This window comes from Sinocyclocheilus rhinocerous, unplaced genomic scaffold, assembly GCF_001515625.1.
Source record: "Sinocyclocheilus rhinocerous isolate Xijiao unplaced genomic scaffold, SAMN03320098_v1.1 scaffold878, whole genome shotgun sequence".
Lineage (NCBI taxonomy): Eukaryota > Metazoa > Chordata > Actinopteri > Cypriniformes > Cyprinidae > Sinocyclocheilus > Sinocyclocheilus rhinocerous.
This window is the reverse complement of record NW_015664312.1, coordinates 157,748-219,753: the sequence shown is the minus strand read 5'-3', so window position 1 is coordinate 219,753 and position 62,006 is coordinate 157,748. Positions and strand designations below refer to the sequence as shown.

Sequence of the window (62,006 nt, the reverse complement as noted above, 5' to 3'; positions counted from 1 at the left end):
AAAATCGTGCTGTAAAGCGATTTAGAAATCGCGCATGCTCAAATCGCGATTTTATGATGATTTCGATTAATTGCACAGCCCTAGTTTACACGGACTACTTTGTCGATCATCTTGGTACTTTTCTGGACCTTGAACGTGGTAGTTACCATGCTGTCTATGGGAGGGTCAGAGAGCCCTCAGATTTCATCAAAAATATCTTAAATTGTGTTCAGAAGATGAACGAAGGTCTTACGGGTTTCGAACAACACAAGGGTGAGTAATTAATGACAGAATTTTCATTTTTGGGTGAACTAACCCTTTAAGTTCACACAAAAATGAAAATTCACTCGTATACTCACCAATAGAACACAATAGAAAATGTTTTGAAGCACTGTTTTTGGCAATGTACTGTAATGAAAGTCAATGGGTTCCAAAACAAACATTTTTGTAAACTATAAGACTCTAAAATCAATTGGGGAGCGTTTCCCAAACGATCGAATTTGCTGCTTAACTTCCATAGTACGATGCATTGTTGGAGAAACGAACTAGCTAGTCATGACTGTTTCCCGAAAACTTAGGAACTTTGTTGCACATCCGTTGTTTGAACCTCATTGGTTAGAACTGATATCAAGTAGGTGGTAGCAATGTAGTAGTAATCAAATAATAAATCAAGTAGTAATGTCAGGTTATTGCTTTAAATAACAAACTTAGTATCTGAGGACTGCTTCACTATTTTTGTTTTCTATTATTTGCTGCTTTGCGGGTTCCCTTACGTCACTCCGGAGTTCCCTGTTTTACTAGAGCAAGTACACACATGCACGCTCTTTAAAAACACTGCTTTAATTCTCATAACAAACTAAAAGAAGTACAATGAAATTAGTATACATGCTGAATGAAAGATTGTACTACATGTTAGTTTGCTTATTTTGCTCAAGTGCATGATCTATTTGTCTACATCTCATACTAACAAGAAACTATGCTTCAAACCACAGGTTGAAAGCTGTAGTTCCAACCACACAACTTTGCAATGCTGTTTGTGAATGTTCATTGGAACATGGATTTGGGAAACACCAAATCCTTTAACTGTGTTGGTAACGATGGAATTTGCAAACATAGATGGCTAACTATGCTTTTGGGAAACGTGTTTATAGAATAACACTTCCTTCCAAAGTCAACGATTGAATGGATGTATGTTAATACAGTCTGGAGACGGCGAGACTCTTGAATATCAGGGGCGCAGACAGAGTGCTATGAAGATTTATCAGGTCACCTGGGGCACACTGACAGCCTTTGAGCACGACATTCAAACGGCTGTTGGGAGAAGGAGCAGGTGATAACGCTTTCCAGCCCCCTCTCTCAGCATGCTCATATTGTGTGTGTGTATGTGTATGTGTGACAGAATGCGAGTGCTCTTTGTATGTCTACCTCAAGACAGGAAAAAAGAGGGTTACAAGGGCTTTCAGAAGCAAATGAGCAGAGAACTAGCGTCCAGAGACTGGTTGTTTGAACCTCATTGGTTAGAACTGATATCAAGTAGGTGGTAGCAATGTAGTAGTAATCAAATAATAAATCAAGTAGTAATGTCAGGTTATTGCTTTAAATAACAAACTTAGTATCTGAGGACTGCTTCACTATTTTTGTTTTCTATTATTTGCTGCTTTGCGGGTTCCCTTACGTCACTCCGGAGTTCCCTGTTTTACTAGAGCAAGTACACACATGCACGCTCTTTAAAAACACTGCTTTAATTCTCATAACAAACTAAAAGAAGTACAATGAAATTAGTATACATGCTGAATGAAAGATTGTACTACATGTTAGTTTGCTTATTTTGCTCAAGTGCATGATCTATTTGTCTACATCTCATACTAACAAGAAACTATGCTTCAAACCACAGGTTGAAAGCTGTAGTTCCAACCACACAACTTTGCAATGCTGTTTGTGAATGTTCATTGGAACATGGATTTGGGAAACACCAAATCCTTTAACTGTGTTGGTAACGATGGAATTTGCAAACATAGATGGCTAACTATGCTTTTGGGAAACGTGTTTATAGAATAACACTTCCTTCCAAAGTCAACGATTGAATGGATGTATGTTAATACAGTCTGGAGACGGCGAGACTCTTGAATATCAGGGGCGCAGACAGAGTGCTATGAAGATTTATCAGGTCACCTGGGGCACACTGACAGCCTTTGAGCACGACATTCAAACGGCTGTTGGGAGAAGGAGCAGGTGATAACGCCTTCCAGCCCCCTCTCTCAGCATGCTCATATTGTGTGTGTGTATGTGTGTGTGTGACAGAATGCGAGTGCTCTTTGTATGTCTACCTCAAGACAGGAAAAAAGAGGGTTACAAGGGCTTTCAGAAGCAAATGAGCAGAGAACTAGCGTCCAGAGACTGTCAGAGAGAGAGAGAGAGCAGTGCGAGAATTAAGAAGCAAAAGCAAAACAGGCCGGTGTCGCTTGTCAACTTACCTTCTAATGTTGAAATATATGTAAGGTGCTGTTAAATGAGCTAAAAAAATCACAAATGAGATCTCTTTAATATCTCAATTGATTCTTCTAGAAATCAAGGAGATTAAATGAAAAAAAAAAATCTATTTAGAAATACTCTTAAAACCAAAATATTTGATCTATCAACATTAATTTTAAAATTAAATAATTAATTTAATTCATTAATTAAAGGAGAAAATAATCCGAAACAAAACTGATATTTAAATGATCCATAACTGAGAGCTGCATATTATTAAATATTAACATGTTAATACATGCCCAATAAAATATTAATAATATATGTATATTCTCATGAATACTAATATTTGCATATGTTCTATCTGTCAAATTTGTGACTCCAGACTGAGAACTCCAAACAATTATTATACTTTTCACCAATTAGATGGAGATGGAAAATTCACAATTCTCTCAAACGGCCCTAGAAAACAGTGATCATAATTATCATATTCTGACAGATAGATTGAAATCCTCAGATGGATGGATTAGGAACATGACTATTTTGCTCTGGGATTCAGATCTGTTGACAACACATCATGTCTGTTTCACATTAATGTCAGAATATACCATCATTCCCAGCATGGCAACAATATTTAACAAATTGTAATACCCTAAAAACTCCAAATGCAAATGGGATTTCCATTTAAGACTACCATGGCCTTGTCAGAGTGACTGAAAAACAAGATGGATGATTCCATTCCTCCATTCTAATTGCCTTTGAATGTTCTAATTCTCCATCTGGCCCTTTCGGAGGTGACAACGTAAACAACATTCCTAGAAGAAAGTGAATGGTGGCAACCCTGACTGGGAGAATGGGCCTGCCTGATCAATCAGCCAGTATTGATCCTCTTTAGCACATTTGTAAATATGGTCTGTGTGCCTCTGTGTGAGTGTTTAGTTTGCATGTGTATATGTGTTGGAGTGGTATGGTTGGGGAAAATGCAACATCCATGTTCAGGGTGCGCATTTTAGGCCGTCAGACCTCCTAATTACTAAGCTTGAACCCCACTAACAAAAGAGGGTCCTTCTTATGTATGTCTTTCTTATGTTAAACTATGTATTTATTTTACCCTGAGGTCTATCTATCTATCTATCTAAAGAGATAGATAGATAAATATCTGATCATATATTCCTTGGGAATCGAACTAGATGATCCTCAACCAAGTTTTGAAAAAGTTACTCAAGTCAACATCTCTGAATAGTTTGTAAAATAATAATCGACTGTGATATGAAATTAAATGCAGGTACTAAATCTTCAGAGGAAAAGGAAATGGTTGGGGTTTTTGTCCACAATGTTTGGTCTTCACGTGGCCCTCAGCGGACGGTCCTTCTGCTGATGTGCCTTCTCTTCCAAGGACCTCTATTATCCATTGGGTTTTTTCCTCTTCTCAATGCCCTTGGCTTCAATGCATGTGAAGGCCTGATGCAGGCCACCCCTGCACTGCGGCGGAACCCTGTTTCTCTCCATTTGCGGATCACTACACAGGACAATCACTCTATCCATCTTTTCTTTTCATTTTTTTCTCTTGCTCGATCTTTCCTCTCCTTTTGATGGGTTTTCTTGGAAGTGGGTGGGGAGGATTTTGACGGTGCAAAAGAACCCCCCTAAACTTTGTTATGGTTCTTTTTTTTTCAGCACATATCAAAGATATGAAGAGGAGTCAAGACTTCAAAGCTGAAGATGGACTTAGTGTGACAGTGACCTCCCCCACCTCAACGAAAGAGTTTAGATCAGAGGTCAGACTTTGGGGACAAATGATAATATATTTGCTTGCAGGCCTGTACAAAACCCAAAACCGGGGAGTCATAATTTCAATCATTCAGCCAAATTACTTGAATTATCCTACATTCAAGTGAAAAGATTCCAAGTCACTGCATTGACCACAAAAATAAATGTTGCATGGCAACTCTGACAATTTTATGTGTACTAAAATGTTTAATCTTTTTAACCATACACTATTTGTAAATGAGATTAGACTTATGTATATGCCTATGTGATCTGCAAATACAGTTATTAGCATTCTTAAATATAGAACTGTAAGATAAATGGGCTAAAGCATAGTACTGCTTTAGCAAGTCAGGAATTCTTTGAAGAGGCTCTCAAATCCTAATCTCATGGGCAAGCATTTGCACTAGAAGACGGTGCATTGTCTGTGATCTGGTCACTGAAGAACAAGGCTTCTCTGCAGTGCAAGGTGACCTTGCGTGCCCCTGTCAACACCCACCACCAAATTACAGACTTAAGTCATACAATTATGCATATATGCTAGCATGCATTCCTCACTTGATCAGAGGATGTAGCCAATGTAATGCAGTGTTACTGTATGTAGTACAAGACTTGCCCCTTGAACTAACAGATACTTCTAGTGTCAAATAATGGGCACAGGATAATACTTCCTCTATGCATGTGCATTGCCATATCTCCAAGGACCAAGGGCCAATGAACCTCCTTATCTTCTTAACAGACTGTCTTTGTTAAGATGATTAGAATACTGAACACAGACATGTTTTAAGACTTCTGGAGAGTTACATAACACTCCCAAATCATCTACTAAAAATGTAACTCTGAATCATGTATCATACCTGATCCCCAAAATCAAGATTATGTACAATGCAATTATTGATTAAAATGCGAGTAAAACATGAAAGAGTGTGAAAAGGGTTTAAAAATTATATTTTCTCTTTTGAGGGTGATGGGCCTGCTGCTCTACCTCCTGCATGGTTGTTGAGAAATCCATTTGCTTCCATTTGGCACCACATTCATCTTCATCACCATTAGTGGAATAAAAGATAGACACTGGGCAAGAGTGCGCTGGCTTTGGGATTGGAATGGATACCATCAACAAAGAGGTTTTGGGGGCAGAGAGGCTGCAGGACTCCACTTGGAGTTTTTGGACACTGTTAGTTCTGCTCAAAAATGTGCAGACAAGTTCTACGGAAGTGGTCTGAAATGATAGCAGAACTAAACAGGGAATCTTCGGACTATGTCATCGTGCTTATCTTGCAGAAAAAAAGGGGAACGCTTCATCCTTCCTTTCTACTGAATCAGAAATCAGCTGTGAAAGAACACTGTTGAGCCCTGAAAGTATTCTTTTGGCTGTATCTCAAAAGTGGACATGCACTGGACATGCGCACATCAATACAGCATAATTTTTGTCACACTGTACAACAATAATTACTATTTTTTCATTATTGTAAGAGGTAGGTTTAGGGTTGGGGTATGTGTAGACGTTAATAAAACACAATCTAATAGGTAGTAAAATTAATTTAATTGTTCGTTTACGGTCAGAGCTGTATCCCTTCTAGCCACAACCGCTAGGACAGAAAAGAGCAATTTCCAATTGGACCGCAGCACTACAACTTCCTACTCGTTTTGCCGTATTTACAGTAATAGAAGTACAAGAAAAAACTCACATGGTCTGTCCTTCATTGTTTGGAACACTTTTGTAGCCCAAGAAAGCTTTCATTATTTAATGTAATTATTTACTAATGTAATTAAAGCAATTATTTACTGTCTATTTACAACAGGTTAGGTTTGAAACTTTCCTGAAACAACTTCTGACAATTATTATGGATATGTTGATCTCAGAGATCTTGTAGGGGAAAAAAAGCCATAAAGGCGCTTTTAGAAAAAAATGTGAACAAATGTTTAGGCCTACTTGTAAAAATATTCACTTTCTTCATCACCATTAGTGGAATAAAAGGTAGACACTGGGCAAGAGTGCGCTGGCTTTGGGATTGGAATGGATCCCATCAACAAAGAGGTTTTGGGGGCAGAGAGGCTGCAGGACTCCACTTGGAGTTTTTGGACACTTAGTTCTGCTCAAAAATGTGCAGAAAAGTTCTACGGAAGTGGTCTGAAATGATAGCAGAACTAAACAGGGAATCTTCGGACTATGTCATCATGCTTATCTTGCAGAAAAAAAGGGGACGCTTCATCCTTCCTTTCTACTGAATCAGAAATCAGCTGTGAAAGAACACTGTTGAGCCCTGAAAGTATTCTTTTAGCTGTATCTCAAAAGTGACTGTTGATGTATAAACTTTTAAATTGCAATGCATGGACATTGCTGTCTTAATGTACCTGAAAAAAAAATGCAGTTCTGTCATGACAACTCTCGGAGGGATTGGCATGGTAATGTACATGACAATGTTAATGTATTTGGTCTTGGAGGAATAGATCTGCTACGCTGCTGCTGCGGCAAATACATCCACAACATGCTGCTGTGAGCATGTAAGAAATATTGCTGCTGCAAATATAACATACATGAAATAACCCCCATATAGCATACGTGAATCACCTCGTAGCAGATCTATGCAGGTGGAGCTGGGGAAGGTGGAGGGTTTCTGAAGCAAGCTGCAACTGCTACGGCAAGCACTAGTCATATATTTGAATGTTGAGCAGCGAGCCCATTTGCTACCGATACAGGAGAGAACCAATCAGCTGTGCCATGTGATAATGATGTCATTAGGTCAGATTGAGTTAGACCTATCGGACTGCGCCATCTAGAGTTTCACGCCAGAACTCTGCATTTCAGCTACTCATTCATCTTGTATACCTGCTATATGGTGCTTTACCTTACCAGTGTAGTTGTTTTTCCATCATAAAGATTTTATCAAGGTGGGGTGATATCTGAGACAATCCCGGCTTTTCATCATGCCTTTCATCATCAAGTCTTGTTCAGCTCTATTTTACGATATTGTAAATTCTTAATGATTACATTCCAAACTGTTGTGCCACGCATACATTTTTATTTAAGCGGATATCGTCCTCTTTTGGAAGACCAAAGTAGCTTCGCTTTCACAACGAAGCGCACAGCGTCTTCAGGACATGGCGGCAGCGTCAACAATACTACAGCGAGAATAAAAGTTATGCCTTCTTTCTTTGCGTGAACATTTGGGGGCTTTATGCAAATCTTCCCACATAGTGAGGTAGGTATGTGGGGGCGTGTTCGAACGAGCCGTTTTAGGTAGGTGTGGCTAACTCTTAACTTTTATAAAGAATATCTCTTTGGATTTGAGACTTTAGTCTTTGCAACTTTACAGATCTTGTTTATGCACCAAGAGCTTGTAACACTCTAAAGAGAAAGGAAAAAATGAAATCGCATCATATGACCCCTTTAAGATCACACTAGGTATTTACATTCACTAATTTCTCAGTCTGAATGAATCCAATCCGATTTCAGATTCTGACATTTCTGAGTATATGAACCCTTAATTTTGTCATCTGATTTTCGTCACATTTTAGTTTACATGTACTGTTATTTATTCTGAAGAAAACGTCAGTGCATTTGCAGTGCATTTTTAGCAAATATTCTGTAACTATTCAGTGTCCTCCAGTCACCATGCAATTCGTAAGACTTAAATAAGTACATTCACAAACCTATGTTAACAGAGATCTTATTATAAACGTGCCCTGGTAAACATATGCATCATAACACTGCACATGTGTGCAATGGAGTTTTGAATCTGATTGAGAAGACAGTCGCATTGAACCGTTTACATGCTTAGATTTTTGCTATTGATTGGAGTTTTATTCTGATCAAAATTTAATACGGATCGACCTTAGTCGTATTGATTGAGTAACTTACATGAAGGCTTTTCAATCAGACTGAGCCATCAAATCGATTAAAGGGTTATTATAATCAATTCAATCTTCAACAGATTATTTTGGTTCCTATAAACATAGCTAATAAAAGCATGTGAATTGAATGCTTGTGTCCGAGCAAGCATCCCATCCCAAGAGGTAGTGATTACTGGCCTGTTGTATGCTACAGGATGGACAAGATCAGCACTTGTACACCTAAGGGCACAAGACAAATAGCCAGAGCTTAATGAGAGGTAATATGTGGTAAGAAAGACGAAGACTACAGAAGAAGAGAGAGCCTACAGGTAAATGTGATAGGTGGAAGGATTAGCTCAAGTGATTGATGACCAGCAATCTGCTCATTAGGATAGCTGTTATAGCTCTGCACTAGCAACTGAGCATTACGATAGTTGTACTAGTACAATAATGTATTGATTTATTGCAAGCTGATGTATAGTAACATTTTTGCCTTTCAGGGTTTGATGTTACATCTAAACCACCATGGCAGATTACCTTTGACTTTTACTCATAATTCCATATAAATGTTAAAACAAAGTATGTAGATGTTAAATATAAAACAACATGCAATGCAAAAAAATGTTTAGTCAGGTAATTTAAAACATGCTTCATGTGGAAACATCTAAATGAATTTTTTAGTGAAATTTTTTTTTATTATAACTAAAAACCAATTATGGGATACTTTAAAGGTTCAGTCAGTAAAACAAAGAAAAGCCCCTTTATGTAACAATTTTTCACTGCTGTTATATGGTTATGCACAAACTACCTCTCAGATACCTCTATCTTGTGTTGCATTGGACAGATGTCTAAATGAGAATGTGCACTTGTTTTGAATTTTAAAAAATGAACTTTTGCACACAAAGTATTTTTTATGATTTAATACTTTATTCATCCAAGGGCTGTTTAAACAAAACTGCTTATATGCATGGTATGGTATATGTGCCCTTGCCTTTGACAATATGGAGATAATACAGTGAATGACAAACTGAAGGTATAAATGCACAGGTATAAATGTATAAATGATCTTAAGTTGGGGGAGGAGATGGGCGCTCATTGGCAATTAGACCGACACCCTGTTTGAATCTTTGAAAAAGGATTGTCCTTTGTCCCGCTACTTTTGTTTCTTAATCTCAGTGCTCACCAGGACTGAGTCGTTTACCTCTAGGTAGCCAGAGAGAGTTATTTATTGTGCCCTCATTCATACGCAGGCATGCACATTCATCTTAAACCTCCCTAATGGGTAATGCACTTAAGAATCTACCTGAACATTACCTGATGGAAAAAAAAAAAAAGTTTTTTGTTATACTTTCTTAAATCCAGTTGTTTGTTTAGGAGATCCTTATAAATGTATGTAGATTGCTGTGCCTCAAAAATATCTGTGAAGTGTGCGTGTGTGTGTGTGTGTGTGTGTGTGTGAATATATTTAACAATCTATAAGGGGGGAAAGTATTTCCATTGACTAAAACACAAATGACTATGCATTAGTTTTCCAGTCATTCATGATTCAATTTAAACATACAGTAGCTATAGTATATAACTATACTGTATAGCCTACAGTATATAGACTATATTAAACTGACTTTTTAAGATGATATTATTATTTATATATTTATTTATTTATTCAAGCCTGAAAGACACCAACTTAATTCCCTGATATTTCCAGGTTTTCCGTGACTGCAGGAAACCTGCTAAAATTCAAAAATGCAGTATAGCTGGCAGTTCATTGTTGGAATTTAACAAGTTGGCCACTTAGTTGGTTAAAGGGTCCTAAGCTACGTTAGAAGCTCACTAGCATACTCTATAATCAGACAAAGTTAATAATAACTTCCTCCAAACCGACGGCACTTGTTGTCTGAGGTAGAAGAAAAAATGTTGAGTGTTAATGCTGCCAGGTTACTAAATATATAATGTGATAGTTTCAGTCACTTACTATACCTTTAAATCTGCACCAGTAGTCCACAGTAAACATTTTATCAATTCAGAAACGTGTTACTATTTAGTCTTTAAGAATGAAATCGAACTTGAAACGTGCATGTCTGCAGCTAAGACAGGTTAAGGCTAGAAGAGATACAGCTGCGGCTACTGGACATGCGCACATCAATACAGCGTAATTTTTGTCACACTGTACAACAATAATTACTATTTTTTTATTATTGTAAGAGGTAGGTTTAGGGTTGGGGTAGGTGTAGACGTTAATAAAACACAATCTAATAGGTAGTAAAATTAATTTCATTGTTCGTTTACGGTCGGAGCTGTATCCCTTCTAGCCACAACCGCTAGGACAGAAAAGAGCAATTTCCGATTGGACCGCAGCACTACAACTTCCTACTCGTTTTGCCGTATTTACGGTAATAGAAGTACAAGAAAAAACTCACATGGTCGGTCCTTCATTGTTCGGAACACTTTTGTAGCCCAATAAAGCTTTCATTATTTAATGTAATTATTTAGGCTACTAATGTAATTAAAGCAATTATTTACTGTCTATTTACAACAGGTTAGGTTCGAAACTTTCCTGAAACAACTTCTGACAATTATTATGGATATGTTGATCTCAGACGTCTTGTAAGGAAAAAAGAGCCATAAAGGCGTTTTTAGAAAATAACAGGTTCTTTATTTATTATTATAGCCGTTTGTAACAAATTCGTCCAGTGTTTTTTTTTTTTTTTTTTTCCTGAAAGAGTATTCACTTTGTTCAATGTAATAATGGAAAAGTTCACAATGTTTTAAAAACGTATAAACATTCAATGTATTAAGTTTATTTTTCCACTCCGATGCATGTTCTGGACATATAAGTCTTAATTATACAAAATATAATATAGTAATAAAGGTCTAAGTAACATTTGATCTCAAAGAGCACAAAGTGAACAAATGTTTACTTGTAAAAATATTTGATATAGTAATGTAAGTGTGTTGTTGATATCTCTGTATATTAAAAAAAATTATAATTACATTTTTAAAAACTGTGTAATATGAAGAACTTGTTCCTTTATTGTTGCTAGCTTCTCTCTCAACTCTAAAGTTTTTGGCACAACCAAAGTACTTGTTTTACGGTACTGAAAGTGGAATGTGTGGAATTTGTAAAGCTTCAATTCATCCTGAAGCTACAGCAGTGAGGCAGTGAGGTCTTTAAAGTGAGAGCGCCCCTATTTGATCAAACTCTATCAAACAATTTGTGTTGTTAACGCCATGTGCAGATAGTCTGCTTAAACTCCATAGACAAACCAGTACTCTTTAAAAGGGGGAACACTGTTTATTTACGGTTCTAAAAGGTCTAATGACATTTTCTTTATTTTCTGAAATATGTAATAGCCTACTGATATAAACTACATTCCTTATAAACATTTTATTGAAACGTCAGGAAGTTGTTAAGTAAGGATGACAAGTGGAATGACTCTCGTGAGATGTCTTAAAGTTTTACAAAATATTTTCTACATTATACATCTGCAAGAGAAGTTTTCAGATGAAAGCTAGTGCCGCAGTTCTGCCTGGCAACAGGCGTTCTCGTTCATTGGTTTATAATTTCTGCTTCCTTCTTTTAGGGTAACCCAAAAGAGTTTACTTTTTTTTTCCACCCCAGACCACACAATTGTCTCATATATACGGAAACCACATTCAAGTGTATGCATAAATGACTCTAATATAAAAAAAATGCATAAAGTGATTGTGCCACAGTACAGTCACAAAGAGTTTAAACAATCTAAAAAGGCGTCTCAGCAGAAAACGACTGTTAACGTAGACTTTGAATTTGACATGAACAATTGAGATCTGAGCGCTGTAGTTACACTGAGAAGGCAGCTGAGTTTCTCGGTGCGACAGTGGGCACCTTGATTTGGGCTATTATAACGCCCCCTACCAATACTTAACCAATACACATATTCAGACCCTTTTACCCCGTCTTTTCACCCCCGATACCCACAACACTAGCAGCCTGCCCCCTTGCACCCCCACCGATTCTCCTTGGTCACTCGTCAGCCGGCATAGGACCTCCTATTTCCATACTGCTAAAGGAAGGAGCCCAAGCTCGAGAGAAGATAGTTCTTTAAGATTGATCCTCCGCCCTGAGCAGACAGCCTCGCGCTCTCTCACAGGCTCGCTGCTGCTTTGATCTTCCCTTAACAACAGTCACGTCATAGGGGAGTTTTGTCAAGCGGAGCTGCAGCGAGAGTTTTAGAGGGTTCAGCAGAGGCAGCAAAGCATCCACGGGACCAGTGTCCGACACGAGATCTAGTTATCTTATTTTTTTTTTGTCACCGCTAAACCTCGGGCACCACTGAAGACATGGAACACCAGTTGTTTTGCTGTGAAGTGGATACCATAAGAAGAGCTTACCAAGATAGCAACCTGTTGAATGACCGAGTTTTACAGACAATGCTCAAAGCAGAGGAAAATTATCTTCCATCACCAAATTATTTCAAGTGTGTTCAGAAAGAAATCGCACCTAAAATGAGGAAAATCGTCGCCACATGGATGCTCGAGGTTTGTTTTGGATAATAGTTGTCTTTTTGTATTAGCGACACAAGTTTGACTCATGATGATTCTGCTCTTGCTCTTTGGACCCCAAGAACTGTTTACTAAATAGAAATACGTATAACTGTAGCTTGAGTTCTTCAGCATTGTTCTATCACACGGAAATATGCTGCCCGATTATTATTGGGGATTTTTTTACGTAAAAAAAATGTTTTATTACGAAAGTAATATTAATCCTAGACCTGGGACGTTTTCCGTGGTTTCCGATATCGCATTTTTATTTAAAATCGCTTATTTCCCCCCTATCATATGTTTCGTTTATTATTAATCTAAAGAAAATATAAATTAATTTAGATTTTATTTCAATTTAATACCAATGTACACGTATGCATTCTCACTCGTGCCAGTAGCCTATTATACGCCATCTTTGTTGTCGTTTGCTTAAGTTTTTTATATCTCTAAATTCTAAAATGGAAACATTATTGACATCACTTGCGTAAAGTCGCTTACCAGTTGTTCTTTAAATCGCAGGTATAAAGTAACCCTTATTTTTGCAAGAAAACGTAATATTTGTATCTTAAAAGTTTTGTTTCAGTTTGCCATAGGCTATACCTCCTGCACGACGGTCTAAAAATATCATATTTTTTATATTTCTAAATTCACCATCGTATTATAAATGGTCGGATTATATTTCCCATCGAATGATTTGGATTTACAGATGTTTAACATTAGATTTAATGCTTTGGAATAATTTATATTAATTTTTGAAACACCCGCTTCTCCTAAATGTCGCATGCTTCTCTTTGTATGTAGGGGCTTTAGAATTCAATTCATTTCACATCGTTGTTGTCATTGAATTCGAAAGATTTCGCTTTTATCCAATAAAGCATGCGTTACCCAACATTTACATGTGTTTTAAGTCGAGCGAAACAATTTTCGTATATTTTTAAATATTTTTTGAAAAGATGACGAACTAGAAAATTGTTTCCTGAACCTAGCTTGGACGCCACCTTTTTGCCTCGGAAAGCAACGACCGCTAGCATCAGCAGCAAATTGCAATATTTATACTTTGTCGAACACTTTAGATTTGTGTTAACTAACTGATTAAGCACTCTTTTTAGCATTCGCACACGTCTCTTTTCTAATTTAACCCTTTCCAGTGCAAGTGCACGACTCAGTAGATGCTAAACACGTGGGGTAACTCCATAAGATCAAAGCATAGCAAAAAAAAAAAAATTTCACTTCGTTTATTTAATTCACGTTCACCAAAATATTAGTTTATTTCGATTCTAACCACATATTTAGTAAAAAAGCAGCTAATTCTACGAGATATTTATTTTATCTTATATGTACTTTCTTTTCTTTAAAGGTCTGTGAAGAACAGAAATGCGAAGAGGAAGTTTTTCCGTTGGCTATGAACTACCTGGACAGATTTTTATCTGTGGAGCCCACCAAAAAGACCAGGTTACAGCTGTTAGGAGCAACTTGTATGTTTTTGGCCTCTAAGATGAAAGAGACTGTGCCACTAACAGCAGAGAAGTTGTGCATATACACGGACAACTCCGTCCGTCCCAGCGAATTATTGGTAATTATTCAACACTGCACAATTATACAGCTTGATATTGTTTTCTTATATTACTTCACTTAAGTCAAATAAAATGCAAGTGCAAGAATTGCAATCATGCTCTATGTGTACATGAAGTCTTGGATTAAAAGTCTTAACCAGATAATTGGATTGGTCTGCAAGTGTAAAGCCACCCCTCAGACATAAATATAAACGCGCATGTTACAAACGTTTTAGGACTTTTTATGTGTCCGTTAATTGAACGTAGGCCTTGCTTGGCTGTGCAATTAATCGACATCTCCATCTAGCGGTCAAAGAGTGTACAATCGGATATGGAAAAAGCGCCTTTATGTAAACTTGGGCCTTTTTATGCCTCCTTCGCAGCAAATGGAACTGCTGGCACTAAATAAACTGAAGTGGGATCTTGCCTCAGTCACACCACATGATTTCATTGAACACTTCCTCGCCAAACTGCCTATACACCAGAGCTCCAAGCAGATACTGCGCAAGCACGCCCAGACGTTTGTGGCCCTCTGTGCAACAGGTATGTTTTACTGTTTGTGTTCAGTTTTACTTTGATCATTTTTGTTCATGCAATATGTGACCCTGGACCACAAAACCAGTCATAAGGGTCAATTTTTTTGAAATTGAGATGTATACACCATCTCAAAGCTGAATAAATAAGCTTTCCATTGATGTATGGTTTGTTATGATAGGACAATATTTGGCCGAGATACAACTATTTGAAAGTCTGGAATCTGAGGGTGCAAAAAAATTAATCAAAAAAAGAGAAAATCGCCTTTAAAGTTGTCCAAAAGAAGCCCGTAGCAATGTATATTACTAATCAAAAATTAAGTTTTGATATGTTTACAGTAGGAAATTTACTAAATATCTTTATGGAGCATGATCTTTACTTAATGTCCTAATGATTTTTGGCGTAAAAGAAAAATCAATAATTTTGACCCATACAATGTATTTTTGGCTATTGCTACAAATATACCCCAGCGACTTAAGACTGGTTTTGTGGTCCAGGGTCACATATATGGAAGAGAATTTACCTTATATAAATAATAGCTGGCCGAGCAAAAGTTTTGATCACTTTATTATAAACACGCATCGAACGACCATCCCCTTACCTCACTCAGTACTGTGTTATCAGGCAGACTCTTTATTGCAATGGAAAGAGCCATCTCGCTTGTCCTAATTCCTCACTCGCAGTTATTGTAAACCAGTGTGAGCCTCTGCAAGAGAGAGGAAGTCTGTTTCCTTTTGTGATGATTGCTGTTACTGCACCATGGCTCCTGAGAAGCCCTGCCTGCTTCACAACACCACTGCTATGCACGCAGTGCAGGTGAACCAAAAAGAGGAAGCTGTTTTCTGACATTTTTCTTGTGAAAAGGGCTTTGTAACCTGCTACTTTCCCATGTCTAGACGTCTTGATGTCCAGGTTTCTATGAGTTAGAGCATGTGCTCAGATGTTAGGCTGCAAATCCACTTTTTTTGCCCACACACCTCATTGTCGTGCAACCTACAGCAGTCATTTTATCACCTGCCAGAATAAGCCGGTAATGCTTCAGGAAGGAACTACTTCCTGACCACTCTTTTTGTCCCTCCATTTACATGGTGGGTATCACCGCAGCTCGCTCCCCTTTTATGTTTATGACCAGCATTTCTTTGGGACGTAGCCTGGGATCTCAGCCAGGGAGAGTATGGTTGGACAGATACTGGGAAGGGGGTGGGTGCTGGTGAATGAAATGAATGGGCTGGGGTGAAGGCTCCCGTGCTTTTATGCTCAATTTGTCTTGACAATTGCCCTCTCGTCTCTGAGCTAGCAATGCTAGATGACTTCCTATAAGAAAGGCAGTTGTATTTCTCTGTTCACCATGTGTGGGCAAAGCGCAAAGTGAGAATATAAGGGAAAGAGGCTGCATTGATTTATTAGCTCCCTTATTGTCCATGTGAAGGGCCGTTTAGGGTTCGAACACCCTGAAACCATTTTGAGGAAGTCGTGGGCCTGTGTATTCTGGAGATGGTAATATCTTGAAACCCCTAAGATTTCTATGCACTTTTAGCATTAACGTGCACATAGAGGCATGATTTATGGGACGTTTTGGGAATGAGAGGGCTGCAGTAGGGGGTAGCTGGCCCAGGACCTATAGCAAAGTCCTCTGCCTCCCCCCAAAGGCTTTAGCCCTGCCGCAGAATGGTGTCGGGCCCCAAATGTCACGGACTGTCCCCTACCAACCCTGGTCTCATTATAGTTTAGTCATGCTATGCTTCATTATGAGCTCAATCCAAACCCTAGCTTCTTATCCAATATTGCCCATTTTATTCCTCATAATGACTCTTATTCTGTGGGCCAGTTACATTTTTGGTGAGTTTCTTGAGAATTTCCTGAGTTCTAACCAGGGTCCGTTTGTTATTTTCAGATGTTAACTTCATCGCAAGCCCTCCATCCATGATCGCGGCCGGCAGCGTTGCCGCAGCAGTGCAGGGGTTGTACCTGAAAAGCAGCGACAGTTGCCTCTCATCCCAGAACCTCACCAACTTCCTCTCACAAGTCATCAGAAGCGACCCTGTAAGTGTTCCACCTTCCATATATTATTCCAGAAGACCCAAATACATCGCTTCCCTCTGTCATTGTTGCTAATCTCCCTATTTCTCTTCAAAAGGACTGTCTGCGATCGTGTCAGGAACAGATCGAGTCCCTGCTGGAATCTAGTCTCAGACAAGCTCAGCAGCACAACATCTCCACAGAGACCAAAAGAGTGGAGGAGGACGTGGACTTCTCTTGCACTCCCACAGACGTCAGAGACATTAATATCTGAACGGATCGCTATTCATCTTGTGTGCGATGAATCTCTTCGTCTTTGTTTCTGTTGGGTATGGGCTTTGGCCAAAGGCTTCATGGGACAAATGGAAAACGGGCTCACACCTGCACCCCACAATCCGACCAATACCTCGACAACTTGCCCCTCAGCGCGCCCAAACTGTTGACTGCTGAGCGGCATCCCCTGTGGTTTTGACCATTGCGCTATCGCTGGCCAGGACCACCAGTGGAGGACAAGGAATGAATGGAAATCTCAATTCTGCCCTTTGGCCCCCCTCTATGTCCTAAGTCAAAAATAAAACAAGCAAAAATGGTATAGGCTATCTAGGATTTTAAAATTGTATAAACGACAACAGTAGTTGTGACTTGCCCTGACTTGTCGCAAAAAAAAAAACAACGTTGGGATTTTTTATTTCAAGTGTGTCAAAAACTATTTTTGAAAGAGAAGAGACGTTATTTGTATGTTCGATTTCTTTCTCTCATAGATAGTACCTTGTTACACTTGCTACAAGTGCGCCCTGCTTTTTCTGCAGTCTAGCCGTGTAAATATATCCCCGCTTGCCATGCCTTTAGTCACTTTATTATAATTCCTAGACAGATTCCCTAACAAGATTCTCTTCTCTTCCAAAATGGTTTATGTATCTTTAGTATATTTTTTACGCATGTATTTTTGTTATGATCTAAAAGGCTGTGGATTGCCAGGGACTGAGGTTTTAACTTGAGGCCAGACGGAAACATTTCTTTGAACCGTTAATGCCTTCACTGCCATTTATGTATATCGTCATCGCTGCCATGACACAATAAGCTTATGTTGTACCTGCTCCCCGGCTAAGCTGGCAGTGCAGTCCACAGTCTGCTTTTTGTTTAGATTCATGTATTATCTAAAACCATTCCATTTAAAAAAGAAAAAAAAGCACTTTCAGTCCGTCGTTTAAGGCTGACTTTTAGAGAAAAAAAAAAGAAAGAAAGAAAGAAATCCACAGTTGTTAAAACAATGGGGGGAAACCATGGAATGGAGGAAGGGTTGACGGAGCAGGTCTCTTTATCTATGGTGTTAGTGGTCTGTTAGAGAAAGAAGAAGAGGGGGACATTGAGAAGATATTTGCTCGTTGAAGGCTTAAACTGAAGCCTACAGTGTAGTTTGTGATCCTCCTGCGAGAACGAATGGATGCTAGGGAACGTTTAAGGTGCGATCCCACAGAAACACTACGATGTTAAATCAAAGATTAAGAACTATTTATTTTTTCAGTTCCCCTCTTAAGGCCAGTATGCACGAATGCCCAAGTGTACCTATGTTTGAAGTATGTATAATGACCCGCTAGTTGCTAACTCGTGACACCATAGTTAAAGTATTTTTCCGAGTTGATGTACTCTGGTCTAGTTATTGTTAAAACAAAAGTTGTGGCTTCAAGTAGATTTTGCACAAACCCAGAGATGTCAGTTGTCTTGTGGATCTCTGGAAGGGGAGGAAGATGAGGAGGAGAGATGTTAGAGATGGTAGAGGGAGGCAAAAAAGGGTGATGGCTGGACATCAAAGAGTTAAAGCAGAACTGAGACTTTTGTACCGTGAGGAATAAATTAAGAGGAGACACTCCTCATTTTTAGCTGCTATGGAGGGATTTCCAGCAAGTATGAAACTTTCAAATGGAAAACAACAAAAAAAGAAAAAGACATGCTTCTTTCTCTTGTCTTGTTTTTGCTGCTATTTTTGGTTTTGTTTATATGAAATGTCAATACAATGCCATGTAATAGGTTTTAATTTTCTCATAGAAAATTATGATATTATTGACAACTTTGGTTCTTTTGGTAGTTTTTTTTTTTTTTATGTGATCAATTTTTTGTTAATGTGATTTCTACGCTATGCTATTCCCAAAACAAAGAAACAAACAAACAAAAAAAGCAAAAAAGCAGATGAAAAAATAGTCAAATGTTCCTGTTATACCCACAATACCTCAAACTACAGTCGTGATTTAGCATTGATTTAGTCTGGGATTTTTCTTTAGTGCTATTTTTATGTTGTTTTATTTTATTTTATTTTATTGTTTTTTTTTTTGGTTTATACCATGCCTGTTAGTCCTGTTGTTAAATGCAAATGAACATGTTAATCATCATCCTACTGGGTCCTGATGCGAGCAAGTAGAAAGCACATTGAATGGAGATTAAGAACTATTTATTTTTTCAGTTCCCCTCTTAAGGCCAGTATGCACGAATGCCCAAGTGTACCTATGTTTGAAGTATGTATAATGACCCGCTAGTTGCTAACTCGTGACACCATAGTTAAAGTATTTTTTCCGAGTTGATGTACTCTGGTCTAGTTATTGTTAAAACAAAAGTTGTGGCTTCAAGTACAAACCCAGCAAACCCAGAGATGTCAGTTGTCTTGTGGATCTCTGGAAGGGGAGGAAGATGAGGAGGAGAGATGTTAGAGATGGTAGAGGGAGGCAAAAAAGGGTGATGGCTGGACATCAAAGAGTTAAAGCAGAACTGAGACTTTTGTACCGTGAGGAATAAATTAAGAGGAGACACTCCTCATTTTTAGCTGCTATGGAGGGATTTCCAGCAAGTATGAAACTTTCAAATGGAAAACAACAAAAAAGAAAAAGACATGCTTCTTTCTCTTGTCTTGTTTTTGCTGCTATTTTTGGTTTTGTTTATATGAAATGTCAATACAATGCCATGTAATAGGTTTAAATTTTCTCATAGAAAATTATGATATTATTGACAACTTTGGTTCTTTTGGTAGTTTTTTTTTTTTATGTGATCAATTTTTGTTAATGTGATTTCTACGCTATGCTATTCCCAAAACAAAGAAACAAACAAAAAAAAAAGCAGACGAAAAATAGTCAAATGTTCCTGTTATACCCACAATACCTCAAACTACAGTCGTGATTTAGCATTGATTTAGTCTGGGATTTTTCTTTAGTGCTATTTTTATGTTGTTTTATTTTATTTTATTTTATTGTTTTTTTTTTTGGTTTATACCATGCCTGTTAGTCCTGTTGTTAAATGCAAATGAACATGTTAATCATCATCCTACTGGGTCCTGATGCGAGCAAGTAGAAAGCACATTGAATGGAATTGGTGCCATACACTCTTTTGAGTTTTTTAGCTGTTTCATTAAAGGAGACTATATACCCACTTAAGCCTCTTCTAGCCCATCTTGATGAGTTTATGGAGCTTGTATTTGAAAAAATGACACCGTTATGGGTTTGTGACTGCCATGTGTACTTACAAAGCCATAGTTTTGTCTTGTAGTAATTTAACACAGTGCAGATATTCATGTATAAGTGGCTGCTTAGTCGTGTTCTGAATACAAGAGACCTGGCATGTCCACATTAAGTCGTTGTCTTAATAAATGCGACGCAGCTACAATCAGCAGTGATGTTTCCCTTCATCTTTTTTGCATAAACCCATCAAATTTGTATCCTTGTAAAGTTCCATATATTCAGTACTCATGGGATTCTTTACTTGGTTGCTTGTTGGTTGGTTGGTTAGTTTCACTCCCTTTAGCCTTTGACATGGTGCTGCTATATGTTTGCATTGAGTCTAGAAATGATTTGCTGAAAGAGATGCGGCGGTAAGCTAGGAATGATGGGAGAGGTGATCCAGGACCCAGGGGACACAGATATATTATCCTCTGTAGTATCATGAATCTATTTTACCTCAAGGTGGAAATGAAAATTCAACTGAATGATGAAAACTAGCATGTATACCGGTGCGATTCACACCAGGAGACTGTCATGCAAACGAGGAAAAGAGACTACGGAGGTCCTGAGCTTTTCTCTTGAATGTGTTTAGGGGGAATTGAGAAGTGATTGACTGCATCCTCCCATCCCCACATGATAAAAGCTTGGCCTTATGTCTCAATTCTGTTGTAAACAAACCTGTAGTGTCTTTTAGTTAAATATGGTATTCATTCCCAAGGATCAAAATGTGTTGATCCTGAAATGCAATGTCATGGTTTGATTTTTGTTTTTTATTGTTCACAAACCGGTCACTGGTCTGAAATGCACAATCTTGCTGACCCATCTTAGACATGAGGTTAACTAGAATAAAAACTTGAGCTTCAAAAACCACTTGTCTTGCGTGATTTGTATTTTTTATTGTGCTCGCACAGCTTTGGATACAAAATGTTAAAAAATTCTGTCATTTACTCAACCTCATATTTCAAACATGTAAAAGAATATATTTTGAAAACAATATACAGTATATCTTTTTGTGTCAATACAATTACATACTTTCACTGTCTATCCTTTTAAGTCATTATATGTTGTTATTTTATTAGACTAATGAACTAATAATTGTCTGAATTAAAAATGTGGAGAAAGAAACGCACACAAGAAATACTGAATATTAAAGTTGCCCAATTTAACTGAATTCACCTATGGCACATGTAAAACTATCAAATTAAATGCTTAAAATATGAAATATGGCCTATCAGCAATTGCTTAGAAAGGGGCATCTTTGTGTCACATGCCTCCAAAAAAAAAAGAGCAGCTGAAAACAGGCTGTTCTTGATTTTGCTTCAAAACTTTTAGATTCACTAAATATTAATTAAGCAGGAAACTGAAGATATGTCTTATGTGTACAGCTAAAACAGATTCTGAAAATAACAGCATTTAGAGGAAGTGAATGTTGAACCTTGCTAAGGTGAGAAAGGATTGGTCTGTTGAGTAAATAAATGCTGTTCTCTCATGTCTCAAGCAGGTGATACCCTTCTTTTATTGTCAAAGTATTATCTGGTATGCCCAACAGACAGTCTTTGATGGTCTGTTTTGAAGCACACTGCAGACAGGCCAGCAGGCATCAGTCAGGAGTCTGGAAGAAAGAAAGAACTCAGACTATTTCACGCACCTTCGCTACCGACTGAGGTTTGAGATAATACTGTGTCTTTGGCTTTTGGCATCTCGGTGTCTGCGGTTTCAGAGGAAGGAGCAACATTGCTCGCCTCATACACACTGTTCCAAAGGCTAAAGTGCTACCTTTCGAAGGTTTGCCTTTCCAAGATCTGACATACAAAAACTGAACTCTGTTCACATGTGAAAAGTGCATATCAGGTAATGTAGGTCTTGATAAAAAATTATAAAGATAAGTTAAATGACTTAATTGGTCATTTTTCAACTTTTGGTTAACTTTTCAAACTCTTTGAGGGATGATCCACAAAACTATCACCATTCTACTTTTGAGCAAGACATTTAACTATAAGATATTCCATTACTGTACTGTAACAAACAAGTAGTGTGCTTTGGAACAAAGAAGACTTTTTATGTATAAAGATGATGCAGAATTCATACAGTGGTGCCAAAAAGTATTTGGAAATTTAAAACATACATACCAATGTATGAATGTCATTGTATTCAGTAACAAAATAATAAACCAGATGGCATCAGGAAACAAAGTAATCTAGAGATTGTCAGAACTAACTTTTCTTTTAAACCAACCGATGGCAAAGTGATTTTAGTGTCGAATACAGCTCCTGAAAGGCCAAGGTCCTGAAGAATATTGCTATAACCCTAATTAAACACACTCAAACCAGCTAATCTAGGTCTTCATGATTACTACAAACTTCTGGTCAGCTAGACTGGAGCTAAACAGTGGCTGAATTCTGAACCGTGTACTAGCATACAACTCTTACATTTATGCATGTGGCAGACACTTTTATCCAAAGCAACCTGCTTTGCATTCAAGGTATACCTTTTATTAGTTCTTGGTTTCTCTGGGAACTTAAGCCATGACCTTGGCATCACTAGTGCCATGCTCTATTGTTTGAGCTACAGGAAAGCATACAATTACTATTTTTACCATATCTTTATAAGGCAGAAATAAGAGTAGTATGCTATTCCAAATTCACACTCTCCTCAAGTTCACTCAGGTGTCCTAGCAGAGTGATCAGAGGTACAGTTAGTCATAATAACTATAAACCTGTTTGAACATTTGACAACCACTATGGCTTCATATGAAAATTGCATACTCTCTGAATAGGTACTTTTTTTATTTTTGAATAAGTAATTACTTATAGAGACCATTAAAAAAAGTACATTCTATTTCAGGCCCGTCGGTTGCATTTGTCACGTCCTCCTTTCATGTCACCACTCGCCACCTGCTCCTGAAATTCCTGAACATTTTCTGAAACCTTCCAGCGTCCTGCTTCATTTTCTCTGCCTCCCTCCCTTTCGCTGGCCCCATCCACTCTGTTCCACAACTGAAAGGAAACCAAAGAAACATTGCTCCTCTAACTCCCTTTCACAGACTCAGCCCTCTGTCTTACACCCCCCAAGTTCATGTTCTTCTGTTCTGCATTTGGAATTAGTCACCCCCTTGCTCTCTCACTCACACACACAATATCTGAGAAAGATGATGTATCATTTATGGATCATACAAATATTAACACTCTACAGTAGACTCTACTGCCACTCATGGACTCTAATTATACAACATCACAATATGAAAACGTTCACCCAAAAATGCACATCCTGCCATCATTTACTCGCCCTCATGTCGATCTAAACCTGTGTGACTGACTGAAGATAAAAATATCAAATCTGAATGAGAAATGAAAGTCAATGGGATCCAGTGTTGTTTCAACCCCAAATTATCATCTTTTGTACAGGTTTGGAATGACAAAGGATGAGTAAACGACTGAATTTAGATTTTTGAGTTATACTATTTCTTGAACATAATATACAGTGGCTGCTAAAGTATTTGGAAACTTGAACCACACTTAAAAATGTACTAGAATCATTAAATCATTGTATAGGTTTACAAAATATCAAACCAAGGTGGGTTTATTTTAAAGAACAAAATTGTGAATTGTGAAACGGAATTGTGAAACTTTGTGGTTGTGAATCATTACATTCATAGTTTGTGTGATGAACTACCTGAGTGAACTTTAACTTGTCCATCCTATAAAATCAATTCCACTTGTTTTAAAGCAAAAATTACTCATTTCAGCTTCTTGAAAGTCAGTTCAGAGAAAAGCTCTAGCATCATTTGTTTGCAAATGGCACTTGGTTTGACTTTATTTTTTAACTCATTTCTAGTTATTTTCTAATGCAGTGATATTCATTGTCCACTACTTTATAATATGTGACCCTGGACCACAAAACCAGTCATAAGGGTCAATTTTTTCGAAATTGAGATTTATACATCATCTGAATAAATAAGCTTTCCATTGATGTATGGTTTGTTAGGGTAGGACAATATGTGGCTTTGGCCGAGATACAACTATTTGAAAATCTGGAATCTGAGGGTGCAAAAAAATCAAAATATTGAGAAAATCACCTTTAAAGTTGTCCAAATGAAGTTCTTAACAATGCATATTACTAATCAAAAATGAAGTTTTAATATATTTACAGTAGGAAATTTACAAAATATCTTCATGGAACATGATTTTTACTTAATATCCTAATGATTTTTGGCATAATAGAAAAATCTATAATTTTGACCCATACAATGTATTTTTGGCTATTGCTACAAATATACCCCAGCGACTTAAGACCAGGGTCACATATATGTAGTTCTGGCTTCTAATTAATGCCTAAACCAAACCTTGTATGACTCCACCAGCACAAAATGACCGATGTAGCAGCTGACTGGAGGTCTTCAGGGAAGAGCAGGGTTTTATCTGTCAGGGCTCAGAAGGTGCCGCCAACAGGCCTAGTGTTTACCTGCTGCTGCCCACAGCGTAGACCAGCTGCCATCTCTAGAAACACCCTCTAATATCCTGCCAACTCCTGTCTGCCTGAATTCTGATCTGCACCTCAGACTTCAAGTGTGAGGGGAGCAGAACAAAACCAGAGTGCGTCGCACAGCCCCCTGGCCTCTCGCACGGGCCCCACTACACCATTGGTGCACCCACAGCAACTGTCCCCATTCTGGACCCAGGAGAGGGGAGGAAAACTATCTGTCAGGAGACTCTGCTGACCACACGTGAAATAGCACTGAGGAACCCAGCAAAGGAATTTCTTAGGATTTAGGGCTGGTTAACTAAGACTAACTAAAGGTAAATGGGATTTCTGCAAATGGCAGATGTGTAATGTCAAATCAATCTAATCCACCAGCTCTGGATTATGTAATCTTTAAAAATAGATCTCTATTACAATACATCTAAAGGATTTATGACATCTTGAACTAATAAAGGACAAAGGAAAAAGCATCAACAAAAATAAGTATTATTAATAATAATACAAATTATTTGAAAAAGTCATTGTTATTATCATTACTATTAATAACATAATTATATGGATCATAATTTAGACCGCCACACATCATCATAATGCACGTTCATCATTTACTTTATTCTGAAATGTCTTTTAATGTAGACGTAGACTCATCAGTAAAGCATTCTAAGAGTCAAAATTGTAAAACATTTCTTGCAAAACTGTCTGTGCTGCTTATACCCATTTCATTACTGATTTTAATTTATTCTAATGTCACAAGTAACAATCCTGCAGTACTTGCAGTTTACCAGCAGGCGGTGCCACCTAACTGCAAGAACCATTCTCCCAGTTTCACCACAAGAAGGGGTTTCTAGTCTTCTTTTTAAACAGCTGTGTCCATAAAAATTTTTAAAAATCATCTTAGGAGATGGAATATTCTTATGAAGACGCTGACTTTGGTTTGTCTTGTATATTAAATGAACTTGTATTACTGCTGCTATTTCACCACTGTTTATCTCACTTTAAAACTCTCAAACGCCTAAGAATACCACTCAAACGCCTCCACTCTGTTTTCTAGAATTCAGCTTAAAGAACTGTTCCAGAATTCTGAATTACAAGTCCAGTGAGAGTGATAACAGTCCACTCGTGTACACATTGCACTTGAGCACCACAAACCCCCTCATCAGTACTGTCTGTCTGCAGATCATCGCCATGGCTGCTGTAAGGCTCCTGTCGTCTTAGAAGGACATTCCCGTTGATCCACTCACATATTCTGTTGCCAGGTTCAGTAAAGAGCACACCTGTAGAGATGAAATATGTTAGACAGATATTATTTTGATAATTAACAGTTAAAATATCCAATTAGAAACAGTCAGCTTGCATTCTAACAAAGAGATGATGGGGCATGTTTGATGACATTACCTGTCTAAACTTGGCACACGCCCTTTCCATGTCCTCTTGAAGTTTCTCATACTGTGGGTCCTCATATGGGAAGTTCTGGATCAATCCAATCAAAGATTCCATAGCTTTCAGCCTTTTTCTAGAAGAAGAGAGAAAGTTAGCAGTGAGAGAAATAATCAAGACTACCGGCTCCTGATGAAAAGCAGTGTCTGTTAAGTGTTAAAGAACATACCTTGCTTTAATATCACTACTGTTTTGAAGGAGATATTTAAATGCAAGGGCAAATCCATAATAAAAAGAAACCTGAAAAAAAAAAGCAGCAGAAGATCTGGTGTCTCATGCATGGTTACAACGAGCTTACAAAAAGTAAACATTTCACTTAAAAGAGTAATTTATAAAACTGAATATATGCTCTGTACACACTTTTAATTATTTATAGACATTTCGAATTTCTCAATAAATTATTTTAATAAAAATAATAAAAATTATAATTAAAAATAATGAAAATGAATTCTTTAAAAAGATAAGAGGAAACAAAGGAAATTGCAAAAGGACTAAAATCTATAATATTGTTGTAGTAGTAGTAATAACAATATAATTAATAATAATACATGTTGCTTAAAATCTTTTAAAAGGATTAAAGCATGGCAATGCTGTCATTCGTGTCAACTGCGTGTTCAGTTGTGAGGCCCCAGAATTTAGAAATCATTGTAATAATACAACAGGAAAAACCTGACACTGCTTTTCCAGAAAGCTATTCGCATTCCCTGTTGAAAAAAACAGCATATGCTGGTTAGGTAAGTTTTGACGCTGGGATGCTGGTTTAAGCTGGCCCTTTGCTGGTTTAAGCTGGCCCTTTGCTGGTTTAAACTGGCCCTTTGCTGGTTTATGCTGGTCCTTTTGCTGGCTTATGCTGGTCCTTTTGCTGGTTTATGCTGGTCATGTGCTGGCAAAGGACCAGCAGCAAACGGACCAGCATAAACCAGCAAAGGACCAGTTTAAACCAGCAAAGGACCAGCATAAACCAGCATCCCAGCGTCAAAACTTACCTAACCAGCATATGCTGTTTTTTTCAACAGGGTTACTCAAGCAGAATCATTATAAGCTCAGCCAGCTGAAAAGATGTGAAAGCTGAGAAGACATTTATTGCTAGTGTCGTTCTCATGGAAAGACTTTATCTGTCTTTAATCTAAATGAACTGAATTGTGTGTATCAGTCTGTATCACCTGTGCACCGAGTTTGGCTCCGTGTAGCCGTCCGTGATTTCTACCCTCGATGGTTCCCTGTCGAGTTCCCTTCTCAAACCCTTCCTGATACCCTTCATCATGAAACCTAAAACAAGAGAGAATGTATGGAGCCTAAATACAGAAACGTGTACAGTGACAGTCACTGAACACTGAGAAGGGGTTAAAACGCCATCGAGTGACAGAAGTTTATGTGTGTAAATAACGCGCTGATTTAACCTGTCATCTGCCATGATAACGGAGTCAAATAAATCATCACTACTGGACACAAAAGCCATTTTTACAAAAAATTATTTGGGTTTTCTATCCCGAATTTCCGAAATCGCTCTTCTTCGTTCCAGTTGGCCTGATGTTGACATATGTGCCTGAACCACGGCGCCGTCTACTGGAAGGGAAACTGAAGTAAAGCAAACTTCATATGCTTTATCAAAATAAAATGAGATTTGTTATAAACTGAACGAAAGACTTTATATCGAACATGTCAGAGTCGTAGCTTCAACTTTATTTACATTCAGAGCTACGCTGAGGAAAGCCCTCAGGTAGCTTTTCATTTTCTTATTCCTCATTGATTGTGAATAAAGTTATTGTTTGATCATGAAAACAAACTGTTACTGATTTGACTTCCTCAAATGAATGTAATTAATAATTGATGGATTTTTTTGGACATGCTAGCATGCTATGTGCCTCAGAAAAGCAGGCAGTCATCCAACAACCACAAGGTTTATGTGGCCCCATGTTAACTGCACTGATTATGAGACGAATGTATTTCTACCACCACTGTGAAAATGATTAGAGCATAAAGTCACAAAACTACAAAACGGCCACATATTATGTTTACATTACAACATTTGTAAACAATCAAGGGTATAAAATGTGTCTGTATAATTCACTTAAATATAAGCCTAGTGTCTAATTTAGCGTGTAAAAATTATAAATTTTTAAACTTGTACCCAGCATGGCTTTTCAAATATTGCTCCTTGTCTCCTTGTTAATTGTGGAAAATGCGATTAAATATGTTTTCCTTTATTTTGTTGTAGACACAGCATGACAAAAACCCCATGTTCTGGTCAGAGTTTTAGCAGTACAGCAAAGGATGGAAAACATGTATTTATAAAACTATTCAAGTCATTAATACCTGTACTTTGCTTGCTTGCAGAAGACATTTTATCATATGACACATCATTTATATAAATATAGGCCTATAGCCTGTTCTTCTATATACATATGTCTGCTCCATGCAAAATCTTCAGATTGAGTTTGAATGGGGCACTTTGGTTTAAATTACATTTAACAGCCTTATCTCAAAATGCAATTAGATACTACGCCAGTAGAGGGAGCCACAACGTTACAAAACGTTCCTTTCAATATTGTTCATGGGCATCATGTAAGGACAGGCTGTAATATATTCTGCTGTTTTTCAGGCCCACAGATCTTTACAATACATCAGTATTTTATGGAAGTGCCATGCAGTCAACAATATCAAACCGTATCAAAGTTCTCAACAATTTGAATTAGAGTAGTTGAGGATGCTGCTTATATTTAAGAACGAAACACTGCTGTCTTATAAGTTGTGATTTGCTGTATATTTTGGCCAAGTAACTATTGAACCACATTAGCATATAAGAAATAAGATTTTAAGAACAAATAACTGTATATTTCAAGAAATACAAAAATGTGTGTGTGTGTGTGTGTGTGTGTGTGTGTGTTGTTAGTGTTCGTGCATTCTAGATTTGTCTAGTAAATACTTTATTAGCTATAAAGTTTTACACAATAATTAAAGCAAGGTCGTCACAAACACATTAAAAAATAAATAAATTCAAGCTGCAGGTGTTGCACCATTATGGTTCATCTTTCAACAAGTTTCAACATATGGAGTGATTTAGTTTTTTCTGTCCATAACACTACATTTGTCCCGTGATGGTGTCCAGTGTGCCGTTTGCTTTCACTGGACTTTCTAACATCGTCTCTTTCTGAAAGTCTGGCCCTGTGTTCTGGTTTATGGCAGGACTGATTTTATACAGTCGACCTCTGGGTCGTTTCCGTAGAACATTCACAAGTGATTGTTCACTCCTCATCTTTTGTTGAAACTGGGACTTTGGATCACAATTTGAGAGATCTTTCCAAAAGGGTCCATACTGTCTATTTCAAGGCCCAACTGATGGTCCTGTTCAGGGTCAACGGGAAAGTGTTGTTCCCCTGAACGGTGGTTGGTAGGTTCCTGAGAAAGTGTGTTGACCATGGGCAGGAACTGAGATGCAGCAGTCCTGTCGTTATTGTGCAACTTGCTTTCAGCACCACCCAAATTCACAAGAGCTCCATGTTTGCTTGAGATGTAGATGTTGTAACCATCTGGCATGATGCGTTCCAAAAAGGAGCAGCCCTTCTTGGTGTAAGTGTGCTGCAAAACAAAAGAAACAGCATGAATGCACACAAATTTATGCAATATGAATGTCTCATCAACCTGCCCTGCAATGTGTTTTTTAAGTTTTTTTGATAGCTGTTTGCACACCATGGAGAGACCAAGGTTGTTATTGCTGTTTCTTTTCAATGAGGTTTTAGCTTTGCAAACATTCCCCGCCATGGGCAAAGGTTGCTGCTATGACACCACTGAAATCAGCGCATTTGGACATTTTTGTGGGAATCATTTTTGTATGTTGTTCTGGTCAGTCAAGTAAATTGAAATGTCAAGTACTCTCAAGGCATATTTGCACTGTTGATAATTTGTGATCAGTTGTTTTAATTGGTTTGGCAGCTATTACAAATTTCAGTTCAGTATCTAATAGGGAAGGATAGTTTTCCAGGACATTTACTCAAACTTGTATTCATTTTGGAGTTATATGCATGATTACTGTTGTTCGTCCTGTCCTAAAATAATGTTCTTGGTTTGTAACGTCAGATGGGAGTAATGAACCCATGACCAGAACACAATGTCAATAAAACTAGATGTTTGTGGCGAAATCGGCTTGTCTACACTTCCACAGTCATAAAGGACATCCTGAGGTGACCTTAGAAAAACAAGGTTATCTCTGACAAATGTGTGTAATTTTATTATGATCGGTGGCAGAGTGCCAAAGTTCCACTCTCTAAGAATTAAATTATTGCTATATGAATGGCACTGTTCTAAAAAGAGTTTCAGAAAATGTCCAAACTTGTGACCTCTGTCAGTAAGACAATATAGGCTACCTGAACTCTACTGTTTTTGAAATTATGCACATTATCTTGTGGTCAGGAATCTAAATCGTGCACTCTGAAGAATATCAGTTCGTATATGAATCAGAATCTTTCAGGTTCCAAGAAAGCTATTCTGAAAGTGCACCTACAAATAACCTTAAACCCTCAACACATATATTTCAGCAAATAGGGTTCTTTAGGTAGATATGCTTCTCTATAGAATTGCTAATAGGCTACAAATAGAGAAGACTATTGTGTACATTGTTTATTACATCTGATTGTCAAACCTACCGATCCATACAATTTTCCCATTCTGTCCATGCAGAGAAATCGGTAGCTTGCAACCCCTTTAATGGCAACACAGCCCGTATCCACCGGCCGTATCTCAACCAAACCTTTAGGAAACAAAATACGGTTTTTATAGAATGCAGTAAAAGTAAAGATTCTTGTTTTGTCTGAGCTGAAGCGAAAAGCTCTAAAATCTTCATTTAAACATTAGCCTATTGGTAGGAAAATGGCTCACAAATACGGGTTTGACATGAACAGGATAAAAATCAAAGATGCTCATCAACTTCATTTAAATTCCAGTTGCAATGCTGAGATTTGCATCAAATTGCGGAGTACCGAAAAGGCATAGTGCATGTTGCAGAATAATATAATGATGCATAACATATAACAAATAAAGAAATTAATTAATAATAACAATAATAATAATAATGCAATTCATAGAAAAAAAATAAACGTTATTAATATTTTCAGTACGAAAACCATAAATCAGAGAAAAAAAGAAAAGAAAAAAAATTTTCATAGGACGTTGTGTCAAGGGCTTTTTTTTATGAATATACACATTTTGTTCAGGTCAAATGGAGTAACCAAGAAAACGCTTTAATAGGCTATTCATGGCACAAAATGTTATAATATATAATTTATATATCAATAGATAATATATAACTTGTAATATATAATATAGCCTACTAAAAAATAAGTTGATTCAGTTGTACACGCACGTGCTTTTTAACTTGATGGTTACACCACTTGACATTTTTGTGGTATAGCCTTTGTCTTAAAAATATTTGAAATCAATATAAAAAAATACACTTCTAAGAAATCGACACATGTGTTTTAAATTGTATTTTAAAAGATTCCCCCTCTTTATCATCTCGGCCATCCTTATTTTTCATTGACCCATATAGGTGAAGCGCTGAGTTAAGAGTACATGACATTGATTTGAGCTGTTGTCACTTACTGTCCGAACTTTGCATGTACGATCCACTTATTTCCCCGTCTGCGTTTATTTGCAGATGTAAACCGTGCCTGGCTGCATACAGATGTCGGAACCGGACGGCTTCTCCCCAGTCATTTGCCAAATGTGGACCAGAGTCGGGCAATGGGAGGCTCTCCACGCCGATGCTACTTCCACAAACAGTGACAAAGAGTAAGATGAGCATTATTTGATTTTATCTGTAATATTTAGCCTATATGTTGTCTTGTTCTGATATGAAGCCTGCACACTCTATCTCCTTTGTATTGCTCTGTTTTGGCGCAAGCTCTGCAACTGGCCTTTAAATTGTTCTCTTATCAGATCAATCGATAAGCATTTCCCCTCTTTGGCAGTACTGAGAACAGGGTAACACACCCCGCTGGACATCCAACAGACGATGAAGACTAAATAAGTGATCGAACTTTATAAAGTTATTGTTTTGTTATAATGCATCTGTCATTAACTTATATCATATTATATTATAACATTTGAGAAGTATCAAAATAATTTAAATTAATAGTTGTAAAAAAAGAACAGCAAAAAAAAAAAAAAAATGGACTGATATGATGATATATTGAAATAAAATTGCTTCACTGCTTAGACTATTTTAAAGATTTTTTTTTTTTTTTTTAATGATTCATTTAATGAATTTAATTAACGTTTCTCTTGTATAGCCTATCGGACAGTTGCAACGCCTGTTTGACTTTAAGCCCCAGAAAAATGGCCTTTCATAAGAATGAATTTTTTTCATGATCTGCATTTTCAACGTATTCTTGAATAAGGAAAAAAATCATTATAGCCATAGTTAAATCGCCGGTGATACTCTATAATGGGCACCTGCGCACTCTTACTTAACCTACTATAACACGTTTGCTCTGTGTGTTTTTTTTTGTGTGTGTGTGTGTGTGTGTGTTTTTACGTATTGTGTATATTTTGTGAATTGCTGAGCCCGTTGGATTTACTGAGAAGTTAGAGTATTTTTGAGTAAATATTCCCATTCATGAAAGGCTGATGTGTTTTTCATAGACCTGATATTGATCTTGCATAAAATATGGGAATAGGTGACAATATCTCTCTGCAATGTGTTCTAAAATTCACCAAACAGCCGTTGCAGGGTTCTTGCAATTCCACTTCGTTGCAGTGATCGCTAGATGGCGCTGTGTAATCGCTGCACTTTGGCAATTTTGTTGCTCCATAAGATTTTTGGACTTGAATGACTCGTTACAAAGAAGAGTCAAATAAACGACATATACTGAATGAAAAGGCATTCTTAATAATAATAATAAAAAAGTACTTTTAATTCAAACTTTTTCTTTTATTGTCAATTAAGATTTTAAGCACACATATGTGTTTACTCGTTAAATGATGGATGGTATATACAGGTAATATCAAGCAAAACCTAAACAAAACAGTTAATATCATACAAAACCTAGGAAATTAAATGAGAAATTAATGAATGGTGCATTTGTCCTGCTGAGTCACAAAGTTACCCTGAGAATTTCCATTATTATCTCATCATTTGTGTGACATTTGTATGATATGTATTCATTGTTACTAGTATTCATTGATGTCACTTCACTTTGAAAGCTTGGCTTTGTGCTGTTTGTCAAAAATGCACAGAGGAAGTGATGTAAGTCTGAATGCTGACCTATGCTGTCATTCAGTTTGCTCCAAAAAATTCTGGCCCCTGCACCCCAAACAAAAACACTATAGTGATTACAGAGGAAATCTGTAATTCACACACCATTCACTGGTCAGTCTCTATTGTCTAATAATCACATTTATTCATGAAAGATGCCAGTTCGAACCAAACCCACTGGGCTGTGCAAGAAAATGATTATTATGTAATGCAGACCCAGTAGATCAAAGGTCCTTGTCTGGATGTATTTTGTAATGCTTCCACATTGCCTCTTAATGAACTCTATTCTGAACAAGCAAACAAGGGATGTTAAATCATGACAGAAGTATTGTATAGAATATGATAACCCTTAAAGAGAGCCATTGAGCATGTTATTTTTGTGTCTCTCATTCACAAATGTGCAGCTTTGTGCACTGGAGTATTTTGAGCTATGTGGGGAGATCCCCTGTTAAGTAAACAAGGATAATCACATGTAGTGTTTACTTTTGGGTCGATGCTGCTTTATGACGCACATAAGTGTAAAATACATATTGCCAGTAGTTTACACAGTTTGACCTCCTTCATTTCAGATGCACACTTTATTGAAGCGAAAGCTCACCTAGAATGTAACAGTTCTAATGACAAGTGAATGTCAACCTTGTCATAACTTCCTCTGTCTTATCCTTTACTCTTTTTTTTTCTTTTTCTTTTTTTTTTTTTAAATAGCATATTGCTTATATTTGGGAAGTCCTCTAGTTTTGACTGGTCAGGCGGCTATACTTGCACAGAAAATTGAGGTCACGCAGCATAAACAAATAAAATATTTCATCTTTTTTAAAAAGTGTTTTATTTTGATTGCTTTTATATTCAAATGTATTTCTTTCTTTTAATTGAACAATTTTAGGATTTAATTCATTATTAGCTTTTCTTCAATTTACGAACCCCCTGCAGTTCCTTCACAAACCCCAGTCTGATAAACCCTGACATAATGTAATGTTTAATGCACTTCTTTTTGTTGATAACAAAGAACGGAATACGTTTTTTTTTTTCTCTTTGTATTTTTATATCATTATACTTCAAGATTGGCTAATTCAAATCAAAGTGATACATTTCAAATTAATTTCAAATTGATATCTGTTGGTTGAACAGTGCATATTTGTGTCATATATGTCCTATGACAGTTTCAGTATTGTATTTCAGTATTTTCAGGCCACTACATCTGCTCACTTTTTCTACTTATGTGTTGCCCTCTTGTGGAAACCTCAAAGCTTTGCTTCAAGTGCAATAAGCAGAACAGACATACAAAGTCATATCAACAATACTGGTTCATTCAGCCTTTTATATGTCTATCCTCAGTTTCCTTAGTAATCCAGATGATGTTTTGCAATTAATTCCAGTGTTAGATTTCACGCTTGAGTTCTTTATGACCATAGGGTTGGTTGAGGTGGTTTTGTTTATGTTGGGGAAACACAGGCTTGATTAAACCTCTGAAGTATTTGTATGTCGGTGCTGCATGCAGGTAGTCACTATTCGCTTTGAAGCCCTCAAAGTGTGTTTTGACTAGGTGTCTCTTGTTCCATGTTGTGCCAACATGACCCACTTTGTTGGCATTACTTTAATTAAAGCCAGATGAAATCCTCCGCTCTTGTTCTGTACAAAGGTCTGGGCCTTTAAAGCTATAAAGATCAGGGAGCTTTACTGTTTTTTTTGTTTGTTTTTTGTTTTTTTCTCAGTTCATCTTAGCTGCAAATAATGGTTACACTGAAAAAAGTGGAGTATGTTTTACAAGAAAATACTATTTTAGTCTTTCTACTTAAAAATTTCAGATTTAAATGGATAGTTCACACAAAAATGAAAATTCTGTCATCATTTACTCACTCTCAAGTTGTTCCAAATCTGTATGATTTTCTTTCTTCTGTTGAACATGAAGATATTTTTGAAGAATGTAACCAAACAGCTGCTGGTCCCCACTGACTTCCATAGTATGGAAAAAAAGTCTGTGGGAGTCAATGGGGACCAGAAGCTGTTTGGTTACCTACATTCTTCAAAATACCAACTTTTGCACTCTACAGAAGAAATAAATTCGTACAGGTTTAGAACAACTTGAGGGTGAGTAAGTTTTCATTTTTGCGTGAACTGTCCCTCTAATTCAGTGTTATTTTCTATTTCTTTGTAATTATTTAGGAAATTTACTAGCCATTTCTGAGTGTAAATTGTTTCTACACCATTTTCAGTGTGGTACTTTGTGGAAAAACTCTTTGGCTGTAATGAATCATGACAGTTTTTGTCTTAGAAGAACTTTTTAAGTTTCCATGAAACACTTTTTAAATCGATGTATTGCTGATTTAAACTCCCCTGAAACCAATATGCTGTTGTGAAGAACAAATTATGTAACATTAAGCTTTTTGACTCTCTAACAAAACATATCCAACAAATTCTTGAAAGAGGGTCCAAACCAAAGGCACTGCTTAGGTCCAATGAAGAACCTTCATTTCTGAGCTTTCGTATAAAGCCTGTACATTCCCAGACAGGAGCAACTTGTGTCAAGTTCAAGTTCCCTTGGGAAAGGTGAGAAACTGGAGGTTTCATGGAGTTTCAGGGCTTCCCCTCAGTGCTAGAAGATGCGGAATAGAAAGTGACTGGCAGGTTCCCTCCTCCCCCCTCGACATGCTGGCCAGCCGGCCCCATGATTACAGGGTAAGAGTCGGAGTCATTTCCCCTCTGCTAAAGCCCCAGCATACACCTCTAAACATGGTGGAAGTGCAAGGGGGTTAGAACGTTGTTCGCAGCTGTTTGAAGTGCCTTGTCTTTATGGGCAAACATCTGGAGTATCCCAAACAGACAACTTACAGCTGGCCCTACAAAGAGGGCACAAGGCACAAACACCCTATCTAAATACAACTCTCAGGCAGACTGCCTCAGGCATCAGAGTCCCTGTACTCTCCCTCTGCAGCAACATGCAAAAACAAACCGCAAGTGCTGATATTTACATTTGCAGAAAAATGCACTGATACGGATTACAAATTATTTATGTTTGTAATTATACATTTTAAATGGAAAGATACCTGTTTTATCTTTTATTAAGTACTGTATGCTTGTTGGTTCTCTTTTTGAAAAGCTCTTGTTTAGGTATGTTTGATAGCAGATGTGTGTTGGTATAACAGTGATTGTGGAGTCTACGGATTCGCTGTCAGTGGAGGATGGAGCAGATGCATTCATGTGGTTGCTTGTGGCAGGTGTGGGAATTTGAATTCATCTTATTTGCTTCATGACTTATTTGCTTCTCCCAGCCCATACTCCAGCTGGTTGTTTCACTATAGCCGTTTTGTAAGTGTCGTTTATGCATCTATCTATCTATCTATCTATCTAATACTTTTATTCAACAAAGATGCATTAAACTGATCAAAAGTGACAGTAAAGGCATTTTATATTGTTGCAAAGGATTTCTTTTTGAAATAAATGCTGTTCCTATGCATCAAAAAATCCTGAGAAAAAAAATGTATCACGGTTTACACAAAAATATGAAAACTGTTTTCAACATTGATAAGTAAGAAATGTTTCTTGAGCACCGAATCATTGTTAAAAGGATTTCTGAATGATCATGTCAAGTAATGACTGCTGAAAATTCAAGAATAAATTACATTAAAACCGTTATTTTAAAATGTAATGATATTTCACAATATTACACTTTTTACTAAATATTTAACCATAAGCTAAAATCTTCTATTCACATACACTGAACACAAGGAACTTTCAAAAATATTACCAACCCCAAACTTTTGAATGGGAGTGTATTTGTCTGTAATTGATTGTATTGTTAGACATGTATTGCCAGAGGTCATGTAATGTGTTATTTGTAACATAAGTGGTTTTGACTTGCCCCTGAAGAGCTCTACATGTGTCACAGCCTCTCTGTTCTCACAGAAGGATGGGCCATACGCATGACCACAGACAATGCCAAAGTAGCCAAAGTGACTCGTTCCACCTTCCTCCTCTGCTTCCTTCTCCTCCCTAAAGCCACCACCTGGCTGCCAGAGCATCAGCAAGTGAATTACTCTCAATATACTTTCTGTTAGCGAACACATTGTTGTGAGCTGTTAGGCCATTGGCCCGTCTTGTGAAGTATTTGTGCTCTTGAGAACTTGAAAGGCTTGTTATGATATAAAGACCATTTTGGGCCAAACAACTTAATGGAGAAGAAGCACTTGAGAGGTGGATGGATGTTTATTTGGTTGACAGACAATGAAACTAACGCAGATAGGCGGTGAAGAGAAACTATTTTTAGGAGGGCCTTTACAACCCTCATACATGGCAGACTAAGTTTATTGGAGCAAAAAGTTGTCATTCTTCTGGGCAATGATAGGGCTCCATTTAGCCCCAGCTCATGGCCAGGAATATGTGTATTAAGTGACCACACCTGTCTCACTTCGCCTGTCCTGCTTTAAAGTGATTGGTTTATTTGAATAGACTGAGTGCAGACTGTGTATTGCAAAGTAGGGATCAATGGCATGACGTTTAATTTATTCAAAAGTACATTACAAATTACAATGACTTCAATGAACCTCTTCTATTATGAGCATGCTTTTAATTTCTGAATTCAAATTAATTTTGGTATTTTTGGAGGGACATATTCCCCCGGTTTCACAGACAAGGCTTAAGCCTAGTCCTAGACTAAAATGTAAGTGTGAGCTGTCTCAGCTGAAAGAAACTTGCACTGACTGATCTTAAAATATATCAGTGCCTTTGTTTTGCCTCAAGATGCACACCAGTAATGTTTTTTTCTAAGTACAAAAAAATTACTTAAATGTCCTAATTGAACTATGGCCTAATCCTGGCTTAGTCTAAGCCCTGTCTGTGAAACTGGGCCAAAGTGAAAATGACTAACTGTTCTTATATCATAATTATAAGAACTAAAATTAAGAATTAAAAAAAGCTTGATTAAAAAAGTAACATTTTTGTCCACAAAATCAGTCAGGCAGTGCAACCAACACTCAGAAAAATACATGATAAAATAAATGATAGTCTGACCTTTTATGGCAAGGCAGGGTTAGTTCAGGTATAAAATGTCATGTGATGCCACGTCCCAAACACATAATGGTATTTATAAATTAATAATTCATTATTTTTGTTTAAAAAAAATGCTTTTCACCTGAAAAAATTTTTTTTTTGAAAATAACTAATATGTATACACATGTTTTCAAGGTGCAAGGAAAGTATATTAATGATTTTTGCATGATGGTTACACCGCATGACTTTTTTTTTTTAATTTTTCATGAATTTTTTAACATTTAAACCTGTCTTGAATATGTTATAAATGTTTTTCTAAACTATAAGAAACTAATCTGAATTCCAAACTGAATTTAGGATGTGTTTTTAGCATTTATTTTTTCTCTCTGTTTCTTATAGTGGAATCCCCCCCCCACCTGTGGAATATGAATGCAAGTATCTTGTGTTTAAAATAAATAAATAAAAGTACATCAAGGTTTATTGTTTCAGATAAAAGACAATTGAGTGGATGTTGGGGTAGGTGTGGATTGTCCTTTGTCATTCATTTTTCTTTTTGTTATCCTACATTTACGTGCCAGTACAACATTGAAATGCATAATTCTCTTTGCATAAAATGTCAGTTTGTGGATTGTACTAAAGAAAGACAATAGCATTGGCAGTTGATCTATAGAGAAAAAGCCAATCATGGTATCACAAAGGCCAGTCTGACATATCTGCTCATTAGTCAGCACACAGAAAAAGGAAGGGCCCATACCGCTTTAAAAGGGGTCCCCTTTCATGGAATCGCATGCCTGGAAGGGCTGCAGTGGAGTCCTCCTCTGAACCATTGGAAACGTTCACAGTTTCCACTCCCAGGAGTGACAGCTTGGCTTTGTGGATGGCAAAACCACCCAATCTGTAAACTGGGCCTTGGCGAGTTAAATAACAGCAGTAGAGTGTCTTGGCAGTGCTGTCCTTGTAGAAATATCAAGCACAGCACTCCAGGCGGGCCCGCATAGTCTAGTGACATAAGTCTGTGAGCGTATTTTTAGCTTCACCAGGGAAAGGCCCCTTTCTATAGATATGCTGGGAGATATTCTAGTTTTACGTGTTTTGTGCCATCACAGCTGTCGGTTTCATTGAACCTTCATGTGCTTTTGTAAGAATTAAAAACACTCAGACCAGTATGATTTACATATTTATTAACTTCCATTTAAGTTAGGGTATCATCATGTGCACAGCACATACATCACAATATTTAACAAGACCTGTATAAAACTACAGACAATATTTGGTAAAACAGGATTCAGAGCGCACTACTACAGGACTCAGACGTCAGCCCATTTACTAGAGCTCTGCCATGGATGCAAACACAACTGGCGGTTCATGGATAAGCCGTATGGGAACTGACAGAGAAATGGTATTTAGTTTATTTCAATACACCACATATATCCCTGTTCATAAACACATAAAAAAAACGTCGTGTTGGAGTGACATTTTGTGCGAAAGACGAGGATGTTCTGTTTTCACTAATCTCAGGCTACTAGGTCATGCTGGTTGATATTGCATTTTTTGGTTAAACAAATCAAGACCAGTGCTTTGTGTCAGTTCTACATTGTGATGAGGGTCAGAGGGACAATTTGCCTTCAGTGGCCATTCGGTCTATTGTAAACAACATCCACACTGATGCAAATCATGTCCATTTGAAAAGAGGTTTGGCACAGCTGTGTAAAAGAGAAACACGGACAACCCCTCCCTCCTCCAGCATTAGCTCAGGTAGTCATCAAGTGAAACTAATTGATGTACACATCCAGGCAGGGCATGGTAAGAAACAATTTACAAATTTGGACATATAACAATTGAAATACCACGGCTTTGAGATTACACAAAAAAAATAAAAAAATAAAATGCGAATGTGTTCATGCTTTTTAAGGTCAATCGGTCAGTTTAGCTTCAAAATTGTCCTTTAATTTCTAAACACGTTCTTAAGAGCTTCTTGAAGCCCAAAAGACTATCCATCCATTTTCAGGTTAGGTACATTTTTAGTTTCTTTCAATTAAGTGTGCCTGCAGGCCTGTAACCATTATGATGATGACAATAAGGAATGCTTTTTTAAAGAAAATATCTCTCGAATATATAGTTTTGAAGGTTCAAGATGGAAAGCTTGTTTATCCCTGCATGAATGTATCATATCTTAATATTTATTTTACTAACATCATATACCAGGTTTAAAGCAGCTTCTCAGTTTTGCACCATATTACATTTACAAAATATATAAAGAAAAATATAGGGTTACTGGTTGAGCATATAGTATAGACTAACAGCTGTCTGCAAATATTTCCAACATGATTATCCTTTCTAAAAGTAAATCGCAGGGTAAAGATAGCTCAAACGTGACAAGGCGCAACTAGGACGCAATGGCCGCCAGAACTTCACAGAGTAGCAGTAGCCTCAGAAGAGCAACTTAGAACTAAACATTCTATGTCAGCTGATTTTCAAAGTAGGAAACTATCAGTTGGAAACTGCATGAGGTAGAAAACGACAAACAAAAAAAAAAAAGTGGGCAATATGCCTCCTCGTAACTCACTGTGGAAGTTGTTTTTTTACATCAACTCTTCATTCACTTACACACAACACTGTCATTTCTTTGTTTCTGTGTTACCACCATAGAAAAACACTGATCTTTAACGTGACTGATTTCCCCCCAGGCACCCAGCAGAGACTGACTTGGACTTGGCTTTGTACAGTATGTCTCTTTAAAGGGGCTCAGAGTACAGTATCTGTATTGCAATGCCTTTGATTTTTTAAATTCATGTCTGTTTGTTAAAGAAGCTACTTCTCTCTTTCCAGAGCCTTAGATATGTGACAAAGATTGACTGCAGATAAGTTCAAAGTTCAACCCCCCGGCAGAGCTAAAAACAGATTTGAAGGGGTAGAACTTCAGTAAGCTAGAGTAAGCCGATACAGCTTCAGTTAGATCCGAGCTCCGCACAAAGGAGCTCAGACATTGGACAATTGCTCCAGTGCTAATACTGTGAGGGTTGATACACCTTAACGATTGGAGGCTTGATCTACTTACATATTCTTTCCAACGAAGGACAAATGGGCCTTAGTCAGCGTAGACGCCATATTTAATTTTTCGCGATTGAATAGAGTCTGCGACGGATAGGGTTGATCGTTCAGCAGACGCAAAATTGAAATGTGTCTTTCCACAAACTTTCCCAATGACTGGACAGCATTTGTTCGGAAAATTAGAAACCTTGTTTTCATTTGCGAGAAAATAAATATGGCGTCTACACTGACTACCTCTCCAAAACTGTTGCTTTAGAACAAAACAAACAGTGCAAAAAAAAAGTACATTGTAGGAATTTCACTTGTATATGAACACGTGGTAGCAGCAATGAGGATAAATTAACAAATAACAAATAAATTAATTGTTGTCTTCCACCTCGGAAAGAGGACGTTGTGATGAATATAAAACCAACAGATATAAATAGTCTAATATATACATACATGACACGATACACTAAAACCTCACGTGTAATTTCTGTAGAAAGTGCATCGCCGTTCCTCCGCCTTGCGCCTCTCCAAATGAGCTCAAATTCTAGGCAAGAAATGTGTCACCGTCATGGACGTCGATACTCGATTTCCTTTCTTTGTTTTGCCAGTCTTACTTAGTCCAATGTACATCCCAGGATGTGCCAGCGATTCGTACGCATTGTAATTATTTGCTAGGAGCTTTTCTCTGAACTTGCATTCATCTGTGAACTGCACCTACAATGAAAAGGATATAGCAAATATTATTTTCATTGACATTTCAATAGTCCATCCCATACATGGAGAGGAATTTTATGGGGGGGAAATAAAACAGAACAAACTATTTGTCATATTTTATCATCTACATCAAGGAGAAAGCTTTGGACTTTCTTCCGAATTGTTTTGCCAGGGGCAACCGAGTTAATAGGTCTATGGCCCTAACTGGGTTAAAAGGACGTATACCATCAAATTACGCGATTTCTGGGTCATAGAAAAGTTTAGATGTTTGGAGGGTTTAGACCAGACCAGTGCGTGAAGAAATCGGAGAGGGTAGCAGTATGGTGTTTGGGTGGTCCTCTTTGGCCAGTTCATCTTTACTCTGGGAAGGACAGTAGGTGCATGTGTTGGCTGGCAATGCTAAGAATGGAATGCGTAGCCCGAATGATACTGCGCTACCGTTCCTGGATTTTTGTCCGTCCCACAATGAAAACACCAGTAGGCACTGGAAGCATGCCACAACTGAGTTCAACAATGTAACGCTGTCAGAGACCGTGGGACGGGGGGGGCGGGGGGCGGTGGTGAGGGGATACATCTCAAGTACAGGGTGATATGTCATCGAGCTCCGATAAGAACATCCACGGGCGGAAACCCATTGTAAATCATTTCATACTCACAGATCCGAAAAGCTTCCCTTTGCTGTTCATGGCCACGAATAGCCCGCTCCGGACGCCAAACAGTGTCACAACTCCCCTCTCCACCGGAGATATCTCAAGAAGACCTGAAACACACAACAAAGAAAATAAATGACCTTGTTTGGCTTATATCTTTAGCCCTGACTGGCAACTCCCAACCATGACTGCCTTTCTAAAAATTGTACGTGTTTACGTTTAAGTTGCCAGAGCATCCTTTTTGAAGGAAATGACACTTTCCGCCCCTTCCCACATGTAATATTGCATCAATTTCTCGGTAAAACCTCTAAGATTTATCTTTAAATGACTTCTGCTTTATTTTAAACGACGTATTTTCCCAATGAATCCCCATACATGGTTTATTTAATTGAAGTTTAATTGACAAGTGTCAGAAAAAAATAACATTTTTATTATCAGATCCTGGACCACTTTATATGGGTCTAAGGAAAACTTAGTAATAAACTTTGTAACAATGCTTCTCATTTAATGATTAAAATACCGTTTGTTTAGCCTCTAATGAATGTTGACAAACATAACCAGAACTTCTTGAGTTTTTTTTTTTTTTTTTCAGAAACATAAAGTGCATCAACACAGATGCTTAGAACCTGTTATATATTGCATTTGCCTTGAACAGACATTGGTTTGAAATTTTTTAAGTTATGGTCCAAGAAATGTTTTGTTTTAGCCTAATGTCATAAGAAAACCTTTTTAAATTCCACAAATAAATAAATACATTAATTAATTAATTAATTATTCTGTAGTTATTTAGAAAACCATTTGTACTGATGTGAAATTAAATAGGCCAGACTTATCTGGAAAAAAAAAATGATAAATGAACTTTTTAATCTCTGAAGAACCATACAGCAACTCAAGAACATATACATCCAAAATAGTGCTTCATATAAGAAAGTCTGAACCAAAGAATCACTGAAGAACCTTTATTTCTTAAAAGAGGGAAGGGTTAATCTACCGTAAATGATAAGTTTATCTCGCTCCTAACCTTAGGCTTGGGATTTTGGCCGGGTTCCTGTCCTGCTCTGGTAACAGAGACCTGTTGTGTGCGTAATGCAGGATGCCAGATGCTGGTGCACTACCACACCTGACTTGATTCGGGAAATTTAAACGAAAGCGCTACAACAAGCGTTGTTGATGTTAGAAAACATGGCATGATGTTGGATTCGTGTAACTTAAAGTTTTATTATTACATTTTTTTTCTTTACTGACAGCCCACTGCGCGTTGTTCATAAAGGATTTTTTTTCCTTTCTTAATTAGGCTAATTCTTTTCATAATTCAAATTTTCATTTGGGTGACAATTTCAAATCCAACAGCCGATCCAGCATGCATAAGTTCAAATAACAGATGAAACTTACTGTAACGGTTTTCGTTGTGCACGCCGGTAATTCTGCCGTCCGGTAATACTTGGAGATGAAACCCAATGCCAACATTGCAGTAGAGACGTCGCAGTCTTTTAATGCCCGTGAGATAATCACTGTCCCGGCTGATATCTCTTTTTTCCCCGGGGATTCGGGCTAGAGAACGCGAGTAGAGGGTCTCCCAGCGTCGCTCCACGGGTCCGTTCTGCCCACCGGGCAGCGGAGCGCAGCGCACTGAGCTTGTCATAAGTCCTAAGACCACTATTGGTAATAGGGCCGAGTGGACACTCATCCTTCTGAGCGGTACGTGAGCGTCTGAAAGAGTTGAAGACACTAAAATACCGTCTTTCTCTATATTTGTGTCGGCAGCTAAAAAGACGCACAAAACAGCTTACTCACGCACAGAGCTATGGCCAACCCTAGTGAGCGGCATGAAGTCGCGCTCGGTGGGTTTCCTCTCAAGACACTACACTTCAGACTGGTGTTCAAGCTGTTTTGTTTTCACACAAAAGTTGGAAAATGTTGACCGTCAGTTCTAGCCCCGCTCAGCCATGCTACTTTCCCCTTGCCGACGATATTTATATCTGCAGCGAAATTACATCACACACTACCTAGTGCATGACGGAGCAGCCTTCTGCGCCACTCCGAGCACACTGATTCCTTATAATGTGCGCACGTCCATGCAGTGGGCAGTGAGACTACAGCGCGCGTGTGTGCTCGCGTGCCAGTGAGAGAGACAAACGTCATAACCGATCCCTTACAATAAAACAACGTTCGTTAACTTTGACAGTGTACTGCCGTTGTCCACGGGAATAATGTCTTTATCAATCTCAAATCTGTGTCCTTTCAAGTCAAGTAGCTAATTCTTAGAAGCGTAATCTGTTATTGGTCATCTTGCGCGTTATGGCTTTGACGCACCTATAATAAACCATTTAATTTTTAACTATACATTCAATAATATGTGAGTGCGTTATAAAGTGAGAAATAATGGTACTACTTTTTGCAGATATATCCAGCGATACTGATACGTTGCGGTTACGGCATTTCTTTTTGGCGGCAGGTGGAAAGTCCGATAGTTTTTTTTTTGTAGATACTGAAACGTATTTTGAAAATGAAACCTTCCGTATGGAATGCGTAAAATTAGGTTTAGTGTAGGCTATGCACTTTGCAAAACCCCTCAACAATTCGCTTTATATTTAGTTGTTCTGTCTTTGTGTAGGCTTCCTTTATAATCGGACAGAAATAAATTAATTTATATAGCCTACTGGAGGATGTATCGGAAATCACAACGTTAACAGACTGCAGTGTCAGGCAGGAGACCGTTCTATAACTGAACAATAACAGGGAGAAGAAGAAAAAAAAACAAAGTCGAATTCGAACGAGTTGCAAATATTAATTCAAGAAAAAGTAGCCCTGTTTCGCGAAAGAGCAATAGGCTACTGTGGAAAACAAAAGAAAGAAAACAGGAAAATGGTATGCATAATGACATATAAATTGATAAATGACACAGACGTTGATGTGCAAACATAATTTAAGAAGTTTGTAAAGGAGCTTTTGCACATCTCTCTGACAGCGTAAAGACTGCTAGATAATTCAGCCTGACAATTCTGCAGCTGACCTCTTACGAGTGTCTAGTTGTGAATGTTGTGCGGCAGAGCATTGTGGGGGAGAACATGTAAACCGCTGGACGCATCACACTGTGAGTCAAGCTTTCTTCGCGGCCCCGGGTAATGTGCGCTCCCTGCTGCTATTGTAGAGGATGCGACGTAAAACGGAAAGACCATGGGGGATGGTGAAAACACTCAACATAAAAGTAAGACACCTACTTGAAACCTCAAAAGATTGTAATTTGCGTTACTATTGATAGAGGATAGTACATGAAAAAAAAAATCCTCCCAGAATGAACACCTCTTTAACACACCGACTGCTCAGGCAGTTTAACTGCTGAATGAATAGGCCTCCTTGAGGGTGTGTTTGCTATATTGGAGCAAATTACGCAGAGGGTTTAATTACACATCTGTTTATAGGAGAAGGACTCTTTTATATTCTGTTTACAAACAAACAAACAACAGTTCACCTTCAAGAACAGTTAGTGAATTCGCCTGTTCACGATACAGTGGCACACAAAAGTATTTGGACACTTTTACCACACTTGGTAAAAGAAAATAAATGATTCTAGAGCTTACTTTCCTTTCGGATGAACTTTCATTTTTAATTCAGAATGCATGATGAAGTTCACCGCAAGTTGACACGGGTGTCTTAATCACAAGTAGTTGATCAATTAAATTAAATTAAAAAATGAAAGTTCATCAGAAAGGAAAGTAAGCTCTAGAATCATTTATTTGCAGATATTTTTCTTTAGATTTGTCCAACCATTTCTAAATGCATTTTGGGGCACTATATGTATTTTGTAATTTTTTTCTTAACATTAACAATATTTGGAACAAACTATAATGAAAGAAAATATAATTTTCATAATTTTCAAAAATAAGTAAATGAATAAATACATTTAAATAAAAATGTATTAAATAAGGGTAGGCCTGTATATTGATTTAAACGTATATAGGCCTACTTCTTTGGGACTGATTTGCTTATACAAACCATTATCCCAAACAAACAAAAAGTTCCCTTGCCATAACTCTTGCGAGCCCCGCCTTTGTTTCGCATGACAGCGTTTCCTCCAGACAGAACACTCTCATCTCTTAACTTCAAAAAGGAGAGTTGAATACCTTCTAGACACTGAGCCTGTTACCCAAATTGCTTAACCTGTAGCTAGGCGATCCCACCCATCCAAGCTCTGACGGTTCACTAAATGTTGCTTGCTGATGGGGGTCTTCTGCACACAGTCGTTTGTCAAGCGGTTCATTTGATCTAAGAATGTGTGGCTGGTTTTATATACATGTTGGCGGCACAGACACTGATCAAACAAACTGCTGTTTTTGACCCATTTGGATCCCCAAATCGAAAAGGCCTGTAATGCTTTATAGCCACTGCTGAATTATCATGACAAAAACTCAAACGTTCTTTACCAGAGGTTATATTTAGACCCACACACCATGCTTGCTATAATTTAGTCTACAGTTGGCCGGTAATGAAACCTTTATGTAAAAATGAAAGTCATTGTGTTGCATTTTAAACCAAGTGCTTGTTTTATATGCTTTTGGAAGACAAAAATGCTGTTGGTATATAGAACAAGCAACTAACACATGCTACACATTTTAACTAGTCTAGTCTCTTACAGCTGTATCAACTTTCTGAATACAAGCAGCGGAATGAAGTGAATTTAATAAAAACAGGGCGCTCAGCCGCTCTCCATGGTGCTGCAGTCGCGCTCAACCGCCTCAGTTCCGCCTCTCAAAAGTGTATGGAAATGAGACGAATTATGTTCAGTCGAACGCTTAAAAAACGTTTGGGGTTAAAACAAGGAGATCGGTTTCAGATATTTTTTTTTGTTAATTAATAGTGGCGTGAATATGTAATGACAGGCCAACGCAATCTCACGACCAACTTATGCTGTTTGTAATATGTGAGGTGAATAAGTTGCAGTGCTCAAGGATTTGATAAATCAGGCACGATTCCTTTAACTGTGAGTTCTCACAGTAGCTAATACAGTGAGATTATTATAGTGTGTTGGATTTACCAAGCAAGTGTTTAAAGGGCCCGTAACTCCTCTAATATCTCTTCACAAGTTTTACCGCTCTTTAATCGCAGTGCACCCCAAAAAAACTCACTGATAGACCTGTCAAACACAGAGGTGACAACGCGCCCTTAAAATTCTAGATTTATCGCGAAACAACATAGCAACCCTATGATAAGGTTCTGTGATTTCACAGCAACTGGACAGACGTCAGTGCTTCCCTCTATAGGACACTTTTGGAAATACAGTGAGAGAAGAATTTCCAAATGCTATCTCAGACTGATGAGATGTTGGACTGCATTAACCTTGCTGACATCGTGTTAGTGTAACTAATTCAAATAGGAATGATTTCCCCCAGACAATTAGGCCTACTGTGACGTTTACAAATCGCTTTATTTAATAAAGACAGAAAGTTTGCTGTGTGTTAGTGGGATTTATTTTCAATGCTTTTATAAAGCCTGTGCTTATAACTCAACCATTACTTCGCTCAAAGCATTTTCTTCGTCTCATATGTAGCCTAATCTATTATAATGGTATTTGTAGTAATATCCCAGAAAAGTAGCTTAGTCTAAAATATGAAGCATTTTGCATCTTAACAATCAGTCGATTCTGTGTCATTTTATCTGATAAGCTATTAGCATTAATAAATGTAGCATATCACTTAAAATAGTCAAACTGGAAGCAATAATGGTGTGATGTTAGTTCAGAGGTCAGCAACTCTACAAGGTCCACAGAGATGGCCAGTAGGAGGCCTGTCTGTACGAACAAAGACCCCTCCGGCTCCGCTGGGTCAATACTTGAGGAATTCCTGACCAGTGTTGGGGAAAGTTACTTTTAAAAGTAATGCATTACAATATTGCATTACTCCATAAAAAAAGTAACTAATTATGTTACTTAGTTACTTTTTATGGAAAGTAATGTGTTACGTTACTTTTGCGTTACTTTTAAAATCTGGACAGGGCTTGCTTGTTTGTTTTTAAAGCGTTACTTATTTGAAAAAGTAACTCAGATATTCTCTTGTAAATTAAAAAGTAATGCGTTACTTTACTAGTTACTTGAAAAAAGTAATCTGATTACGTAACTCGCGTTACTTGTAGTGCATTACCCCCAACACTGTTCCTGACGATACCAATTAGATGGGCACGAGGAGCAGCCCTTTGAGGCCCTCGGGCCGGAGAAGAAAGAGACTGAATCGCAGTGATTTTAATTGGAGCGGTTTTCACTAGTGCACGGCTTTAAGTAATTTCTGAGGAAGCACTCGTTGGGTAATTTAATTATCAATGGATTAAAAAAAAATCTGAATTATTTTGGAAATAATAATAATAATAGTTATTTATTTATTTGTTTGTTTGCTTGCTTGTTTGTTTGTTTGTTAATCGCTTGTACACTTTCTGTTCTCATTCGAAATTCTATACATGAGGTGTAATCTCAAGATGACCCGACAGCCCGATCTTATGGCCTTATGTTTTTTTTTGTTTTGTTTTTGGCAGCAGGGTTAATGAGCGCTTATATGCCCTCGACATGGCGGCAGACGCATCATTGTTGAAGGCAGGTCATCAGAAGTCGCTCGATCGGGACGCTGAACCTTAACCCCTGGGTCTCTGTTTACTTGTTACATGCCACTGAACTAATAGGGGCGTCGTGTGCCTGAATAGGTAGTTAGAACTAGGACCAAAGAGCACGAACAACTTTGCACACAGGTTCAATGAATTGTTTTGGACAGAGTGAGTTTTGTAATTTCAGTGGCTTAAAATATTTGTGTAACCTCTTCTGGTCCTCAGATTTATGTTTAAATAAGCAAACAATTGTCATAATACAATTATTATTATTATTATTTTATTTTTTTATTTGGCCTTTTTTAGAAATCTGGACAGGGCTTGCTTGTTTGTTTTTAAAATAAAAAAGTTCTATTTTTGGCAAATATAAAAGCCTTTTCACACCAAAAGTGAAATGAATAAGCCTCAGGCTGAAGGGAAAGTAAATTTATGTCCGTACAGTAGAATGCAGAAGAAAAAATGTCAACACACTTCAGCAATAAAAAAAGACACAAATGTTTTTCTAGAGTAATTTGTACTTATTAGTATGGTTGAACTGGATCATCGAAGGTCAGAAGCAAAGACATTGGTTAATACAATGGGATTAAAATTTGTTTGTTTGCTTGCTTGTTTGTTTGTTTGTTAATCGCTTGTACACTTTCTGTTCTCATTCGAAATTCTATACATGAGGTGTAATCTCAAGATGACCCGACAGCCCGATCTTATGGCCTTATGTTTTTTTTTGTTTTGTTTTTGGCAGCAGGGTTAATGAGCGCTTATATGCCCTCGACATGGCGGCAGACGCATCATTGTTGAAGGCAGGTCATCAGAAGTCGCTCGATCGGGACGCTGAACCTTAACCCCTGGGTCTCTGTTTACTTGTTACATGCCACTGAACTAATAGGGGCGTCGTGTGCCTGAATAGGTAGTTAGAACTAGGACCAAAGAGCACGAACAACTTTGCACACAGGTTCAATGAATTGTTTTGGACAGAGTGAGTTTTGTAATTTCAGTGGCTTAAAATATTTGTGTAACCTCTTCTGGTCCTCAGATTTATGTTTAAATAAGCAAACAATTGTCATAATACAATTATTATTATTATTATTTTATTTTTTTATTTGGCCTTTTTTAGGCTCTTGAGTTGGCTGTTTCATTTGGTCAGTTACTTCAGTGATGCATAAATAGAAACTGAAATTATTTTTGTTTTTCTTAAAGTCTAAAACTGTGTTGAAAAGTTGTTAATGGAATGTTTTTTAATATGACATCAGTCTTTATGCAACCGTTTCTGGATCCAAATGCAGCCTTTGTTTTTAGAAAAATGTATCGTAAATCTGAATAATCTGTTACCCATCAATTTGAGAGCAAACCTGTTATTTGTATTATGTGTAATACGTATCATAAAGCTGGTGCTATCCTTTATTTGCCTTAGCCAAGTGAGGGAAGACAGCACTCCTCGGTTTCTGGTTAATATAGCGATTATAGAATATAATATTTGAAGTCGCGGAAAGCTTTGATCTCGCCTCTCATGTAGGCTATTTATGCATATATGAATGTGAAAAATAAGCTATCAGGAGGGCAAGACAAAGGTTCATTCAAACAGTTCCATTTATCTAGAGTCCAGCATTCCTGTTAAGTAATATTAGAGGTTGGCATTCATAACTAACTATACAACGCGTTACACTTTCTAAGACATATTTTTTTTCATCGGGGATTGCCTTGTTTCTCAGATCACAGGCTCTAGAAAAAGGAAGAAGAATATCTCAAGCGGCACGGCTTCCCAGGTTTCCCCAGAGATATGCCATTGTGACCGCCAGGAAGCTCTCGAAGCTGCGAAGTATAGAATAACACGTCTTTTTTTCTACTATAGATTTCAAAAGCACAGATCTCTGTTCTTGCAAGTAGCCGCTCTTCGTGCGAAACAAATGTTGTTACAGCAAGTAAGTATTAAAATAATAAAAAGAATCGTATTTTATATGAGTATATTTTACAAAGTAGTCGTGTTTTGCTTGAGCTCCCATCGATTTTTTTATTATTTTCTTTTCTTCTAGATGATGTCACTTGAGGCAGTTAAGGAGAAAGGGGGGAAGGTCCCAAGAGGGAGTCCCTTTTTGCTGAACCGCTGAGAGACTACCTATGCGATCACTATCACAGTTGCGATGAATATGTCTGCAGCCATCGTCATTAATTTAGCTGTCAAAGTTTTAATTAAGGTCCATATAATATGTATTGTATTCTAGAAACAGAGAACACATAAGGTGGGAACGAAATAAAACATCATTGATCATTCGCTCTGTAGTCTTTTGTCCAAAATGCCACTGTATCATGTATGCTTCGCAAAAAAAATAAATGTATATATATACTTTCATATAATTTATTGGTGACATTCCTCAAGATGTTTAGCTTTCAGTGTCAAACAATGCCGTTTTAATGCATTACTCAGTTTACAGTGTTCAATACATATGCCATTTATCAAAACTATGCTTCAGAGCTGATGTCATTACATATATTTAGACTCAAATTGGTATTAAGAAATAGGAAACTGGAGAGTCTACTCTTATGGGATTGTTCAGCTGTACAAAGATAACAGCGTTATTCTAACAATGGTAACTATTAATCTCTTCTGAAGAAAATCTTTGATATTTGGAAGTGTAGAAACTATGTCATCAATAACTTAAAAACATATAAACAAAATAAATACGTATTACATTAGTAATATACAAAGTACTCCTGATTGCAGTTTAAGAACAGTAGCCTATCACGTGTAAGTTAAAAAGCATCTGTTTTATGTGTATGGATCTTTGTTTACTACTTTATACTTCAAAAAGGAAAAAGTGCTTGTCTGTACACCACCTATAAAGCCGTAGTCCAATACATAACACATCATCGGCATTGTCAAGCACTTGTACAACATCCTAATTTAACATTACAAACATTTACTCTATGTTATCTTGCTCACATAAAAAAGTAAATGACTGTACAGCTATGTACAATAATTACACGTCTTTAGCAGAAAAGACTTCAAAAAGTGTGAACATAAAAAAAAATGCAAAAGACAAAACTTTCAGTAGTGTTACATTTGGTCACATGCACCTATCTGGACTGTCATTGTGTTTCAAATGCTGGGCTTTAAACGTGAAAGAAAAGGGATGTTTCTCTTCGTTCTCGGCCCTTCTTGACACATGACTCCCCCAAAAGTTGTTGTTGTTTTTTTAAATCATTCTCTCCTGAGAAAATTGTTCCATGTGACTCCTTTGGTCTGTTGGACTCTCAGTGGCTTTGGATCTTTTCTCCATCTGTGTCAAGAGAGTGTCAAATGTCAGCCATTCTGCTGTGGCCCTTGGAGCCCCTGTGTCGTCGTCTTCTGCGTTCTGCTCGACCCACAGGGGCTCTGTGAGAGCCGGCCTGGTGCCGCTGGTTCTCTCTGAGCTTGCGCACATTCTCATGGTCCTTGTTGCCCAGAACACGGGGCAAGAAGAGGGAAGCTTTGTCTGTGCTCCGTGTCTTAAATCCCCTCCTGGGTCGGCCCTTCCCATTGATGGACACGTACCACTGTCTCTTAGAACTGGCACGCCGCTTGCCACCCCCTGCCCCGGACCCTGTTGGGGGAGGCTGGGTGGTAGCATGGTGCCGTGATGCGTAGGTGTTGTAGCCTAGCTCATGAATGCGCTCCAGAAACTCACACTCGTGGTTGAAGACTTCCTGAAAGGGTTCAAATATGCTATTACTTTATTTTGTAACATTTTTGATTTTGACATTCATGACTGAACCTGGAACAAGGTGGTTCAGTGCGCCCACAAAAACTTTCAATGGTTCTTTAACAAGAAGTCATCTCCATTTTGTAGAAAAGTCAACATTTAACCTGGTCCAAAATCTCTACATTTGAGTTCTCAGCATCTCAAGCACTTACTGTAACCTGGCAAAAGTAAGAAGCTTGTATGTGGTTATCATTCTCTGCTGACCAGAAATTTCAATGACAAGGCCCCTAGTGAGCGAAACAAAGCTCAGTAATCAAACTCTCAGTAATCTAGCAGCATGTGGGCATGCTCGTTCCGCATGAAAAACACCACCATGTGGCGATAGCCGCAAATAGCCCTTGTTATCTGATCCTACATCTAGCCGAATTTCAGCTACTTGATTTTCCGACGTAACATAACACTTACTGAAGCATACAGACGTCCTTTCTCATTCATAGCCAGGTATCTTCCTGAAAACAGGCCCTTGATCGCCACGACACCGACGTCCACAGCTGTGATCTCGAGTATACCTAGAAAAAGAGTGGAGCACTAGTTAGTGCGCATTCTAGAAATGGGGAAAATCATTTACAATTGCTTTTCAATTAGCATAAACATTTGTCGGATTCAATACAAGGTCAATCGAGGTCGTTCATGAGTTTTCACAAATCGGTCATATTTTAGCTAATGTTTGAAATTGTAATTTTATTCCCTTATATATTTATTGTATTCGATTAGTTGTGTTGCTAATTTATGATATATACAAGTTACTGTTAGAAGTGTTATCGTATACATAATATAATTAAGTTTATTTATAATATCAATTAGTTTTTCTATAAATAACAATTATTGATTTATGTCTTAAACTTATCAATAAACATAGCCTACCATTAAGCACTTGCTTTAACCCTACAATCTAACCCACGTTTAATATAAAATAATTAAGCATGGGAATGTATGTTTTTCAATGTGTTTAAATATAGCCTAAATATTGTGGCATATGCTATTTTAAATTTTATTTTATTTTATTTATACGCAAGTTTTTCGTTGATTGAGTCACACAACGCTGTCAGGTTAGATATACAGACACTAAACGCCTCTTAAAGAGGATGTTTATTCATCCCTTTTTTCTGCTGATTAATGGTTCTCATTCTTCTGTTTCGAATAATCATCCTTTTACGTTGGATAAACACATCCGTTGTCTAAGTCATTATGTTAAACTGTCTGTTGAATCCTGTTTTCATATGGTAATTGTCCATGGGCACTCGGATTTGACTAATTGGAAAACTAAGACAGATAAACGAATGCTGTAATTTAAAGAACGATAGTAGAAGATTGTAATGTAGGCTACGAAATAAGCCACTATCTGACAATTGTCTTTACGATGTAAATTATACAATAAAAGTAATTTGGAATGTCTCGTCACAAAATAATGCAGTGCAGTTTTCTTTTCTAACTCGTTGGTTTATTTTCAAGACCTAATTTTTAGCTTTTAATTACAAGTTGTGCAGTCCGCAAAAGTGCTCTCATCGTTACCTTAATCTTCAATTTACTGTGGTAAGAATGCTGATTTAAAATGTTTTATATTCGTCAATTTAATACATGCCGGACAGGGTGAATTATTGTTCGATGTTAATTATTTAATGCGCAAGGCGCCTCCCGAACAATGTTTCCCAATGTACATTTGCACAATTACGCAAGTCTCATGAGCTCTGATCTTACAGCACAGAAAATGACATTCACAAATATGAAACCCGAGAACGGTTTACTCACTGAAAGGATTGTTTTCGTCAAGAGATCCATCTATTTTTCCGTTCGGGTGAATTTGCAAATGATATTTTGTGGCGCAGTAAAGTTTCCTGCGTCTTGGAGCTCCCCCGAGGTGCTCGTAAACCCCGCCGCGTCCACCAGCATCTCGCCGCTGCCTTGGGTCACACGCCTGGCCCCTGGCACAAGGCGCCCTTGGGGTCCTGGTCAGCCTCGGAGCCAGAGATTCCTGTAAACTCGGATCCAAGGAGCTCAGTAACAACAAGAGCAGAATTATAACCATTGTGGCATGGCGGGATATCGGCAAAATCTCGCTGGAATGGAAAGAGCTGGCACACGGGGTCCCATCAAAGAAGTATCATTTGTCACTGATCCAGTCAACTGAACATTAAAATAAAAACTTGCTGTATCCCTCTGTCCTCTCTTTAATATGTCGCGGTCATCTCTGAGAGCCGGCTTGGTGGCAACAACATGGGTTCGCCTCGTTGGTGCCCATGGGTTCCACTCTGCTCTCCAAGCAGACTGTGTCTGACCGAGGAGGAGAAAACAGCCAGTCGGTTTCACAGGGAGCCTATCGTGAGATTTCGCTGATCGACAGTGTGCACAGAAATAAAAGAGCCCTCCTGCAACAATAGCCCGAACCCCGACCAATTGATACAAAGGAAAAGGGGAGGCAAGGTATCAGTCTTGTGTGAACCATGAGGCTGCAGCGTGGATAAAATTACACAGCACTACACACGGTGGCTTACAGCGGAAAACCGCATCACAAAGAGAGAGCCATCCCAGGGCAGAGTTTGCTTCTTTTGAAAGATCCGAAAATTATATTTAAGCATGAACACTGGCCTCTGGGAAAGCCGCTATTGATTCTCTTTGCATGCCTGTTGGCACATTTCAACAGTGATGTTAACATTCATAGACGTGCACGTGGCTTTCAATGATCCACATTTATGTATGGAATGTTTCTGACTCATATTATAAAACAGTGACAAAAAAAAGTCTAGACAATCGACTAGATAAATCAGTAAGTCACTTGCAACGGAAAAAGTTCACGGTAAAACATTGGTAATGCATTTATTAGAGAAATAAATAGATTTTTTTACGCGGTTCATTTGCTTATTAGGTGCACAGTAATTAACAGCGATTTTATTCTTTTAAATATGAACCAAATCATGATTCAGGCACGTCCAGACCCCCTTAAAACAGCTTTAATGCGATATTACATTGATGCGGAATGCTTTCTGTAGAAGTACATTTCAATCATTCCTTCTAAATATTTTATAGGCTATAAAGCACAGGTTGTGAGAGTAGGCTAGTTAGGATGATGCTCGGAATAAACCGATCAAGACCTGTTTTCCCATTGATTGCAATCCGTAGTATAGAAAACATGCAACTACATTTCCCTGTCATTTGAGAAGAAGAAATCAAAATGCCGTTTCCCGAAGTTTCTATCTTGATTTTGGGAGGGGAAAAAGCATATTCCATTCCCTCTCAAACTCATTTCACGCCCATTTCTTTTTGTCTTTATCAATCTGGCAGGCCATGGAAACTAAAACTGCGGTAGCTGACCTGTATCTTCTCTCAGGAACCAGACTGCAAGTGCGACTCAAAGCCCTACAGCCACTTACACTCAAGCTCCTGGTGTGTGCTGCTAGTGGGTGGAAGAGTAACAGGCAAATTACTTCTGCCTAAATTGTTTCCATCTTGGTCGCATTATGGTTACCATTCTCGTAATTAGCACAGGATGATGCTCGGAATAAACCGATCAAGACCTGTTTTCCCATTCATTGCATTCCGTAGAAAACATGCAGCTACATTTCCCTGACATTTGAGAAGAAGAAATCCAAAAATGCCGTTTCCCGAAGTTTCTATCTTGATTTTGGAGAGAGAGAGAGAGGGGGAAAAAATAGGCTACATATTCCATTCCCTCTCAAACATATTTCACGACCATTTCTTTTTGTCTTAATCTAGCACGCCATACTAAAACTGCGGTAGCTGACATGCATCTTCTCTCAGGAACCAGACTGCAAGTGCGACTCAAAGCCCTACAGCCACTTACACTCAAGCTCCTGGTGTGTGCTGCTAGTGGGTGGAAGAGTAACAGGCAAATTACTTCTGCCTAAATTGTTTCCATCTTGGTCGCATTATGGTTACCATTCTCGTAATTAGCACCATCATCTACAAATCTCCCTGCCCTTTGGCGTAACACCAGCGCATAGAAACCCTCGTGGGAAGGCACCCTTCATTCATCTTCTCTTTGCATACATCACTTGACGTCCCTGACTGTTTGTCACACTGTTTTAAAACAGGTAGCTGCTGCTAATAACTTATTAGTCGCTGCAGCCCCGGTGTGTGTGACTAGACGGAGAGTATGATTGGGCTAGTTTATGAGTCTACTGATGTAGCTACATCACGAGCCGCTCTGGTGACCATCTCTGGGAGGGACGTTCTTGATGTGGTTTGATCCTGACAGAGGGTTGCATTTCTGATGTGGTCGGCTGTTTCTTTCTGGAAGTATTTTAATTACGGCCCACTGCCGCCCACAAAGCCCAGCAGTAATAATCAGTATGAGAGAGAGAGAGAGAGAGAGGAGGGGGAGTTCACTCAGGATGTTGCCGATTATTTTGAAGCTGAACGGTTAAATCGTACCATGTTAAAGTCGTTTTCTTTATCACGTCCTCATTTATCACTTTAACTTCTTCGTGACCCTTTGCTTTTTAAATTAAACAAAGGGAAATTGGGGACTGTTGGAAAATTGGATGAGATGTAGGCTAGCGCTAAGAGTTTAACCAATTAGAAACGAGCAATCGATTGGATTTTATAATCGATTGGATTGGTGTAAATAAATAGATGTTAGTCGATAGAACTGGTATAAACAGAATACGTAGGGGTTATTCACTCAGGATGTTGCTGAATGGTTAAATCGTACCATGTTAAAGTCGTTTTCTTTATCATGCCCTCATTTATCACTTTAACTTTTTCGCGACTCTTTGCTTTCTAAATTAAACAGAGGGAAATTGGGGACTGTTGGAAAATTGGATGGGTTGTAATGCTAGCAGTTTAATCAATTTGAACAGTAGGGGTGAAATCACTATCATGATAGATTATAATTTGATTTGTGCGTAAATTAATCGATTTTAAACTGGTATCATCAGAATAAGTAGTTTCTCTTGTTCAATTTGATATATAATAATATATAGTATGTACACAAGTTTATCATCTACATGTTCAAAAAGTCTAATAATATCTGGCTGAGTAGAAATACCCCCAAAGATTAAGAGAATTTAAGACAGTGTATAGGTAAGAAATGAAGAAAAAAAAGTGAGTGTATGTTCAATTTCATATTTACACATGTGTTTTTTTCTTTCTGTATTTGTTGAATTAAAATATTTACTATATGTTTACCATTTTGAATTCAAATGTTTGAAATTAAACAAGGGTGTGTCATAATAATGATTTTGAAAAAGTAAATTCTATTACCACAGTAATTCATGCCTAACATTTAAAATGTCTGTGTTTTCTACCCTGGAAGTGTAGCCGACAATCTTTGTACTCCACATCAATGTATGGCATAAGTTAAATTTATGGCATAAACGTGTAACATACAGACATGGGAATATTACATAAACATTTGAGATACATAGCTACACAAGTCACTGCTAAATGAAATATGTTAGACTCCAGTACACATCCTTTCTGATTTTTACAGATCACGTAGTAATTTTGTGATATTTAATCTTTTTTTTATCTGCAAAAATATACTGACCAGTGTCGATCATGATTGTCACTCAGTTGTTTAAAATTTTAAAAGGACAAAGCACAGTTCAAATGGATGGAGCAAGTATTTACTCTTATCATTTACTAACATATAATTAACCATTAATATTTCTTTATTCATTACACAAACATATATACAATGCAAATTCTTAAAGTCATATTAACAATTACATATTGTACACTGATCTAAATTTTAAAAATGTATTTTGTTCTGGTTGATTCTGTGATGTAAAACAATCATTTGAATTGAATAAACTTAGTGTGCATATTACCACTAAAGATTGAATAAAGTTTCTAAGCAAAACAAAAAACGGGCTTTAGAGCTTAATGCCATAGAAGAAGCCTTTATGTTCCAAACAATGTTCTGAACTATTTCTTTTTCATTTTTTCTTAAAACTATGTACTGGTGCTTTAAAGAACATATCAAGAATAATTTGTTTAATGTATAAAAAAAAGATCTGTATTGCCAACTAAAGAACACTATACAGTTTTACAGTTTTTGCCATTGCATAAAGTCAGTGAATAACTGATGTATTTTTAGGAGTGTACAAGAATCCCCCAACCCCCACCCCGTTTGCAGAAAAGGAGGCACCACAATCCAGGGAGATTTACGGGATGATTTTATAAATGCTGGCCGTATAGCGCCTCATTGCACCTTTTCCATTTCATAGCCTGCAAGATGTCAGAAGTGTTGGATTGATTTCTGTGGTCAAGACACGCCCAATTTATCTGTCAGGGTTGAACATGCCAAAGGACACTTTTATTTGCTTTGAACTGATTTTAATGCAACACCCTTAATACTGATTCCAGTTCCCAAGAGACAGATCATGTAGCTCATGACACACACTTTTCATAAATCTCAGTGACGGCTCAAAGCCAGCAGCACTCTCTCTCTCTCTCTCTCTCTCTCTCTCTCTCTCACACTCTCCTGCGCTCTCTCTCTCCCTCCGTTTTAATTTCTCTCTCACACTCTCTCTATTCCTCTCCCACACTTCGTCTTGAAACCAGATAGGTCTTCCTTATACCTCTGCAGCCCTTTGATTCTTAGCTGCAGGTCTCAAATACCTTTTGGGAGGACAGTGGATTTCTCTGCACCTTCCAACAGTAAAATTATTGTGGTGGCCTGTAACTGTATAAGGCATCAATGGTTGTCCCACTGAGTGCTCAGGGTGCGAGAGGGAGAACGCGCTGAGCAAAGAAATCAATCAACACATTTTTCATTTGCCACAAATGCGTGTTTCGACAAACACATGCAAAGTGATTTGTGTTTGTATGTGGCATAACCGATCGATTTCGTCCTCTGTTATTGTCCGAATCTTGAGCTACGCTCTCCAGTACAGTACCAGTACCGTCCCTTCCTGCTCTTTCTATTCCGCTCTCCAGTGGAGCAGGAAAACAATGTCATGCCACCGCTGAACAGCTCACTGCTTAGACCGACAGTGACGAAGCAGCTGTCAATGACTCATTTGAAACTCAATGTCACCTAATTTCCCTTAAATATAAGGCCATTGACAGAGGGGATGGGGTCCCCAGCAGGGGCCAGTGCATGTGAAAGGGCCATGTTGATTGTGTAAAAGATGGATGGCAGAGTTTGCTGCAAACGGTATTGTTCCCATTTCTCCTTTTCAAAACTTCATGGCAACATTTATATGGACCCTCTCTGAGCTTTTACTTTCACACACCTTTTGTTCTTCTCTATACCTCCTTAAATATACTTGTGCGCACACACACATACAACTGTTATCACAATATATGTTAAAGGGATAGTTCAACCAAACATGAAAATTCAGTCAGCATTTACTCAAACCTGTGCCAAACCTGTATGACTTTCTTTATTCTGTGGAACACAACAGAAAATAGGAATAGTTGTTTTTTTTTTCTTTTCAGAGTAGTTTTTTTTTTTAGCAAATATTTAGTAAATATTAAGTCTCCTCCACTTACCAGTTCATAAGACGTAAATAAATATATGCAAGTTTGTAAAAAGTAAAACATATGTAAACAGTGGTCTTATTATTGAATCAGTTGGTGTGTTTACATGAAGATTCATCTATCCGATTACTAATGGATTATTAAACATAGCTAATGAAAGTCATTGGACCTCAATGTTGTTTGGACCCCAACATTCTTCAAAATATCATGCTTTGTTTTCCATAGAAGAAAGAAAGTCATACCGGTTTGGAAAGACATGGAGGTGAGAAAATCATGGCAGAATTTTCATATTTATTTGCTTCATCATTTTATTTAGGATTGGTTTGTATTTAACAACAAATGCATTAAAACAGATTATATATTTATCAGAAGCTGTAATGGAAAAACACTGATATGGTGAGATAGGAATAGATATGTGCTTCAGTCCCTAGACTTACGATTCTGCCTGTGCTAACATAAGTGAGCAGTCTCACAAGGGTGATGACGGAGGCCACGGTGACCCAAAGAGGGCCACGTGCAGCCACCACACACCTGTCACCCCTAGGATCAACCCATGTTTTCATAATGGTTCCCAGTCCCGTTAGATTTTCTAGGGAGTAACAGCCACTAAGCATAGTTAAATGTTAAATGCTTATTTATTGTGGTTTTCCAGCTTAGTCAGAAAGTGTGAACGTGCTCCCAGTGCAAAATTGGAGTGCTGACAGCATCCTGTCTTGATAGCACTTAACACCATGGTATTGTTTGCTGATGTCTTTCAATGGTCTAAAAGACAGCAAGACCTCGTAATGTTTATGCTTCTTGTTAGTTGTGGCTTAACATGCACAACACTTCACAGAGCATTTTTGACATGCCTGACATTAACATTCAGCGACACATTGACATGGTAAGATGTTGTTATGGAATCAGAGAGCCTCTCCGCAACAAAGTCTGATCGCAAGTGGTCACAAGAGACGCATTTAAGATGCTTGTTAATACCAGGTGTAAATGGCAATCTGTCTCGGCTGACCATTTGTAATTGGATCACCCGAAACAGATGTTAATCTGCTTTCCCCACCACAATTATGAATGAAAATGTTCTTCTTGAACACTGAGATGTATTATTATAATATTATATATTATTATATAATATAGTAATAATATACTGTTATATAATATGAAAAGGTATATATATATATATACAGTCGTGGTCAGAATTATTGGCACCCTTGGTAAATATGATCAAAGAAGGCTGTGAAAATAAATCTGCATTGTTAATCATTTTGATCTTTTATTTAAAAAATTCATATAAATCTAACCTTTCATTGGAGAATAAGAATTTAAAATAGGGGGAAATATCATTATGACATAACTGTTTGTATCTAATACACATTGGACACAATTAACGGCACCCTTTTTATTCAATGCTTTTTTAAACCTCCATTTGGCATAATAACAGCTCTGAGTTTTCTCCTATAATGCCTGATGAGGTTAGAGAGCACCTGACAAGAGATCAGAGACCATTCCTTCATCCAGAATCTCTCCAG

At 37.7% G+C, this 62,006-nt stretch overlaps 5 protein-coding genes and 1 long non-coding RNA gene across 6 annotated transcripts; 2 read left to right on the top strand and 4 right to left on the bottom strand.

The window, feature by feature from the left end:
• The first annotated feature begins 12,098 nt into the window (after positions 1-12,098).
• On the top strand, positions 12,099-17,912 carry LOC107730086 (G1/S-specific cyclin-D1). The gene is made up of 5 exons (XM_016540821.1): positions 12,099-12,567; positions 13,928-14,143; positions 14,507-14,666; positions 16,552-16,700; positions 16,795-17,912. The coding sequence occupies exons 1-5, from the start codon at positions 12,370-12,372 to the stop codon at positions 16,948-16,950; spliced, it is 879 nt and encodes a 292-aa protein (XP_016396307.1). The 5' UTR covers positions 12,099-12,369; the 3' UTR covers positions 16,951-17,912.
• A 7,896-nt stretch (positions 17,913-25,808) lies between these two features.
• Positions 25,809-29,489, top strand: LOC107730070 (uncharacterized). Its single transcript, XR_001638650.1, has 3 exons — positions 25,809-25,885; positions 26,693-26,694; positions 29,479-29,489. It is a non-coding gene; the product is annotated as an uncharacterized LOC107730070 (long non-coding RNA).
• On the bottom strand, positions 25,830-27,617 carry LOC107730069 (oral cancer-overexpressed protein 1-like). Its single transcript, XM_016540802.1, has 5 exons — positions 27,475-27,617; positions 27,238-27,343; positions 26,244-26,314; positions 26,033-26,150; positions 25,830-25,911 (listed from the first exon to the last, which is right to left on the bottom strand). The coding sequence occupies exons 1-5, from the start codon at positions 27,531-27,533 to the stop codon at positions 25,849-25,851; spliced, it is 417 nt and encodes a 138-aa protein (XP_016396288.1). The 5' UTR covers positions 27,534-27,617; the 3' UTR covers positions 25,830-25,848.
• LOC107730068 (fibroblast growth factor 19-like) lies at positions 28,491-31,945 on the bottom strand. The gene is made up of 3 exons (XM_016540801.1): positions 31,673-31,945; positions 30,718-30,821; positions 28,491-29,653 (listed from the first exon to the last, which is right to left on the bottom strand). The coding sequence occupies exons 1-3, from the start codon at positions 31,872-31,874 to the stop codon at positions 29,327-29,329; spliced, it is 633 nt and encodes a 210-aa protein (XP_016396287.1). The 5' UTR covers positions 31,875-31,945; the 3' UTR covers positions 28,491-29,326.
• A 9,943-nt stretch (positions 31,946-41,888) lies between these two features.
• LOC107730076 (fibroblast growth factor 4B-like) lies at positions 41,889-44,402 on the bottom strand. The gene is made up of 3 exons (XM_016540808.1): positions 44,108-44,402; positions 42,722-42,825; positions 41,889-42,065 (listed from the first exon to the last, which is right to left on the bottom strand). Exons 1-3 carry the CDS (start codon positions 44,400-44,402, stop codon positions 41,889-41,891), a joined length of 576 nt encoding a protein of 191 aa, XP_016396294.1.
• An 8,189-nt stretch (positions 44,403-52,591) lies between these two features.
• Positions 52,592-55,063, bottom strand: LOC107730079 (fibroblast growth factor 3). Its single transcript, XM_016540809.1, has 3 exons — positions 54,787-55,063; positions 53,443-53,546; positions 52,592-52,981 (listed from the first exon to the last, which is right to left on the bottom strand). Exons 1-3 carry the CDS (start codon positions 55,061-55,063, stop codon positions 52,592-52,594), a joined length of 771 nt encoding a protein of 256 aa, XP_016396295.1.
• Between the last annotated feature and the right edge of the window lie 6,943 nt (positions 55,064-62,006).

Excerpts from the sequence above, each read along its gene's own strand:
- LOC107730086 (XM_016540821.1), top strand. The coding sequence starts at position 12,370 with ATGGAACACCAGTTGTTTTGCTGTGAAGTGGATACCATAAGAAGAGCT. Across the intron at positions 14,667-16,551 it reads TGTGGCCCTCTGTGCAACAG|ATGTTAACTTCATCGCAAGC; the intron begins GTATGTTTTACT and ends TGTTATTTTCAG. Across the intron at positions 16,701-16,794 it reads AAGTCATCAGAAGCGACCCT|GACTGTCTGCGATCGTGTCA; the intron begins GTAAGTGTTCCA and ends TCTCTTCAAAAG.
- LOC107730076 (XM_016540808.1), bottom strand. The coding sequence starts at position 44,402 with ATGAGTGTCCACTCGGCCCTATTACCAATAGTGGTCTTAGGACTTATG. Across the intron at positions 42,826-44,107 it reads GCACAACGAAAACCGTTACA|GTCTTCTTGAGATATCTCCG; the intron begins GTAAGTTTCATC and ends TGTGTGTTTCAG. Across the intron at positions 42,066-42,721 it reads AAGGGAAGCTTTTCGGATCT|GTGCAGTTCACAGATGAATG; the intron begins GTGAGTATGAAA and ends TTTTCATTGTAG.
- LOC107730068 (XM_016540801.1), bottom strand. The coding sequence starts at position 31,874 with ATGCTCATCTTACTCTTTGTCACTGTTTGTGGAAGTAGCATCGGCGTG. Across the intron at positions 30,822-31,672 it reads GTACATGCAAAGTTCGGACA|GTTTGGTTGAGATACGGCCG; the intron begins GTAAGTGACAAC and ends TGTTTCCTAAAG. Across the intron at positions 29,654-30,717 it reads TGGGAAAATTGTATGGATCG|CACACTTACACCAAGAAGGG; the intron begins GTAGGTTTGACA and ends TTTGTTTTGCAG.
- LOC107730069 (XM_016540802.1), bottom strand. The coding sequence starts at position 27,533 with ATGGCTTTTGTGTCCAGTAGTGATGATTTATTTGACTCCGTTATCATG. Across the intron at positions 26,315-27,237 it reads GAGCCAAACTCGGTGCACAG|GTTTCTTTTTATTATGGATT; the intron begins GTGATACAGACT and ends TTTTTTTTTCAG. Across the intron at positions 26,151-26,243 it reads AGTAGTGATATTAAAGCAAG|AAAAAGGCTGAAAGCTATGG; the intron begins GTATGTTCTTTA and ends CTCTTCTTCTAG.
- LOC107730079 (XM_016540809.1), bottom strand. The coding sequence starts at position 55,063 with ATGGTTATAATTCTGCTCTTGTTGTTACTGAGCTCCTTGGATCCGAGT. Across the intron at positions 53,547-54,786 it reads TGACGAAAACAATCCTTTCA|GTATACTCGAGATCACAGCT; the intron begins GTGAGTAAACCG and ends CTCTTTTTCTAG. Across the intron at positions 52,982-53,442 it reads AAGGACGTCTGTATGCTTCA|GAAGTCTTCAACCACGAGTG; the intron begins GTAAGTGTTATG and ends GAACCCTTTCAG.